The 72,089-nt window shown below is 39.2% G+C and overlaps 3 protein-coding genes and 1 long non-coding RNA gene across 5 annotated transcripts in view; 3 read left to right on the top strand and 1 right to left on the bottom strand.

Moving 5' to 3' along the window:
• LOC101852799 (vesicle-associated membrane protein 4) overlaps positions 1-5,588 on the top strand; it is a gene marked incomplete at its 5' end in the record, with an annotated part of 5,895 nt that extends 307 nt beyond the window's left edge. Inside the window, 6 exon segments of the mRNA XM_013088385.2 lie at positions 282-331; positions 683-733; positions 1,065-1,165; positions 1,607-1,686; positions 2,856-2,907; positions 4,729-5,588. Of these exon segments, the coding sequence (XP_012943839.1) occupies positions 282-331; positions 683-733; positions 1,065-1,165; positions 1,607-1,686; positions 2,856-2,907; positions 4,729-4,766 (372 nt within the window). The 3' untranslated portion in view covers positions 4,767-5,588.
• Positions 5,589-7,023: 1,435 nt separating this feature from the next.
• LOC118478611 lies at positions 7,024-9,866 on the top strand. Its single transcript, XR_004859172.1, has 2 exons — positions 7,024-9,684; positions 9,724-9,866. It is a non-coding gene; the product is annotated as an uncharacterized LOC118478611 (long non-coding RNA).
• Positions 9,867-27,843: 17,977 nt separating this feature from the next.
• On the bottom strand, positions 27,844-55,789 carry LOC101852575 (ral guanine nucleotide dissociation stimulator-like 1). Of its 2 annotated transcripts, XM_013088391.2 has the most exons (17): positions 55,577-55,789; positions 52,164-52,256; positions 51,170-51,381; positions 50,527-50,589; positions 49,750-49,934; positions 48,999-49,132; positions 48,424-48,639; positions 46,873-46,976; positions 44,924-45,008; positions 44,393-44,482; positions 42,657-42,898; positions 41,723-41,791; positions 37,921-38,067; positions 33,176-33,296; positions 31,803-31,955; positions 30,256-30,364; positions 27,844-29,344 (listed from the first exon to the last, which is right to left on the bottom strand). In XM_013088391.2, exons 1-17 carry the CDS (start codon positions 55,601-55,603, stop codon positions 29,196-29,198), a joined length of 2,199 nt encoding a protein of 732 aa, XP_012943845.1. In that variant the 5' UTR covers positions 55,604-55,789; the 3' UTR covers positions 27,844-29,195. The 2 variants fall into 2 exon arrangements, with proteins under 2 accessions (XP_012943845.1, XP_035828433.1); XM_035972540.1 differs by lacking the exon at positions 37,921-38,067 and having other exon boundaries at positions 55,577-55,788.
• Positions 55,790-58,582: 2,793 nt separating this feature from the next.
• Positions 58,583-72,089, top strand: part of LOC101853413 — a gene marked incomplete at its 3' end in the record, with an annotated part of 28,221 nt that continues 14,714 nt past the window's right edge. The window contains 9 exon segments of the mRNA XM_013088390.2: positions 58,583-58,676; positions 61,827-61,998; positions 62,723-64,033; positions 64,642-64,732; positions 65,591-65,700; positions 66,207-66,248; positions 66,839-66,931; positions 68,751-68,832; positions 69,865-69,953. Of these exon segments, the coding sequence (XP_012943844.1) occupies positions 61,849-61,998; positions 62,723-64,033; positions 64,642-64,732; positions 65,591-65,700; positions 66,207-66,248; positions 66,839-66,931; positions 68,751-68,832; positions 69,865-69,953 (1,968 nt within the window).

The raw sequence follows: 72,089 nt of genomic DNA, 5'->3' as shown, positions 1-72,089 counted from the left end.
TGTTTTGGTGTATTTTCAACAATCATTTTCTTTTCGAATATAAATGTACCTTTCACATGTTTCTTAATAAGACATGTATGTTAAAGATTCCATGCATTTTAAAAAATTTTTTCGCAGTGAATGCTGATATTTTCTTTAGGAACATACTTTTATGGTTTTGAATGCAGATTATGCAACCTCTTCAACTAATGTGACCTGTTATATTGGCCACAATGTTTTTTCTAGTTTTATGAACAGTGGAGTGGACCTTTCCTTACCTAATCTCTGTTGTTCATCTGCAGAGGGGGCTACTGGATGGCAACTCTGATGATGATGAAGATTTTTTTCTCAGGTATTGTTTTTTTTATACATTGAGCATTTACTTGCCCATTATCCTGTTTGCCATATTTGATTTTATGTACTTTTAAATCATATCTGAATGATATCTTCTAGTATCCATATCTTTGTAAATTTGCTTTTGATATGGATCTGAAATACTGCTATTTACATCCAAATTTTTCAGAAAGAAACTTACGTTCTAAGTTGAATTTTTTTTGTTTTTGAGATTTAAATTTGGCAGTGTGCCATTATTTTTAAAAATTATTAATTGCAGTGGGTGTAAATTTGTTTTTTAGGTGCATAAGAATATCACTAAAACAAATATGTAATTTTCCTAATTTCATGTATTTGATATATTCGTCAGAGGCCCGAAGGTGAATACTGGCCAACTAAGATCAGACCGGAAAGTTTCTCAGTAAGTTGAAACAGTGTTATTGTTGTAAATAGTAGCTTTGTTTTCTTAGTACTTTGTGGACTTTTATCAAAATTTCTGAAACGAAGTTTTCATTGAAGGTTAAAAAGTCTCTGCATCAAGAAATGTACCTGCTCATGCAGGTGTATTGTTTTGCTTTATAACTTTACCATTTAATTTTGTTTAATTTTCAAAAATCATTGAATGGTTTGGTGTCAGTAATCTTTCTTATTAATGGTTTCTGAAGTAAGTGTCCAGCAAGGTATATATCTGTCTGTTTGAGCAGTATCCTGTTGGAAATGGATCTTAAATCTGAAGTGTTTCTTGTGTGCAGGTTACAGAACCAGGTGGACGATGTAGTGGACATTATGAAGTCCAACGTGAACAAAGTTATTGAGCGAGGAGATCGGCTGGAGGACTTGCAAGATAAATCAGGTCAGTGCCCTGTGCAGTTGACTGAGTTAGGACCACACACAGTTTGTGTTTTTTGAGGTTGTTGGGATTTTTTTTTTTTCCCCTGTGTTTTTAGGTTGTTTCTTTTTTTTTTTTAAGATATTTTTGTTTGCTCTGTTTCACTTGCCCTTTTTTTTCAGATGCTCTTTTCGTGATTCAGTTCATGTGCGTACCCATGTGTATATGTTACTGTGTGTGTATACAAGTGTAGGTGTGTGTGTGTTAACGTGTGTGTTAACGTGTGTGTAATGATGAATGTGAATAATTTCGTGAGCTTGAATGACTGAGAATGCAATTAGGGAGTGGCTGCTCTAAACATCAACTTCTTCTTCTTACTATTATTATGGTTGCCAATCTGAATTTCTTGCATAAGCCCCTCACATTGTCTTTAAATCCCTCTAACATTTTATTCATTGCAAACAGAGAGCCTGTCCAGTAACTCTGACATGTTCCGGTCAAGAGCAAAAAGCCTACAGAGAAACATGTGGTGGAAAAATTGCAGGGTGGGTATTCATCTTTCACCCTCAACTGTCATGTCTATTACACATATACCTGTAGTGAATTAGTGTGTGGGATGGTGGAGGGGGGGGCATAAATAGTATGCTGTCTTTTAATCCTGTCAGACTTGCCCGCCTGACATTAACTTTACCCTGTACCTGGCATCTTTGATGGGGCGTACAGAGCTCGAGTCAAGGATGTTGGTTCATGTGTTCCCCGTGTACCAGGAATACGGTCTGATGGGGTTAATTGGGGGGGGGGGGGGTTGCGCCATGTTCTTGCTAGTCTTGTCTATTACCTTCCTTCTTTTCCCTTCTTGTCAGTTCAGTACAGTCAAGCCTGTGTAAGATGGCCATGCATTGTCGAGGAGAAAAATGGCTGTGTAAGACGGTTTTCATAGACAGGTCTAAAACGAAAAAAATTCCCAAACTATTTACATACGAGGTCTCAAGTGGAGGTGGTCGCAGGCGCAGGGCTCATTAAAATGTTGGGGGTTGGGTGGGGAAGAGGTCTTTTGAAAGGGGGGAGAGGATAGGACGCTTTTTGTGGGACTTTTGTTGTTAGTTTTATTTATTTATTTTGTAAAATTATGGTGCAGTGTAAGGTAAAAAAAACAAAAAACAACGACATTTGTCAGACGAGGAAGGCCAAGTGCCATAGTTAAACAAACAAATGGGTCGCCACCACTTGGCGAACTGGAGACACTTCTGTCGTGAATTTGTGTTGACTTCCATTGTTATGGACTGAATTGTGGACGGGGCTTATAGGTCATGATGGATCACACACTTTCCTTACCTTGCAGCTGAAAATTTATTGTTACCCATTGGTCAACTTGGGTAAGCCTGTAAACATTGGGAATGCCCTAAGCAGCATGACCGTTTCATCCATTGGAGGGATTGACAATAATGACAGGTGAATTAATTAGGATGACTTGTCCAGAACGTCAGGGGCAAATGCATAATTTTTTGCAAAGCCTGGCCGTCTCAGGCAGGTAAATTTGGTCACAGGTTGATAAAATAGGGTGGCCGTGGCCGCGTTGGACAGGTGCCGATTTTACACAGTTAGATTATTTAGAAAAACCACAAGGGGGGAAATGGAAAGTGGCCGTTTGTACAGATGGCCGTCATGGCAGGTTTGACTGTATTTGTATTGATACTCTTTCATGTTTTCACAGATGAGGATCATCTTGGCAGTCATTGTCATCATCATCATCGGCATTATTGTTGGTGAGTAGCGTGCCATCTCAGTAATCTTCAGATTTTTTAGTATGTAGGAAGAGACAGGGTCACCACAGTGCCAGGAAAATCTGGGTAATATTTAATGTTTTGTTTCGAACTGCCAGATCGCACTCATAACCTTATTGGTCACATTTGTTAAGGCAATACATGTATTTGGTCGCCTTTAAGGACAAGAGGGCTAACCCAGATTTGGGGGGTTTCCAGAAATCTTGACCTACACAAAAAGTGGACACTGCCCTACCTATAGGAGAAGTTTGGTTTCATTGGTGTGTATATTTGTTTGGTTTAAGAGAAAACTCTCCTTGCCTTTTAAAGAAAATGAACAAGGGGCACAAACTTTACCTTCGATTTTCTCAAAACAGCATTTTGCGGGATAGCCTCTTTGTGCTTAAAGGCGACCATTTAATCTTCCATTTGTTTTCTGAGGAAATGATGAAGACCATAAATTTCTTTTATCTTTAGGGGGCCTTTGGGTTGTTTTTTCTTCTGAACAGTTGATTCAACAAGATTTTTATACACAGCAGGTCTCATAAGAAAGGCGGAAATAAAGTTAACTCTAATTAAGTCAGTAACCAGTGCAAGAACACTTAATAACTCTGAGTGTGTATTACTCAGGCTGCAAAGCAAGGTCAGACAAAGCTATTCATTTTCTTGCAACAGTAAAGAAATGGAGAATGATTGTGGTGCCATTATTCAATTATTCTTTGAATTTATGTTTTTCTTGAGTTAATGTTATATTTAACAACATTAACTCTAGTCCTGCGGGGTTAACCGGAAGAGGGCTCTTATTGATCGATGACCCACTTACGTCGCCTGCGGGCTTGTGCCGTGGGGCGCCGGGTTCAGGCACTGGTCACGCGAGCGTGCCGCGGCAGGTCAGGGAAACACCTCATCTTTTAAAGCAAACTGATACAATCAATGAATAATTGTTACGATCACATGAATAATCCCATTATCCCCTCGTCGGTAGATCAGAGACGCTGAGATTGGAAGTTACACCAAATCGAATAACTTTTCCAGAGTTTTCCAGATTTCACACCTATTATGAATGAACTTGCGAACAGCTGCTTATCAGCTATCGTTCGAAAGGGGGAAAAAATGGGATAATTTCCGAATATTTTTTTTATTCAGTTGCTCTCAAATGTCTCCCTCTGGTAGGACAATGGTTCAAAAACCACCAAATATGATTATTTACATCAGGAAACAACGTTTGGTGTAAGAATTAGATCGTTTGAAAAGTGAGGAAAGGTGTTTGCATTGAAAGATGAAAGTCCTATTTCCTGAATATCCTTTCGAGTCCCTCAAGTGTCTAACTGGGTCAAAATGCTCATATTTCATTGGATGAACGTCTCAACCGACGCTCTGTTATCTCTACCAACGCCTCGCGTTGCAAAACAAAGCAGTAAGTTTCAGATGGACACTCAGGCACAAGCAGATTGACGCACACACATTTTAGCACACAGATGCAGACCCTGCTGTAAACGAAATGCGTTGCCCGCGCGGGACGACGACTGATCAGGGACCAGCTGTGGAGCGCCGCGCGGGATTATCGGGCAGACATTTATCAGGGACCAGAATCTTAAGGGTTAAACTTTTAAAAACAAAAGTGATAGTTGGACAACTTGAGACAAAGAAAACAACGTTCCCCCCTCACTGGACCCATAAAGGATGGAATTGTTTTGATGGATTTTTCGTTCAGTGCAAGGTCAAAATCAGGATTTTCAGAAACAAAAGAAGAAAATGAAAATAATATGAAAGACATACCATCTGTTGCTCCCTCCAATCTCCCAAATTGTCTCTCTTTCACAGCTGCCCTAGCCATCCATTTCTCTGATGACTCTGACTGAACTCTGCATGGTCTCAAGGATGTTGGGGGTCACGTTGAGAGGAGGTGGGGGGGGGGGGTTGTCACATGTGATAGGGCAAAGTAGTCTTTGCCTGTCCAATGGGAAGCTCTATTGTTTGAACCACATTCTTGTATTGTCACAAAATTTGTGCTTAATGAATTTATAATGATCTTTTGTATTGATCGGTAACTCGTAACTCTTTAGAGCTATGGAGTTACTCCTGAACTCATTTGGACTGCATTTTCTTCATCCCCCTCCACATGAAATTACTCTCAGTCAAAATCCTGTTGTGGGTCGTAGGTCGCGTAAACCACATTTCATCTGTACAGAGGTGACAAGTTCTGGGTTTTTTGTTTTTGTTTTTTCCCCCTCTGTGTTTCTTGGTTTGTTTAAAAGCAGTTGTTTTTTTTATTTGGTACATTCTTTTTTCTTTTTGCTGTAGTATTGTGGGGTTTGAAGCTGGATATATGTAATTGTTTCTGACAACTCTGTGTGTATCTGATGAGGGAAGACTGGGATCATTAAAAAACTTACGAATACATTTAAACATTCTTTATTTGACATTCCACATACTCAGTTTTGCTTCGTTGGCCATGGCGTTTTGGTTTGTTCAAGAACTAATACCTTTAAAAAAGCATATATATCTAGTTTACCAACTTTTCAGTTCCATAACTAACCAACCTCAATGTTTGCTGAACAGACGTAACATTCTGTTTTTTTTCAATCTTTTATCTGTGTTCGTGGTCCTGTACTTTTCTCATGGGCTGTATTGGATTCTAAAGAACATTATCAAAAAATTCCTTTTTTTTTCTCTTTGCAAAATCTGCTCTCTTTAAGTTTCCCCTTTCTTGTCGGCTGGAATAAGTTTTGTATTTGAAAATCATAATTTTTGCAATTTTAAAATCCCACATGTAGAAGATTTTGCTTATCTTTGTTTTCTATTTTGATAAGGGGATGGGGGAACCCCCCCCCCCGCCCCCCTTAAAAAATAATAAAAACTGTTTTAGTTGTGACAGCTTTGAGGAGGGATGAAAATCGCCTTCACATCATGTATGTGAAGAAAGAACTATGATTTTTATGTGCAATTTCTCAATGTTGAAAGCTGAAGAGGTTACTGGTTCTGGGTTGTCCTGAGGAGATTTCCAATTTCTCACAGATCATGGAGTACAAGATTTTCAATTGGTTATGCCGTAAGAATTTATATTTATGTGATGTGCTATACTTTAGCATTGTGATACTGATTATTTTTGTGTTATTAAAATGAATATATATTCTGTGGAGAGGTAACATATTTGATTATTTTCTCAGTTTCGTACTTTTGTATATATATGATTTCTATGATTGGCTCTTGCAACGTGTCCTTCGGCTTGTGTGGCTGGAGAGATTAGTATTCTTCTTGTTAACATGTTCCTTTTCTGCAGCTTTTAGCTTTTTGCTGGATTCAGGAGTTTTTTCTTTGCTTGTGTAGTTTTTTAAAATCCCAGAGCTTTGTCCTGTACTTTTTTGTTGTTGTGGAATTTATGTTCGGTTGAATAATGAGTTTTTTCTTTGCTTGTGTAGTTTTTTAAAATCCCAGAGCTTTGTCCTGTACTTTTTTGTTGTTGTGGAATTTATGTTCGGTTGAATAATGTACTGTGCCAATCTTGGAATTACAACTCAGATAACTGCACCAATCTTGGGAGTTACAACTCAGATAATTGTACCCATCTTGGGAGTTACAACTCGGATGACTGTACCAATCTTAGGAGTTACAACTCGGATAACTGTACCAATCTTGGGAGTTACAACTTGGATAACTGTACCAATCTTGGGAGTTACAACTCGGATAACTGTACCAATCTTGGAAGTTACAACTTGGATAACTGTACCAATCTTGGGAGTTACAACTCGGATAACTGTACCCATCTTGGGAGTTACAACTCGGATAACTGTACCCATCTTGGGAGTTACAACTTGGATAACTGTACCCATCTTGGGAGTTACAACTTGGATAACTGTACCCATCTTGGGAGTTACAACTCAGATATTTTTATCAAAGAAATTCTTGAGGGGTGTGCTCACATGTTCAACTAGTATGCTCTAGTGCCAATTTTGCTCTCCCTTTCCCTGTGTGTTCTAGCTGCTGTGACTTGAAGTTTTGGTTTGACTTGACCTAGTGGGTGGTTGGCGGGTGCTCTGGTGTGGTTTGCTTCTTCTTTCCTATCAAACATCTATCGTCCTTATCTCCCCTTCTTCTTTTTTATGTTTGTTGCTCTCTTGTAACAGCTCTAATCTTCTGGCGCTCAAATGACCTTATGCAGTTGTGAGGGCCATAAAACCTCTACTAAAACTTACTGACTTGACCAATGTGCCGAGCTTGAGATTTGAATCTTAGAGAAGGAGTCTGAATATTTCTTGTCCTTCCATCAAGATTTTTCTCTCAACCTGCTGGTGTTCTATCAGAGTACAAAATGCTCTGCTTTGGAAGTGGTGCTTATTGCGTCAAGGGATGGGAGAGGGTTAAAACTTCAGCTTATGGTAATGAGTACATTGTACGCAAGCTGTTAATTTGCTTCTTTAGATATATGGTGACTGCAATGTTGATTGCTAGTTGATCATTCTAGTGATGTTTGTGAGGCCTGCTTGCACTCTTTAAGATAGATAGATTTTTTTTTTCTAATGAGGTTATATTTTTTTGTGCTTTTTGTTTTTGTGTTTTCTTTTGAAACCTCAAGAAGTATTTATGGATATAATAATTGAAATACTTGTACGCTATAGGGTTTTTGTGATCTGTTTGGTTTGAATTTTGAGAAGTTTAATTGGAGCAAATTTTCTCAGAAACAGGTTATCTTATATTCAGATTGGTCTGATTTGTTGCAATGTAGAAAGAGAAATTGTTAGTCCAGACAGCTGGCAAACTAATGATAATTTTGGAGTGACATCAGTAGATCCTTTTTTTCTTGTCCCTTTGTAGTTTCTGTCTTTCTCTTGCACTTCTTGTCCTTAATAGTCTTTCTTGATATATATATATATGTTATAGCTATCTTTTACTTTTCCTCCGTCTCCTTTATGTTATGAAAACAATGTCACTCTGACAGTGCTGTTGTATTAGTAGCCAACATAGAGATAAGGCCTGTTATCTCAAGGACGTTTGCTAAAGCTATAGAGTGCTGAATGAATGCTTGTCTCAATAGGTCGTGGTGCTCAGTGGCAGTTTGTTCTCACAATCGTTTTCTTTTTCTTTTGTAAAACAGAAGTGGTGGCTGGTTGCTTAGTAACTACTACATCTATGTGTCTTTTTTTTTTTTTAACAAACCAGCCTGCAAACAAGGATTCATTAATTGTGAAATTCTTGTGGAAAGTGTTGAATAAGAATATATATATCGGTTTCCTTTTACTTGCTGACAGGGTGAAAGAGGTGACTTGTTTATTCTTTGCTTTCAACGAAAATATGGGCTGTGATTAAAACAAGAAAATCCAGACAGACTGTCTATGACTAGCACATTGCTGTTCAGAAAGAAAAAAAAGAAAATGTCTTGATATCCTCTTATTCTTATTCTATACGCATTTAGTGCTTGTATGACAACAGGGCTTGGGTATGCACAATATCTATGGATGATATCTTTACCTTTACTCCACAGACGTATTGCACTGGGGTTGTTTTTGTTTTTGTTTTTCATTTTCCCCTTTGATTTTCACTACTTTTGACTGCCCCAATGTGTGTTTACATGACAATATAATATTTACATGAAAGGGCATCTACCGAATGACTGTAAATAGCCCTTTTGGGTTTCTCTCAACGTAAAGATTCATTATAATTTTTGTATTATATCATGGTTTATCTGAAAGGTTGAATATGTTTGAGTCCATCCTTTCATTTCTGTCAAGTCATACGATTAGTTCTGTTGAGTGAGAATGAACAATTTTGTCGGTATTGTTTGAAGTTAACAGTACCAATTCTTTTCGTACAATATGCCTGGTGTCCACTGATTCAGTGCATATGTGATTCCCAGAAGTACTGTGAGTTAATGAAGGACGGAGAAGGAATTTTTATACAATTGTATTTTTTTGATGGAATGCTCACTCTGTAACTATTGGTGACATTGCTTCCGTGTTGATATGAACCCTATTAGACTTTTTTGAGCAAATCTGCATAATTCTATTCTTAAAAGTATTTTCTGGAATATTATCAAGTAGCCTATATGAAGAGATGATAGTATGTTTGATGCAACCAAAAATAAAAAATTCTTCCGTTAGTATGAGCAAGTTCATATTTGAAAGCTGCATAATTAATTAAATCTTAATCTTAATTTTGACACTTACCAGTGTTTAATCTAACAACACCACATGTCTTGTCTAAAAGATGGCTTGATGTAGCGAAATCTGACTAGTGAATGCCGCTTTTACTTGTCTTTTTTTTCTATCTTTATTAAATATCTTTATATTGCTGCAAAGGACTTTTGAATCGAATAGCCAGAATTCATCTCTAACAGCAGATAGTCAGATTGTTTGAGGGTATCCTCCTCCACCACCCGGTTCCCTCCTTATAATTTGATTCAAATTTTTGGGGTCGCACCTTAAAAAACGATTATCCACATTATTATGTACGAAAGGTTCTATGACTTTTTCTGTTAGGAACCTCAGAGGTCTGTTGTGTCATGTGACAAGTTCGATGGTGTCGAGTGTAGAATTAAAAAATTTGAGAATTTTCTTTGAAAGTTTGCCGATTTCTAATCTAATCGCAGAGCATTTTGCTCTTGTCACATAGTAAAGTTTTATCATAGAAGGATAGAATATTATATTCTAAAACTTTCTCATATTGCATCAGATAACAAAAACCAAGATGCAGAACTGGTCTATTTTTCTAGTGTCTTTTAAGTTTATTTCAGCTTTTCTGGAGTTACGGCAATTTGTTTTTAATGACCAATATTATCGTCTCGTACCTACATACGGCCGTGGAGTTTGTTTCTCATTTGAGGGTGACAATTTGATTGGTTACCTGACTGACAGAGAGGTTCTTGTCCATGCCTTTTTCTCAGTTCCAGAGATGATGTTTCATGTCTTTATTGTACAAAATGTCAAGATAATTTATTATTGTAATAAATACTGGACTTTATCTCACCTGTGACTACATTGTTTTTATTTGGATGGGTTTGAGTTTTTTAACTTTTTGCTTGTTTTCTTGCTATAACCAGCAGTGTATTTGAGCAGCAAGGCAACTGATTTACATACAATAAAAAAGTGAATTTGATTCTCGATTTCATCAATGTTAAAGATGTACAGTACCTTTAAGAATGCTACTCACATTATTTTCCTCATTTCATCCAGCTGCAAATGAGCACTTGGCTATATATATGCAGAAGTGGAGTCTGTGAAAGTAGAATTATGCACATAAGTGGCTTCTAGGCTATATAGTTTTTCCCTAAAGGATACAGAAATGGTAAACCATTTGAAATGAACAGGCTGGCGAAGGAATTTATTGTGAATTTGTGTAAACCTTTAGATGAATACAAGACTATAAATAAAAACTTTTGGAATCTATACTACAAGCAAAATTGAAGAACGGAATCAGTATCAGTAGGCGGGCATGCTGTACCCTAACTAGCTCCATGAAGAAATCACTGATTTTGTCACCAAATTTAACCCTTTGAGTTTCAGCCCATGACTCCGGTTCCCAGGTGGCGCGGAAGGTTGCCTGCATGGCTAGCCACCGTAGCGGTGAGCGAGATCCTATCCTTAACCCGGCCCGCCTGGGACAAAACACGGACAGAAAACAGTGTTTACTACACAGGACGTTATTGAATATTTGGAAGATCTTTCTGAATTAGGTGCTGACTGGTAATGATGAGGACTACCCTGATTGGGATGGAAAATGATTTTGAAGATCTTGAAAATGTTAGCAGTGTATCGCTAAGAAGCTCAGGCAGAAGGGCATGGTAGCCTGAGAAGGTCAGGACTCAAAGGGTTGAAAGTAATTTTCATGTGTCCGAAGTTGCCCTAAGCCATTGTGAAATGTAGATCTAAACATTAATATAGTCAAAACTGTCTGACAGTCACCCTTTGTCAAGGAAAAGAGTGGCTGTATTAGAAATAGACAGGTGGCCATCTACACAGAGTGTCATTATAATGTAAAAAAAAACCCAGCTTTCGGGGAAATGGGAAGTGGGCGTCTGTACAGGTGAGTGTCTTTACAGACAGTAGGTGGCCATCACAGCAGGTTTTTAGTTTTAGTAATTGTTTTACGGCACTTGCAACACAATAAGGTCATATAAGTGGTGAAGATTAGAGGTGTTACAAGAGAGTAACAAACACGATAAAGAAGGAGGGGAGATAAGGATGATAGGTGTTTGATAAAGAAGGAGCAAACCACACCAGAGCATCCACCAACCACCCACAGAGCAAGTTTGACCATACACACACATACATATATATATATAAATACATATATACACAGTCGAACCTGGCAGGATGGGCACCTGTACAAATGGCCACTTTCCACTTCCTCATTGCATTTTTTCTATATCATAGCCCTGTGTAAAACAATAACCTGCCCAACGCGGCAGCAGCTACTATTATATATTTTTCTAAACCAACAGCTAAAAAAAAAAAACTGTCTTAAGATGCCACCCAAATCTCTCATCAACTGACGCGTTGCATACATTATAAATCAGCTCTTGAGACTGAATGAGCTGTCATAATCCATTCACCTGTTCTTACTTACTGTTAGTCCTTCCAGTGAATGAACTGATCGTGTGTACCAAAGTTGACCAGTTGGTAGCATATTTCCGCTGCTGGTGAAAGAAGCGTGTGAACCGCCACAATTTAGTAACGCCCACCCACAACTCGGACCAACACAAAACACGAGTTAGATAAGCGATGGCTGTTTTATCCAGTTGATGACAAAGGAGGTCAACATGAATTTACAACAGGAGTGTCCCTTATTCACAAGGTGGTGGTGACCCATTTGTATGTGTTACCATGGCTCTTGGCTGGTCTTCCTCATCCAACAGATTTTGTTTTATTCTATCCTTGCACTGCACGCTGTCTTCCTCTGATACACTTTATAGAATTTACAGGAGGTTCTCGCGGTCGAAAGGTTACAGTGTTTGCCTCTTGTATTCGGACAGCGACAGAAAATTTTCTCCTTTCACCTCCTTTCCTGCTCTCTTACAATATTCTGTCATCTGCTTCTGTCTCCACTTTCTGTCCCCACTCCCGACCCCCTCACCTCCTTTGCCCCCCTCCTCTTGGCTCCTGACTCTTTCCGCAGCCTTTCTACTGTTACTCCTTGGCTCCTTCTTACTGCTGTCTTTCATCCACATCCCTGATGTTTTGGTAGGTGAGATCTAACATCTAGTCTTCTCAGATAAGGGAGAGAAATCTCGGAGGTCCCGTGTGTACGTACGTAGCGCACATTAAAGATCCCTTGGTGGTCCAAAATTGATAAGAATAGGCTTCGGCCTACACCTAGGCAAAATTCAAAATTAACCAACTGAAAATGTTTAAGGAGTCCAGCGCGCATATGATCTTATGCAGTTACGAGCGCCGTAAAACACACACACACAAAAATGAATTTACATTCACAGCAGCCATGAAACTTTCCTTTCCAACCTCCCTCCAAAAGAAAGGAAAAACTCATTTTAATGAGCCTTACAGCAGTCTAAAGCCTACTGGTTGGGACCTCAGAAGGACATAGTTTATTTTCTTCATGTTGATCTGTCCTGCCTAAGACAGCCACCTGTCAGGCTAATTTTCTCCTCGACAATGCATGGCCGTCTTACACAGGTTCCACTGTAGTTTGTTTTCTTCATTTTGATCAGTCAATGCCTAAGACAGCCGCATGTCTAGGACAGCCACTTTTCTCCCCAACAATCAGTGACAGTCTTAGACACGTCTAACTATAAAATGTGTTGTTGAAAAACTAGTTCTTTGACATGTATATATATGAGGCATTGTGGTGAAATCAGGCACTCTTCAAAATAATGAAATCGAACAGAACGTCATTTTTCTTCCCCTTTGGCAATTTTTATTTAAATTATATTTTTTGGCTCAACACCTTTAATGTTCATTTGGAAACGCATTGCTGTGTGGATTTTACTGGAAAACCAAAAAATTCAAATTTAGTTTCCAAGGACTCTCAAGCTTATGAAGTCGCCAAACTCTGGCAGCCATTTTCTCTCTGATTTTACATCTCAAACCAAGTGACCCCACCTGCTTCAATCCAAAATATCTTGAATTCTATTGAGATAAATACTTTTTTCATCGAAAGCAAGACAAATCAACAAGCTTTAAGATGATATCAATAACTCCATTTGCCCAAAAATTGCTTTGAGTTTGAATGTGGGAACATAAAAAAAGAAAGACATTTTCCTCAATACATTTTTTTAATCGAACAACACATGCAAAAGGGATTTTGTACATGAACAAGGTATATTGAGCATTATGTAATAATGTTACACCAGAATCTATCAATCATAACATCTGACAGACAGAATGATGAGGACGATTTTTAAAAACCTCAAAGATTTTTGACACAAAAAGTAAAGTTGTCAAAATAAATAATGTGTTCATATTATATTCAGACTCAAAATATATATATATATATATATATATATATATATGATGAATAACATTGATAGAAAAAGCCAAAAACAAACTCTGTCATTCCAAAATCCCCCCAAAAACTTAAATGGACAAAAATGTTCACCGTACCAATCAAAGAAATTTTTTGTCAAACAACATACATACACATAACTGATTTCTTGACCATTTCAAAGCAATGTAGTCCACTACCAAGGTCAGACCAATCCCCATATTATATTGATTCTTATGGGGCCAAGACAGGCCCAGAACCAGAAGAAGGAAAGGAATTCGTCTTGTGACTCTGTCTTTGCCAATCTTCAGATGATAGAAACGCACAAAAGTGAAAAGTGAAAAACATTGAAAACAACTGGCTCTTGTGGGGACCACACAGCAATTGAAGCAAAGTCTGGATTTGGACCCCAGGGCAAAAGCCCAGACGTTACACCAGTGATGACAAAACAAACAATAGACATAAATACTTTGAACAAACAAGACTGACTTATGCGTGCACCCTAGCTGCAGACAGGACCAGATAGTGAAGCCACTCATGAACCTGTGGTGACATATGATACGGATTAGTTTAGTTTTAGTAAGTGTTTTTTGGCACTTGCAACACAATAAGGTCATATAAGTGCCGAAAATTAGAGGTGTTAAAATAGAGTAACAAACACAAAAAAAGGAGGGGAGATAAAAGACGATAGATGTTTGATAGGAAAGAAGAAGCAAACCACACCAGAGTACCCGCCAACCACCCACATATGATACGCATGTAAAGACCTATAAACACTGAAAGAGATACGGTTTAGTAAGAGTTTTACAGCACTCGCAACACAACAAGGTCGTATAAGTGCTAAAGATTAGAGGTGTTACAGAAGAGTAACAAACAAACAAAAGAAGGAGGCAAGGAGGAGAGAAGAGGGTTCGCAGCCCTGAAAACTCAACAAAGAATCCAAAATTATCAGGCTCATAACACAGTCTCCTTAGTAATTTCTTGTCATCAAATTTCTAGCTACTGGCAGGGGAAAAATGTCTTTCACTTTCATTTGTATCCTCAATAAAAGCAGGGTTTCGCTTCCAGTGCTAAAAGTACTTTAAGGCTTTTCCCTCTCGATCAAGTAAAAAATTTGACAACGGTAGCAGTTTTTTTCCCAGTTTTCTCAAAACAATTTTTTTTTAATGACTGGGGCAAAAGGTGTTATGACCATGTGAAATTTTAAAATACTCCGATGAGAATTCAAACAAGGGTCATTTCCCCAGTAGATGACCATGATATCAGTTTAGTTTAGTTTAAGTAGAGGGTTTTACGGCGCCCGCAACTGCATAAGGTCATATGAGCGCCAAGGGGAGGATGTCGACAGAGAAGTCCTTACAGGGAATCAGACTTACTCTGCTCACCTCTCTAGCTTCAACAGCATAAAGTCTGCTTCGACTATCAAGGCACCCCGGAAATAGTGGGTCACAAGAGTGTGACAAACATACTAAAAAAGTAGAGGAAAAATGACAATAGGATTTGGAAAGAAAAAGCAGCAGTTCCCTGTTGTAGATCAAGCACAGTCATGAGCGTGACATTGATGAATCAGCCCATTTACAATTCTACTGTGCACGAACGAGAAATGTCCCCCCTTTGGGAATGGCCTAAAGACACTTCAGTCAGTGGCACCGCCCCGGTGGAAACCCCGATTTCAACTGAGCTACCCAATATGTTAGAGTAAAGAGAAGCACATCTACACAGTTATGGTCATTTAGTGCTGGGGAAAAAAGTAAGACAGACAGACAGAAACATCAGAGAAAAGTAAAGAAGTTTGGACCCACCAGTGGCGCCCTCCAACCACCCGCTGAGCTGTGAGCAACCCAGGAGGTTAAAAAATGTCTGCACTCAAAAGTACATGCAGTAACCATCTCGACAAAGCATTCCAGAACAAAAAGCACACCATTGGCTCAACCACACTAGCACCATAGGCTGAACTCTACATTCACAGACATGCATAGTAAAAACACAGACGTAATAAAAACACACGTGTACCTGAATCTGTGTTTTGTCTTTCAGGTCACATTTATGGCGAGAGACAAGACAACAACAGGTCACAACGGGTTTAATAAGTTTTAGAAAGAGTTTTGCGGCACTTGCAATTGTATCATGCAAGTGTCGAAGATTAGAGACGTTACTTTAGAGTAACATACAAATAAAAAAGAAGGAAGAGAGATAATGGCAATGGATGTTTTGATAGGAAAGAATGGGCATACCTCATCCGAGCACCCACCAACCACCTACAGTCAGTACAATTGCAAAACACTGGAAAGTAGTACATCAAGCAGACAACATCAGAATGTCCATGAACAAACCAAAGTTATGTCATTATGTGCATATTTTATATCATATGCAATACATCTACGAACCATTCTCAAAAGGTAAGCCCCAAGGCATTGCTTCTCTACCTCCATTTGTACAACAGAAATGGAGAATGTGTACAAAAGGACTCTCAATTAAAATTTAAAAATTATAAACTATCAAAAAAGAAATTCGACATAAGTATTTTCGTCTCGCAATACAATTAGATCTTGGACATACAAGAGCCAAAGATAGGAGTTACTAGAGATTAATTAACAAAGAAAAAAAGGAGGAGAGATAAGCACAATAGAAATTTGACTAGAAAGAAGTAGCAAAACCGCACCAGAGCACCTGTCAATAACTCATAGCCTCAGAACCATTTAGTTCAAAGTGCCTCTTTACTTAAGTACACTTTGGACAAAAATAGTTCTGAGGCACAGAACTATAGACTGCACTTAAGTCAGCACAGCCTAAAAATTTACTATTCGAAAATTTATACGAATGTTGTCGCAACAATTTGGAACAGACCTTTCAAGAATGGCCCACGTATGCGTGTATCCGGTGGTAAATCTACGAGTTTCATCAAAAAAGCATTGAAAACCTACAGGGGATTTCATAAAAATTTTGAGCTTCCAAATCGTACATAGTGGAGCACAATAAATGTAAATTTGTAAATGAGACCCATTCATCCCCACAAAAACTGAAACCGTTAAGAAGCAAATCACTTTTATACAAAGTACTCATGGCTCCTTTCAAGAAACATTCCAGCCACAAAACAATAAGGTTTTCACCAGTGAGCAAGCAAAAAAGTTTTCTTTTAGTCCCTTCTTTTTAAGGCAATCCAAGGGTAAGACACCACAAAAACTTACTGGTCTGCTGATAAAAGATCAGAATAAAAACAAACATTTTTGACCAATTCTGATAGGAAATTGTATGAGGAATTCATTTCCAATGTTAATTTTGTATGAAAGAGTATATAAAATTTGAAAAATTGCCCCAAAATAGGCAGTGTGATTTTAACTTTTGTAAGCACTCAGAAAATAAATGAATTTGAGCCTTGGCAACAAGTCCTCCAGTAGAGCAAAAGTACTTGTACACGGTGTTATCAGAACCTTTGTGATCTCAGCCGCCGTTCATCGATCTACAAGCCACTCACAGCTAAAAGTATCGTTGGCAACCCAGGACCAAAATGTGAACGACCCTATTCGTAAATATAGCAAAACCCGACATTTGAGTATGGACATTTTTTTGGGTTGCATTTTTCTGAAAATTGAGTTTTCACTATGGCATTCTTTATCAAGAACGCTGTATCGTAAAACGTTTCAACTCTACACATATCAAACTTTTTCAGCATAATGTTTACATAAATGCCTCTGTCCTGTCAGGGTCTTTTGGCTTGGAAATCATGAAACTCTTATTAAGGAAAAAAAATAATTACAATGGACAAAATGTATTGCTTTTGGAGAGAAAAATAATTAATGGATTTGGAAAATTGTCCTCATTCAAAAACAGTGACAAGCAGCAAAAATCAGTCTCATCAGGACTAACTAATATTAACAGTATCAGGATGTATGCAAAATTTCAATGTTCTCTGGTAGGAACACTTTGTACTGTGTTCTTTGTATTTATTACAAAAAAAGGCATGTCGTGACCTTTGAATAAGTCACAGAACCCCAAATTAATTATAAGGGAACTTGATAGAAATGGATCCTATTATCACTGTTTCACTAGGAACATCAAATAAATTTTTTTTAAAACAATGCTTCAAAACTACTGACACTGAACACTGGCTCTGAGCAAAGCGACCTCTCTTTAAAGGAGCCATGTAACCCTTTTTTCGTCAACAGGACTTCGATTGAACAAGGGACAAAAACATGACAGAGAGTCTGAGAGAGGTATCTTTTGAGTCAAAAAAGAAAAAAATGCAGATTTCTTTTTAGAATATGAAATATATATATGCATGCATTGTACATGATGCTTACTGATCAAAGTTACAGCATATAATTCTTATTCCACAGATTTACCTTTAGTTTTTAGTTTAGTTTTAGTAAGAGTTTCACGGCACTTGAAACGCAATCAAGTCGTATAAACGCACAAGATTAGAGGTGTTACAAAAGAGTGACAAACACAAAAAAAGAAGAAAGCCAGAAAAGGACAACAGACGCTTGACAGGAAAGAAGGAGTGAACCGCACTAGAGCACCCACCAAACACCCACAAAGGTTTGACTACAGAAGGGTAACAGGACCAAACAGCGACAAAGGAAATTATGTTATGGTTTCAGGTGAGTCAAGTCAACGTAATGAAGATTTGGTCATATTTCCTTTGAAAAAACATTAAGATGATAGACACACGGAAAAGAAAACGAAGCAGCTGACTACACTACTACTACAGCGCTCACTAACCACGTGTGGACTCACTAAAAATATATACACCTTTTTGCACAATACACACAAACACACACACACAAACACACACACACATGCTCATATACATATACTATATATTTATATACGAGGGGCTGAGATGCAAAACATGCTACATCCAGTGTTGGGTTTTGGCTGAAAACACTTTGTGCATCTGATAGCTGGTAACAATGTGCATTTATAAGCAAAAAATTCTCGATTTTTTTCCAGAATGTTGCTTTGCAGGTTTTGCATCTCACCCTCTCAGATATATGTATATATATATATAAGCACATAAACCCACCAGCACAATAACTTCTCTGAAAAATACAGAAGGGCAAAACGGCCAAACTGACACGAACAACACACCAGTAATGAGCATGAACCTTGTACAGTAGGTAAGTAAAAAGTCAATATGTAGCACAAAGCACCTCATTATTAGACTCTATTCTATTGACGTTACTAATCAGTATTATCAACAACCAACAAAACAGCTTGTACTATGCCTCTCGAAAAGTTGTTACTGTTTCAAAAAGTTATCAAGTCTGCGGGGGCAACAATATGAAAGATTGTCAAGCGGATAGAGCTTACTGTATACAGTCGAACCTGTGTAAGACGGAATCGCAAGGGAGCCAGAAAAAAATCTCGTCTTAGACTTTGCTTCCACCCGTAGCTCTATCAGTCGGTGTAACAAGCACAGTCAACCCATGCCACCGCTCACTGCCATGTAACAACGAATCGAGGAACTCTTTTCTCGGCTGGCTGTACAAGATCAGGTCGGCAAGCATTGGTGAACCTAATTTCACACCTCTGGCTTTTGGTTACCCAGGAAAGTTTCTGGGGTGGCTCGCTAATCGAGCACTTTCACTGGCACTCGTGAGATTTCACACCCACACCACCCTGACCATCTGCGTCGCTCGGGGCTCACACAGATGGGGTAACATCTACCCCCAAATTGCACCCCTACCCCACTTCTTTGCCAGACGGCATGGCGTTAAATTTAGAGTCGGCGGAACCAAACTTGTGGTTTTATTTCAAATAAGGGCTGAGCGGGCAAAGCATTTTCCGTCTTAGACTGGTAAAACCCTTGGAAGGGAGCGGATTTTTCTTTCCATTTCCGCGTTTGGCAGGTTTCCGTTTTATACAGGTAATTAAAGAGGAATATATCAAGGGGGGGCGAAGAGATTCCATTGAGACAGGTTTCCGTTTTACACAGGTTTCCACTAAGGCAGGTTCGACAGGCTAGAATTTGCACTGTGCAAATGCTATTTATATCATTAACATTATCCTTATTACGACTTTATGATCTCCCACAAAAGTTCCTTTGTAAAAAATATTATAACATGACAGATAGAGCTTATAAAAATGTATGGCTAGAATTTGCGCTGTACAAATGCTATTTATATATATATCATTATTATTTTTATTATTATTATTACGACCTTATTATCTCCCACAAATGTTCCTTCCAAACAGCATATGACAGATAGAGCTTACTGTATAACTAGAATTTGCACTGTGGAAATTTTATTTATATCATTATTATTATTATTACTATTATTATTAATTTTATCATTATTATTATTATTACTATTATTATTAATTTTATCATTATTATTATTATTACTATTATTATTATTATCATAAATATTATTACGACTTTATTAATCTCCCACAAATGTTTCTTTCTAAAAACATATGAATATGACAGATAAAAGTTTTACACTTTCATCATCAATTTCAATCGTTCATTTAGGAGGTGGGCTGCTTCACTTCACCCCTGCCCGTTAGTGCCAACCCGCGCTGTGTGGGACACTACAGCCTTCAAAGCCCATTAGACACACATGAGTAGGCAATACACTATCTAACTTTCCCACAGAGGAATCTATTTCATGTCTTCTATACCCGGCCACGGAGAGAGTGCCACCACCAGACAACAGACAGCAGTCTTCATCCCAAAAACTTAAGTTTCAGTAAGAGTCATTCTACTCTACAGCACGTGCAACACCAAATAAGGTCATATACTTGCCGAAGATTTAGAGGTGTTCTAAGAGAGTTTAGTTTAGCTTTAGTAAGATTTCTACAGCACTTGCAACACCAAATAAGGTCATATACTTGCGGAGACTAGATGTGTTACAAGACAGTTTAGTTTATCTTTTGTAAGGGTTTTTCAGCACTTGCAACACCAAATAAGGTCATATACTTGCCGAAGATTAGAGGGGTTCCAAGAGAGTAACAAACACAAAAAAGAAGGAGGAGAGATTTTATAAGGACGATAGATGTTTGATAGGAAAGAAGGAGAAAACCACACCAGAGCACCCGCTGACCACCCACTTTATCCCAACACTTGTCACACAAGAAACAAAAAAACAGGATTAAATAATTAGTCTAAATACAGTTGGAAAAAGATAAAACGAACATAGAAGACTTGAAATCACGGATAGCACATACAATTGGTTATACCGCGACTGATATCTCTTAAAATTTTTTTCGTTAAATCAGTTAACCCGAACTATGGATGCGTCGAACACATTTCGTCGACTCCGAACTATTTTGGCCAAAGTGTACTTAAGTAAAGAGGGCACTTTAGACAAAATAGTTCTGAGCCAACATGTCTTAGTTTTAGTAAGAGTTTTATTTTTTTTTAGTAGAGGTTTTACTGCGCTCGCAACTGCATAAGGTCATATGAGCGCCATAAGAGTTTTATGGCTCTTGCAACACAATAATGTCGTATAAGTGCCGAAGAATAGAGGTGTTACAAGAGAGTAACGACAAGCACAAAAAAGAAGGAGAGATAAGGACGATAGATGTTTGATAGGAAAGAAGGAGCAAACCACACCAGAGCACCCGCCAACCACCCACCCCGACGTGTCTGAGTGATCCGTGGCCAACTATATTACAGTCTTATCCTGACAACTCTCTCGCAGTTCTGTGCTTATGTGACCCAATCTCGTTAGCTGGTGTACACATTGATGAGCTTCACGCCTGATTCTGCACGGTTCGCAAAATGGCAGCGATGGGAAAAGCCAGATTTCCATACACTGCTGGGATTTAAAAAGAACCCAATTCAAATGTTTAAAATCACCAAAAACATTTTTTTTCAGGATCACAATCAGATCAGACTTGTGACGATAGCCTATCATAAAGCAACCATGTGACGAAACCAAAATGAGAATTTTCAATTATACTCACAGCATATCTTCATTCTTGCTTGCCGTGCCACATCACTCTTGCCGAACAAAATCATCATCACCCCCCCCCCCTCTCTCTTTCTTTCTCCTCCCCCCCACCCCCTTCCCGCCCCTCTCTCTCTTTCCACATTACAACACTGGTATCCAGCTCCTAAACATAAAGGGCGAAATCCACCACCTTACTAGACCCAGCCTACACCATTTGATAAAAGATCAAAGTTCACATCAACACATAAACCTAATGCGGAATGTTACCATCTCTTCAATGCAAGCTGCACTTTGCACAAATAACATACAACAGACATGAATCCTTTGGGGTACCACCTACGTCTTACAAAATTCCTAAAACTTTACAGGTTATAGCCTACTAACAATGCGTAGTACAGAAAACTCGCCATGAATGACGTCACAAAATATGTGAACAATCTCAGAGGCGCGTCATTCATCTCACAATCGTAGGGGATATAAAATACTCACATAAAAAAATATACACACATACATGGAGACAGTCTCCAGATACAAACTGCGTAAAAAAAACCACAACATCGACATATCAAGCTACCCTCACAGGTTTTCTAAACTGCTTTGACAAACAGCTTAGAGAAGTTTGAGGAAAGAAAAGCACACCGACACGATAACAGTCTTTCAGGGCTGTACAGAGCAAGGCTGACAGACAGAAGCTGCAGAGGGAGAGTTAAGAAGAGGGACCTATCAGTGGCGCCCTTACACCACCCCCGCTGAGAAGTAGAAAAATGCGTACAAAATCAACACCAAGCAACACAAAAAAAAAACCCTATTATTGCACATGTTCAGTATTTAGTTCATTAAAAGCTCCATATACAGAAAAATGAACAATATTTCAAATTCACAGTCATGGATGAGGTCAATTCTGTTCGTTGACTTAACTATGCAAGGAAAGAAAAACAATATTATTAGAAAAATCCAACCAAGGCAGACAGTATGTACATATATATATCATGAAAAAAAAGTGCTGATTATTCCTTGTATGGCATTTCGACAAGATACTTCACAGGGCACAACACTTCACTCCACAACAGACTAAACGAAGCGTTTCTTTTACAGCGCTATCAACACTTTCTGGTTGGTCATGTCTATGCCGAGAGGCAGGCTAGGTAGGACAAAAAGACAAATACAACAAAGGGAAGAACGCAGAGAAGAAAAACCAAGCCATAGTGCCTACCAAGCACCCGCTTACAAAGCCAGTACTTATTAAAATAAAGTCAGATACCACAACATTCGGGTAGGAAAAAAAGTCACAAAGATCAATATATCAACAGTAGATAGGATGACGATGGAACAAAGCAAGGTGAAGCTAACAAGGGGTGAGGAAGAGACTAGTAAAAAACAGCAACGATAAAACTGAGACAAAGAGGAGTAACAGTTCCAAAGAGAAACTGACCTTAAATCAATAACTGAAACATAATATTCTTTTACATTTCAGAAAAAAAATGGAACCAGTCTTAAACAATGAATTAATCAAAACAAGCTTTTCTTGGTGATTCCTTCCAAGAGGTCCACATTTCACACATCACTTCAAAGCATAATGGCATTAACACTATAGACACTAAGGAAAGGGCTTGCATTTGAAATAGAAACCATACTTTTTAGCTAGGAAAAGATTCAGCTGATAATACCACAGCATTGTGACATAGCCGCAGACTATAGTTTTAGTAAAGGTTTTCCGGAGCTCGCAACGGCATAAGGTCATATGAGCGCCAGAAGATTAGAGGTGTTACAAGAGAGTAACAAACATAAAAAAGAACGGGAGATAAGGACGATAAATGGCAGACTGTAAAAAACTCAACATCAACCTTCAGCCAGAAACACGAGAACCATTCTCCATTCCCGGTAAGAATTTAAGAATTGCCACAACAGAGCTACAGTTGTAAATTCATACCGTCTTACAGGCATTATATAAACCATATCAGAGGTGGTCTGTTTCCCTCCTGCTTGTCAGGGCCAGCCTGGTCTCGGAGGGCTTCATCCAAGCAGAGAGACACCAGAAAGTAGCTGCGATAGATTCCTCATTTTGGAATTGAATTGAACCCATATCCTTTACATTCAAGGCAAAGAGCTACTCCATCAAATTATAGATGCTAGTGGTACCACTATACAAGTGAGAGCAGAAAAAAGTTAAAAACAAAACCAAAAAGATCTAGCGTGACAATTTCCTGGGCACAGACAAATAGACAAATGAGAAGCAAAATGACAGTAAAGAGTTGAGGATCACTCAAGTTATTTTTAAAGTAAAGAGAAAGTAGGATTTCTAACAATCTGCTGAGACAATTACATTTACATATTATTCCACGTCAAACACAACAATCAATAAAAATCTGCTTTTAAGCATTCCAAAAACCAGTGCATTTTGAACAACATTTTACAAGATCTTTTATAAAAATTTCCTTCTTCAATTCAACACACAAAACTGACATAAGGAAAAATAATTCATTTTAGACAAGCAAATCAAACATTTCCTGCATATAATGGGGAAGCATAACATTGGCTCGAGTCCTCAAGATTTCTAACAAAAGACGCACCACTAAAGTAATGTATCTCCCTCCCCGCATGCTGCCCTGTGAATGAAAGTAAGCCTAAGCTAAAAAAAAAGTTAAATAAAAAAAAGCATTACACTGGCTTAAATCAGTGCTCACAGTCACTGCTTTTAATTCTAATAAAAATATACATTTACACAAATGGTCATAAATAACCCAAACCTCAGAAAGCATACATTGATTAGTGCATCTAGAGACTGTGAAAATGAAAAAGAAAAAGCTTCGTCGTGATCATGTTGCATTTGATCATCTACCTTCTCCCCTCACAGAAATGCTTCCAAGAAGGAAAAGGTGGACAAGCCATAGCATACATTACAAAAGAAAACAAAGCGCAGCTCATACTTTCAATCCCCACTCTGCGGCGAGTTTGTATTCCTACATTATCCTGTCCCACAATGATAACATTTATATCCCTGCTCCTACCTCTGGACAAAGCTACATTATACTGAAAAGAAAAAACAAACCCTTCACAAAATACATTTTAAAACTTGTCTAAGGTGGCTACAGCAAGCAGGTGATAAAGAAAAACCTGATAATTACAAACAAGTATACTGCAGACGAATCAAAATAGAGAAATATATTTGTCATCTTTTTCCAGTTTATACAGCACACACAGAATCAATAAGTGCTGAAAACGATAACTTACATAATATCAAAGATTTTGAGAGAAATCACAAAAGAAAATCTGTTTCACACAAGGACAAAAATTGAGTATTGTTTTACATTTCAAAGTAAATAAAAACTGCTTTCGGTATACTGAAGAACTCCCTCCTGTTACATGGACGCACAGTGAAGAACCAAGCAGCAAGTAACAAGTATTTAAAAAGCGTATTCTCCTGAAAGTAGATTTTTGGTGTTTGATATCTATTATAACATATGGTAAAAGTTGGGAAAACACTAGTCACAGTCTCAAGTTAAGTCAATCTGAACAAGTTTGTGGAAGCACTGAGTCAAACGTAAGGTAGGTACTCTACGAACAAACCAACTGATTAACACTAACCAACACCTGACCTTCAGTTGTGAGCTGCATTTTAAACTTTTAAACCACCTTTACAAAACACAGCTTACAAAACTCCTGAAATTTAGAATATCTACATAAACAAAGTTCTGAAATGTTGTCATGGGCAACACTTAATAACTTTTCAGGATCCAAATATCAAATGATTCACCAAATTCGTCACATCCAATACAGATTGTACATTAGAGAACCAAGAGTCCATTTATAAATTGAGTGAACTTTATAAAAAAATCAAATTTGAAAAGAAAACCTGCCACGATTGTATGCATCTTCAACTGACTGTGAGAATCTCTGCAGGTCAACAAATCTCAAAACTTCAGACAAATCCAAAAAAAAAAGGGGATCTGTACACTTTGACAATTTTCATTTTTATATAAAGACCATCAACTCCCTAAGGCCATAATGAAAGGAATACCAGATTACGCTATTTACTTAACTGACAGCTCTGCAACAGTGCTGTTTCCACGTGTTCATGTACTGGAAAAGAGACAAAAGGTAACTCGAAGCTGGTCAACATAACACTTAAATAACTGTCGACAAAGGGGTAAATCACAAATTTTAATTTAATACGGTCCCCCTTTTTTCCCCCTTCTAGGTAACTATTAGTATAATATTTCTTTTCCACTGAAGAGATTATACTGTGCAAATGCAATTTCAGCACTGAAATTCGACTTCAAATCACAATTTTTTTATGCTGAACTTTGAGCAACCATGCCGATCCGTCAATAAGTCAAATAACATAGTAATCAGTAAACCTGAACCTGTCAGAATCTTTTAAGTCTCACAGCCAATTTTCAGTAGTGGGGGAGGGAGAGGGTTGGAGGAAAGTGTGTCTAATCTCTTTGTGATATTTGTGCTCATATAATACATCAGAAACTATTGCAAGTAGTTAGAGACATGAACAACGAGTGTACATTATATATCTATATTGCATTGCAAGCCTGCATTAGTAGAGACATTTTTCTGAGGTGGGATTCACTCCAAATGACTAAAGAGCTCAGACATTTGTCTATACAACACTAAACCACCCACCAACATTTAGTTATCATATAATATATATTCAATATATAAATATATATATATATATAATATATAAACATATATAAATGTAGTAAAAATCTCCAGGTAAACGACATACACACTATATCAAAGACACTACAGATTTGTACAGCTATTGAAAAAATTACATCATGCTCAGCACACCCGAAACAGATTGGGAAACACCTGTACCCACCAAAAAAAATGAGGACAGACAGCAAGTCGGTGAATTTCTCTCCGTTTGCACAAGTTTTGACGAGACCGACCAACAACATAAAGCACCAGTTGTGTCAGACCTGATCACTGCAGAAAGCTCTTTTTACAAAGACACCCTTCAACCACCTCTAACGAAAGCACCCTTAGACCTCTCAAAGAGATGCCCTGCGACCTCTCACAAAGGCGCCCTTCGAATAAGTCCATTTCCACGGGTCTGTTTCCACCAATCTGCCCAGCCCATGGGCCATTAAAAAAAAAACAAAAAAAACAGCAACGACAAAAAAAATTTTTTAAATCGATCAATATGAAAACAAGATGAACCAGTTGGCAAGTGAGAATAAACAATCAATAGAAATTTTGAAAAATGATTGTCATTGAATTAAACAACAAAGATAAGACATACTCCGACCCTATACGAGGTCAATCTAGCTCATCTGGAAGGCAAGGTTTCTCAAGGTAGGGTCACATACAACAAATACACAGACTCGCCTCGTCTCACGGCCGATCAAACTGAGGCCAAGTCTCAGAGAATGAATACAGCCAAACTGAATGAAAGAGCTATTTCAGTTCGTTTTTTTAGACTGCCTTTCAAGTATAACATTTCACAGCTCATTGATCTCTTTCTCAGAAAAATGTGTAAACCCCATAAAATATAATATCAACACGGAAAACTAGAATTTTCAAGAAACGAAACAACATTTTGACAGATTACAGAACATTTAACATCAGATACATGGGTAGGCGCAACTACAAAAAAATGAGTGTGAGTGAAAAGAAAGAAGAAAACAACACAGCAACATTAGCTCTGAAACTCTTCCCCTGCAGTGTGTTAACACATCAGCATCCATAACAGGCACAGGAGCACAGAGCGTCGATAAACTGGCTTTGCTTAGCGCCACATTTATTTAGTTTCAAACTTTGTTAACCCTATAACCCTATATTTATCTTACTTTTGTTAGTTTGAGTAAAGAGAAGCATATTGACACAATAAAGGTAATTTAACCCTACACTTATTTCCCATTTATATGTTAGTTGGAGTAAAGAGAAGCATATTGACAATAACAGTTAAATAGTGTAGGGAAAAAGCAATATAGATAAACAGAAACAACAGAGGGGAAAGAAAAGAAGCAGGGACCTACCACGGGCGCCCTCCAACCACCCACTCCCATTTGTAAGATTATATAAAACTAAAGCATTTAATAAAATTAACTATGAAGAACATCATCAACAGTTTCACGCTCGTTAGAGTTCTTGACTTGAATGAAACATTGTGCTTAGGTGCTTCCTTCCCTCTTCAAGGTTTAACCACGTTAGACATGAACTTAGTCACTGGCATAGCATCATCATCAACAAAAAAGATACCGTTGACACCCCTACAAATAAAAAAATAAAACACGCACATAAAAAAATATTTTTAAAAACCCTAGTGTACAATCCACAATCAAATTGACTTAGCATCAACGGAGGGGAAATTGTTGACACCCCTCTTATAAAAAAAAAGAAAAATTTTAACATGCGAAAAAACTCAACAACCCGGAACAACAAAAAACGAGAAAAAAAAAAAGGTGTCAATGTACAAACCACAATCAGATGACAAAAACAGATGATTATATATTTGTGCACACAGTGGGAAACCAGCTCCCTATGAAGGTTTGGGGGAGGGTAGAGGGAGAAAAGGGGGGGGGGGGAGGAAGAGAAAGAAGGGGGGGGGGGGTGTCTGTCAAATTCAAACTTCTGTTTATGTAAATTTTTTTTCAAAAAAAGAATCTACGTAATTTCAACAAAATATAGCATGGGCAAAATCAAACATGTCAGCACAAAGCTATTGCAGTGATCCCTGGCATAATTTATATAAAGTGAAACTACAAAGTGACAAACTGATAATAACCAACTAAGCACCTTTGTTGTGAATTTGAAAAACTGACCTCTTTCCCCCCATAACATAACAGTAGAGTATAAAAAAATAAACTAACTTGCTTTTTCCGCATTGGTAAAAAAAAAAAGAAAGACAAATAACGAGTTTTACACATATTTTAAAAAAATAAAGACAGTGGAACTAAGTAAGTAAATATCAAGACTAAAGTCAAATTTCACAAAAATCACACTTTCTAGAATTTACAATGGCATTGTACAGCTCTTACTCAGCCTTGTTCTATGCAAAATCAATCAAATATATTGTACATTATATTTTTTTAAAAGGCGCCAACTCTCCGAACAGGTGAACTACGCTGAAGAGCGATCCGAGTAGAAAGTAATGCAGTATAAATTCAATAGACATCCAACAACAACAACAACAGAAAATGGACTAGAGTTGTTGTCACTGGCCAACGGGTATGTTCTAGGAAGACCAACTTTCATAGTTTGGTTTTTTTTGGCGTCGGCATCTTCTCTACAACATTTATAGCCATTTACAACAATAAAGAGGAACACAGAGTGGTACCCAACACCCATTGCGTTTTTTGACCATCAACAAATTCTTTTCCTTGCTGCTCTCTCTTTCTCTCTCTCTCTCTCTCTCTCCACACACACAAACACACACACATGTGATGCTTTTTATAGAAACGGCTATGACTTTAACACAGTCTATTTTGCTGGTACTTAACTCCCCCACAGCCAAACACACATATACAGACAGAAAATGAGAAGGCAGCCATTGTCATACACTTGCACAAACTGTTCAGAGCGATCCCATGGAAGCCAGAGATATATTCTTATCAGTGTACAAGCTTAAGCCTGGAACTGCATTGAGCAGTTTAAGTAATCCTTATAGTAATCAATCTTTGATGAGCAATGCTTTCCCCCTCAGGCACCTTCTGTCTGCCTTCGCGATTCTGAAAACAAAACAGCGGAGGGTCGGGTCACATTTCCCCTCAGCACCTGATTGCCAACACATTTTTACATCCGCTATTTATAACCTCTTAATCCCGTTCAGGGAAAACCGAGGCGTGAAGTGCATGAAAGAACCACTTGTAGAGACAGAGAGAAAGTGATACAGCGACACACAACATCACGGGGAATAATCATAATGCTTTCCTCTTCCTCTAAACTGAATCACAACAGGGGGTGGGGGGGTGGAGGAGGGGCATCATGAATGGGTTGTCACACGCTGGACTTCTTCCCCGACCGCCGTCCCGTCTTTCGCTTGTCCTTGCCCTGGTCATAATCTCGCCGAGACCGCAGGATAAATTTCAAGTCCACAGAGTTGTTGAGAGCGTAGAAGACATTGGCGCGCTCGGGGATCAGAAGCTCTGAAATAACACAATATAAAACAAAACTAGCTACAGAACACAGTGTTTGACCACTAACAAATAGAAGAAGCTACCAAAAAAAATTACTACTTTTTTACAGTATATATACTGGTGATCAAAAGGTACCACTTTTTAATTTAATTTTTAAAAATCTAGTCTTTTTAAGTCTTTATTCTCCTCCTTTCTTTTGAGTTATATTTAGTAGTCTAAAAAATAGGTCACGTTACGAAAATAATATTTTGGTGCGTCAATTAGTGTTCACAGCACCAACACTTTAAAAAAGAAAATTTGCATTTTTTCCCCCAATCTGGAACAGTCAGAAACATTCTCAGCTTTCAGGGAAGCATGCAGTGCAAGCTGCAGATTACACATGCTAAAATAACAAACTGACAAGATCTCTCAGTCTTTACACAGGTACCATTCCCACCTGGATGGGAGCTTTTAAATGTCCAAAATGTGGCAAACTTTTCTCTGACAGAATTCGTCATTTGAACCTCTTAATTCGTCTAACTCTTCTATTGCACTGGAGAAATATTCTCCTCTGCAGATGTTTTGGTCATCATCAGAATTGACAGACAAGCTATTGTTATCATTGTTCCCACATGGGTGAGGAGAGGAAAATATGCAAAAAGTGCCTTTTCCAAGAGTCGGATTTAAACACAACCTTACTAATGAGAGTCCAAGATTTGTTTTAGTAGAGATTTTACAGCACTCGAAACTGCATAAGGTCATATGAGTGCCAGAGGATTAGAGGTGTTACAAGAGAGTAACAAACATAAAAAAGAAGAAGGGGAGATGAGGGCGATAGATGTTTGATAGGAAAGAAGCAAACCACACCAAGTCACTAGCCAACCACCCACTGGACAGACAGACAGACAGACAGACAGACAGACAACAGACAACAGACTGACCTCCGTCGGGCAAGAGCTGAAGCAGACAGAATTGGTCGGGCCGGCCATCCACCCCATACTTCTCCAGGATCTTCTCAATCACCACCTGCGTGTGGTCACTGTTCATCAGCTGAAATGGACAAAACAGCAGAAACCACACTCCATGAGCAGAACCTCAGGAAGAAATGGGACTTTTGACATTTGACGTTTACAACACCTGCTTTATTATCCTTTCACTGTGACCTGATGAGCACTAATCTCATAAGTTTCACAAGTTACTTATGAAGAAAGATCTACAACATGCTAGACGTTTCGCAAATATAGGTCACAAATGGGTTTGTTTGTTTTGGTACGCATTTTATGGCACTTGCAACACAATTAGGACACATGAATGCCAAAAATTAGAGGTACTACAAGAGAGCGACAAACACAAAAAAGAATTAGAGAATAGGACAATAGGTGTTCGATAGGAAAGAAGGACTAAACCACACAAGAGCACCTGCCAACCACCTGCTTTGAAAACTCCGAAAAACAATCTGTATACAAGAATCTCCATTGGGATAAAAATTTTGGCTACATGCACTGCAGCGCAAAGTATGCAGTTTTATACAATTTTAAATAAATATACACTTGCATACTTTTAAAAAAATGTAGAGTTGAACCAAAAGCAGGAGAAAAGTGATGTTCTTGACTCTTGTGTCAAGTTTTTTAGTTTTAGTAAAAGTTTTATGGCACTTGCAACACAACAGAGTCATACAGATGCTGCAGATTAGAGGTGTTACAAAAGAGTAAGAAACACAAAACAGGAGGAGAGATCAGGTCAGTAGATGTTTGATAGGAAAGAAGGAGCAAACCACACCAGAGCATCCGCCAATCATCCACCGTGTCCAGTCTCCTCTATAAACCTTACATAGCTTTCGCACACAACACTGGGCAGCGTGCATTCCACATCGGCTAACACAGACAGTACATCACATAAAAGCTTACTGACAGTCAGTGTTTAACACCCCTTTCAAAACTGTTAGGTTTTTAAACAGGCGCAACCTCCCGATTTAACGTCCATCTCAGACAGAACTAAGTCAAATAGGTGGAGAGCCTTCAAAACTCCCCAAAACAATCCAAGATCTGAATGCCTCGTTCCGGGAATCGAACCAGAACCTTCCACTACTTCGTCCAGCATGATACATATTGAACTAATGGTGTGCACTACCCTTACTAAGACAATCATTACAAATTGTTGGTAAACAAAAGGTACCAAAGAACGTTCAAAGGCGCAACAATAACAACAGGGATGGATATAAAAATGTATTCGAGCATGTGGATTACCCAAAGAGAGACAAAGAACTAACAAAGGAAAAGACGAGTAAATGAAACAAAAACTGACACAATAACTGTTATACAGTGTTGACAACAAAGCAAGACACACAGTAAAACCAAAGCAGAGCACTTAAAAAAAATTAAGACTGACCATTGGTTCCCTCCACCCACCTACCTACCCCACAATGGGCTAATTCAAATTCAAATCTGAAAGAACTTGTGACCTATCTCCGCCATAACGCGGGACTCACCATAATGCTTTTGTACACATGAGTCGTGTCATTCTGGCCCGTCTCCATGGAAACTTTGATGACATAGGAATCGGATGACTTGAAGGGCGTGTGTGTTGAGGGGGTGTCGCTGTCCGAGGATATCACAGATGACGTTGATGATGAGTGGGACAGCTGAGGAAGAGACTGAGGATTTTACACACCTTCTTTAGAGCAATTATGACTTGCGGACTCTAAAAGATAATAATAATAATAGATTGCATTTATATAGCGCTCTATCCCATACGAAAATAAGCTCTGAGCTCTTTACATCAATCACATGATCACTGAGCTAAATACTGCATTCAAACAAGATAATAATTAATTATATAAACGCAAGGACAGTAGTAAAAACAAAACAAGTCAGCACTTACTAACAAGCTACAACTAAGAAAGAAGATCTCTTCCTTGTTCCCTTTACCCTTCTATTATCTCCATATACACAGTTTGTCAATATTTCCTGATACACACATACCCATACACAACACCAACAATAGATTGTCAATATTTCGTACCCCCATCAACATAATTTACATGACTTACGAGGTGGAGGCAGACTGCTTTGACCTAGTCTATCAGGGCCAAGCCAGGCGGAGTAGGAAACAGCATGCGAGCAGTAAAGTGAAAACACTCGCTAACATAGACTTCCCCTTGAGGAAATCGAACTCACATTCTCTGCGTGCAAGAGCGGAGAAACTATCCACTGCACCACATACCCCAAAGCCACACGCATACAAACACAACATAATTAACTTAATAGTACTGTCAGCCTCAGTTGTGGCAGTTCCCAAAATAGATGAGAATAGGGCTGGCAAATGATGCTAGCGTGTCGTATGAGGCGGCTACACGGCACATAAGGTTGTGGCTGCTCAAAATGAGTCATCAAGCCCTCCAGGTTGGGGGTTGGGTCGGGGCATGGGGTCAACACCTCCCCTCATAAAAGGGCAAAATGTTGCAGAAACACAGAACGGAGAAAACTATCTTTACTTGTAAAGAGACAATGGAGCTGCTTCACGTTTTAGGGAGGCTTTTATTTTAATGTAGTTTTTTTTATGCTTCCGTTGACACAATTTCGATCATTTAGCAAGCAGGGTCGGAAGTCCTTCATCGTTATGGCCAACCCAGGCTGAAAGGGATACATCCCAGCAGAAAAAACAAAATACTCAATAAAAATTTTCTCCCACCCCGGAATCGAACTCGGGTCTCCAGCGTGTGACAGCAAACCACCTATCCACTACAACACAAACACCCCTATAGGAAAACTTGCCCGAGACAGAAAAGGAAGGAGATTACTTGTTTGTGGCCTATGAGTTGCCGAGAGTGAAAGACATTGATGATGACAACAGTCAACTCACCAGAGGTCCTATAGAGGCGGCAATGGTGTCCGGGATGCTGGCGATACTGTTCCTGTCCTCCGAGCCACACGAGAACAGCCCCAGTTTGGAATTGTCGATCTTGGAAGGCTTGTTCCCCAGGCTGCATAAAGACAAGAGTGAGAGGAATGTTCAGTACCAGGTTGTTTCCTACGACCCTCAGGTGTGGCACCCGTGTCATAGTTCATGGTAATTCAGTATGATAGTGGGTGACCACACATTTAACAAGGCAAAGATATGGACAACATCAACTCTGAAACGACGTAAATGAAGCACTCATCAATGCACCAGCTGCATAGCAAAAGAAGACTACAATCATAACAATACTTATAAAAAACTAACTCTTGTGCCCAGCTACAAAAAATAGAGGTAATCTCTAAAGCTGAACACTGCAAATCTTGTCATGACATTCCATTAGAGAAACCAAGCCAGAAGAGGCATGAGAAATTCAGACCTCACTCAGATTCAAACTTCTGGCCTCGAATTGTTGATAAAGTTCACCTTTGCCATAGCTAAAGAATATTTTGTGGTAACGAAAAGAAGGATGAAAATAACAGATATGTACAACAGAGATTTTAGGAAAAATCCCCAACAGTCACACACCTTATATCCCCTACTCTACTACCCTTCTTGCATTGGGGACAAAGCATGAAAAAACTTTGTAAACAAATGAAAAACCATGGCTTGAGTTGTAGTTAAGGACGAGAAAACATGACAACTGTCGTATAAATTTTACAAGTAACATACTGGCATAATTACAAATGATTTATGACCCCGTCGATATAAACTGGATGGTTTAGAAGAAGGCTGCGTTCACCCTGCTTTTCAGGTGCAGCACTGGCCATGTGGAGCACTTCTTCCCAACATGGAGACAGAAACAGTCATTGAAATAGCTCTCCCCCATGGCAAACCAACTCACTTGTTTCTAAGGTACAAGGTGAAAACCTTTCAACTCAAACTATGATTGGAACAAATGAGGCCATAATAAACAACATAACAAGAACAAAAAGGAGCAGACCACACCAAAGCACCAACCAACCGCACCACAAAAAAAAGCTTAGTATTTGGACAAGTAACAAAAATAAACAACTGGTAATTCTATGAGTTTAACACCCGCGTTCAGCACTGTGGGGTAAGTCAAGAGGTAAGACCACCACATTTAACATTCATCTCTCCAACAAGACTTTGCAAAAAGGGTGGAGAGCCTTAAGAAACTCATAAAAATATCTATGTTCAAGAATGTTCAACTGGAGACACCCAGACCACGGCTATCACCACCAAAGCCCTGTGTGATATCAAGTGAGCGAAATGCATGCCGCAAAGCGAATGAGCATGTAAAATGTCTGACATGACTTTGTGTTTCTGAGTCTACAAGGATTAGACCGATGACAATTATGTTGGATCCGAGTTAATTGGACTACTCTAAAGCAACAAGAAATAAGAAAAGACAGTAGCACAATCCATCAGCTCTACTCATCAACTACACACTGCAGAGTATGACTGATTGTTGTACTTGCAAATGTTTTAGCAATGTTCCCCCTATCAACAAATTTAAGATCATGAAGGAGGTGGTGGGCAGTTGCAGCCCTGCTTGTCAGGGACAACCCTATCTGAGTGAGATACAACATTCCTGCAGAAACAGATACTCTATGACACAGATTTTTGTTTGTCTGTGTCCCGATTTTGGTGCCGATATTTGTAAGTTATGTAAAATGGAGCCAACATTGTACAGTTTGTTATGATATGACACAGGTCTGCCCACAACTAGGAAATCGGACTCATGCGTATTGTGTTCAAAGAGTCTAACTATTACACCACAGACGCCCAGTGAAAGATTATTTGAGCAGGTATACACACATGCACGTATGCATGCTCGCACGCATTCATGCATGCACACACACATACACACGCACGCATGCACACACATGAATAAGGGCTTTTGGACATAACGGTTGCATCACAGTGTTATTGTGATATTTATTTGTATGTTTCTCATTCTCTAAAGATATTTATTCTAGATATGAGAAATCTATCTTTCTTACTATTTGCTTTGTTGCCCTGATTGTAGAGATCAGCTTCAGTAGACAAAAGCCTGATGAGAACTTTGACAACTTTGTATTCCGAATGAGCATAACATGTCAATGAATGGAGTCAATGTGTAGTTTGTGTTGAATCTGCAAGGTTAAGACAATGGCCACACTTCTCGTGGGAACAAACTAAAAAAACAAGACAACCTTTACACAGAAAGTCAGTAAATTAACAAATTACACTAGAACATCCCAAAATCCCCTTGTCAGTGAAGTGTTGCACTATGAGTCTAAACAGGCCGATCTTACCTGTATGACTTATACATCTATGCATTTTGCTTACGACCCAGAAGCAACGTAAACCCATGGTGTCATGTACTTTTTGAGTTGTGAGGAGCTTTAGAGAAATATATCAACATATTGGCCATGTTGTTGTAAGATACATGTATACAGAAACAATTACAGGACAGTAAAGAAGAGGTACCTGCTTAGGATGCCCACTAGCCAGCCATACTAAGGAGCAATTACTAAAGGAGAGACACATAACCACAACAACGCCCATATAATGCCAGGAAAAGGCAAGACAGACAGACAGACAGACAGACAGACAGACAGACAGACAGACAGACAGACAGAATAGTGAAGAAGTAGGACAGACACGACTTGTGGCACCCTCAAACCTAACCACTAGCTCAGATTAAACAAATTTCTTGAGGATGAACTACACAGTTTATACAATCTTATTATCTCCAATGCATAGTAGACAGAAAATGAGCGCACTACACAAGAAAATGAACATTTTATATGTCACATGAGATCATGCTCTCATTCACACGTACAGGCACAACAGTAGCAAAACCTGCGAAAGAGAAATAAAAATAGAAGAGAAACCCAGGAGGATATGTGTGAGGAGGTACATGAAAAGAAACTTAAAAGGGTTAATGAGCACAGTGCAAGCTGAAACAATTTAATTAGGGAAAAAATATATTGCATTACGAAAAAACAAAGCAAAGAATTTGATACACGACCCAAAATATTCACAGTTGCAAACGCCAGGGTTTATCAAATATACAAAGGAGTTTGCTATGTTCTATAGTATTCACAATGGTGTATGTATGCTATGTTTTATGGTACTCAAAATGGTGTGCACTTTGTTCTATGGAATTCTCAATTGTGTAAGCTATGCTTTACAGTACTAACAATGGTGTGAACTATGTTTTATGGAGAGACCACTCAGTAAGCTTATGAATAGCGCCTTGTCAGCAGGGGAGCTCAGGCCCTGCTATTGCGTCATCAGGCTGGGAAAATCATGCTCTGGAAAAAGTGAAAGGAGATGGAGAAAGAAAGAACAAAATGGGGTATCAAAAGAAGAGACATAGACATAAAAATGGGACAGGGAGGGAAAAAAAAAAATGTCTTAGGCACAGATATAGTCAAAATAACAATTGGCCTAGCAGTTGGATATTTTATGGGTCCTTTTCTGGGCGGTCTCTGTGGTGTGAGTGTGAGTGTGAGTGTGCGTGTGAGGAAGAACTTGAGGCATGAAGTCAATTCCCACTAAGTGAAAGTTGTGGAAAGTGCTATGAGCCAAGTCAAAATGAAATTGAAATTTAAAAAAAAACCCACAAAATTCATTTGCATGTGACTTACAAGACACCTTACTCACACCATCATTATTCTACAGTCTACAAATACCACATTGAAGGTCAAAATGATCTCAGGGAAATATGAAGCACTCCGATGACCCACCGACGATAGCAATGTAGCCTAGTGCAGCACCTTTTATGAGGCGGCAAAGCATACCAACACTACGCACAGGAAAAAATTGTTAACTATGTGACGCACTTCACAAACTATATTAGGAAACAGCACCTAAAAAACAGCACAGCAAGTGTTAGAGGTTACAACGCAGATAGTTATGGCGGAAGTGCCCAGAACAGAATATCACATAAATTCATCTGTAGAGAATCATTCAGAAAATAAATATGCAATCAGACAGATAAAATATTACACATTATGCGCAACTTTTTAAATCTCCAACAGGGCTTTATGTAGGTTTTGGGACAATAAGACACCTTCAACGGTTTGCAAAATGACCAAATCAACTCCAGGACAGTGAACATGAATCGAACCTCCCATATATTTGAATTTGAAAAATAAATTAAAAATCATTTCACAGTTCAGCTCAAATATAAGAATTCTGGACGGACACATGACACTTCTTAGTTCAAATAGAAAAACATTAAGCACATTAAACCCCCACCTAAAATTCGCTTTTGGAGAATAACTAGACCTTAAAATGATTCAAGAGAAATATAAACTTAAACCATGGAGCTGTTTCAATTAATTATCTAACCGATAACATTTTGAAATATGGGTCACCAAGGGCCTTAAATGCATGGCAGAAGATTTAAGTGAAAGGTTACGCTTGGCAGCATACATTATATCAAAAGGAAACAACAAAAAAAGCTACATGATAGAAAAAGGGTGTTCAGAATTGGCGACGGGTATATGGAAAGGGTGAGAGCTAAAGCAACTAAGCAGCTATGGCGGCGGCAGCAGCCCTAAAAAGAAAAAGAAAGAAAAGGTGGGAGGGGAAAAAAGAGTGACAAATTGAGTGGCAGCTAACACTCTTCAAGGGCTAGCACAAGAAGATAAAACAAAAAAAGATGAGTGTAAAACCCAGCACATCTCACTCACCACTCCGCAGGGGGAGGCTCGTAGGGCGGTGCAGCTGGGCTCTTCGGGCTACGAGAAATGTTCGGTTCTGAGAACCTGGACTTACAGGCAAAACATGCATACAACTTAGCTGCCGAGACTCTCCGGCGAAAGGGCGGTCCATTGAGGCTGCAGGGAACATGCAATAGGTGGGAGTAAGAGGGAGGGGAGGAGGGAGCGGGGGAGAGAGAGAGAGAGAGAGAGAGAGAGGGAGGGGTGTAGAAATCACACGCATGAATGACAATCACGTTGAACAAAATTCCCTTATTTTTCCGCTGGAGTCAAAACAAGCTGGCACCAAACCGATTTTGCTCTCTATCACTATTGATTAGAGAGCCAGAGTTAGCAAATTGTCGGCTACAAAGTTTTTGACAAGCGAAGCCACTTTTGTTTCATTACCAGAGGTCTATGAGTTTTCGCTTCAAAACTATTATACCAACCCTATCAGCGGCTGAGTTTAGTGAAACGACTAAGAAGAGAGCAAGCAGCATGATACCGAAACTGACTGTACTCTTACAAGATTTGTTATAAAATCCCCTACAAAAAACATAGAAAACAGATCTGAGAGGGGAAAAAATATCACTTAACTTGTCCTGCCCGGACATTGAGCACCCATTTCCCACAAAAGATATGACAACGAATTATTTTACGACATCAGTAAGATATGGCTCAATGCTTTGCTGCCAGACGTATCTTAACTTTTAAGACAGAAAATTTGCCCTATAAAAGTAACGCTTGAATTCCAGTTGGGGTTGACTTTCCTACCAAAGCAAACATGTTCATTTCTCCACCAGTACGTACACAGCATAAATTCCTGAACACAAACCTAATCTCGATATTGGCGTAGAAACCACTCTTAGGGTTACTGTAAATTTCAATCTAAAGATGTAAGCCTCATTTTGAAAGCTTGCACAAGACATTTAAATTAAGGTCAGAACCGAGACAAACACACTGCTTCACTACTCATGCCAGCATCATTCGAGTGTGTTCAGTACACAGAACTGAAAACAAATTTGACTTTGAGATATGAGATTGTGGGCAGTACCAAACCTTCCCCCCCCCCCCCCCCCCCCAAATAACTGTATCTTAAGACTCGGAATTTAGCTTTAGGATTTTATTACAAAAGAGTAAAATCGTCCGTCTTAAATCAGTCTTAAAAATAAAGAAAACTAAATTGACAGAACAAGCAGGACGCAAGGTCACAACAAGTGGCGAGCAGCAAAATGAGCTTGCAAAAGTGTGGACACTGAAACAGTTTAGAAATCTAGTAGCAACACAGGCCCTAAATATTAACTAAACCATACAAATTTCAGTGCATGAAACTACAGGAGTTTATAGCTGTGAAATTCCTTTATAATAGAAATAGCTCGCGTGATGTGAGAGAGAGAGATGCATACACATAGAGGGCGAAAAAAGCATCAGTTAACAGTGACTCAGGATGAGAACCATCACATTTTGCAATGGAACATTCAAGATAATAATCAACATTACTAAAAGTTAAAGGAGGGAGGGAGGGAAATGAACACACAAGAGCACCCACCAGCCACCCTGTGCTTGAATTTTGGTTGTGTCCATGCGTTTGAATGGAAGGAGGGAGGGGGGGAGAAGAGAGCGAGATCAAGAGCTAGAGAGAGTGTGAGAAAAAAGGCGAGAGAGAGAGAAAGACAGAGAGAGAGAGAGAGAGAAAGACAGAGAGAGAGAGAAAGAGTGAAAGAGAGAGAGAGAGAGAGAGAGAGAGAGAGAGAGAGAGCGAGAGAGAGAGAGAGAGAGAGAGAGAGAGAGAGAGAGAGAGAGAGAGAGAGAGAGAGAGAGAGAGAGAGAGAGAGAGAGAGAGAGAGAGAGAGAAGCAAACTGGAATGCAAAATATACCACATTTTCAAACAGGACAGCCAGAGTTTAAACATTTCCAAAGTAACACTGAGCATTGTTTGATACAATTTTATACTAAATAAAAAGTCACAAAGAGTGTAGGATATTGAAAATACTTAAACAGAGCAAAAAAAACAGATTAGTAACCATAACAAGCATTCCTCCAAAAAGTATTAGAAAAAACTTTTAGTAATTATGCCTTCAGATTTTTTTCAAAAACATGCGAAGGTATATTTTTAAAAATGTTTGTAGTAATTATACCAATTAATTTCTTAAAAGCCATGCATACATAACGAACCTTGGGGCCATTTTTTCCCACATGATATGTTTATAAATATTTATTGACAAGCCTATTAAACGATGAGTCACAGTCTTGAGAAGGATAAACAAGTCCAGGATAAACCCGCACAAAGGGAACAACTGGAGCCAACAAACACATCTAAAACAACGCTGAGCCAGAGACAGAAATATGTGGACAAAATTTCAATCCTCACAAAAATCACAAAGGCAAATGAGAAAAAGGGAAGCTGTGGGAAGTGGAATGGGGGGGCGGAGAAAACAATACTAGGGGTGCCACCAAACGTATCAGATCTTGCCATTACGAGGTAAATTTTTACTCAGCAGGTCATACAATAGGTCAATATGCCAACCATCTCATTTCCCCAGGTATGGATTAGATAGGATAAAATATATTTTACTGACCCTGCACTGGAAGAAATTAACAGTCAGGATATGAGGACGAAAGCAACATTGAAAAGAAATAGAAAAGGCAGACCTCATCACAGCACCCACAAACTAACTTCTTTTGGAAATAGAAACCTTGACACCATGTACGAAGAATGACTTATTGCTTTATGGTCTCCAGGATGTAAGCATGATAATTAGTTCTAGTTAACTAAAAGTGGACCGACTGTTTAAAAAAAGAGATGTACACTTAAATGGGCTTCCTAGAAAGTATCAGACAGCCAAAAAATGAGCTGCTGACATCACATACTAAAAAAAAATTATTTTTTTTAAACTTGGCGAAAACTCTTATGAAATAATCTACCAAATTATAGTTGAGCTTCCAAAAATATCTAGATACTATATGACACCCCTACTTATTTTAGGCAAGATGGATCTTGAGCAGGAAGCTATGCCATATTAGGATGGACATTTTGAAAAGGTTTTGAATAAAGGGAAATTCTGGAACTGGGGCAAGGGGCGGAGGGGAGGTAGGGTAGAAGGAGGAGTACTGAAGTTGTTTATGGGAAAATCTCGACAAGGACATCTGAGGTATTTTTCAAATCGACTCCTCCGCAGAGCATCAAGGATGCACTCACAGTCACTGTTGCGAACACGGTGAAAATCTTAAAAGTGGTCTGTTTGTGGGTCTCGTCTATACTTTTATAATACACATAGTACATGTTTTGTGTTTTTTGTAGAAGTGGAATGAAACTCAAAACCTACCTGCTATTTTACTGACGCAGGGTTTTTTGTTTTTGTTTTTTGGGGGGCTTGTTTTTTGGGGGGCTTGTTTTTTGGGGGTTTGTTTTTTTTAGGACGAACTAAGATGTACAATTCACACCCAGTAGGAAACATCTGTCTGTGCTCCAAACACACACCTCAAAGTATGCTGGTGTATCTCTAGAGAGTCAATGCACAAGTGCTCAGGCAAACAGGCCCGACAGCAGCCGAGGGTAGAGTTTAACAACTAACCGCCACACTTATACTTCTCCATATTTCACGTTATTTTGTTTGGTAAGAGTAAAAAATATTCGCAAAATAAGTTACTAAATAGTAGGACCAAAGAATGAACTTCAAACACAAAACCAGAAATAAGGACAGCCCCAGCCCCCTGAAAAAAAATGAAGAAGTCAACTCAGCACCCCCTGTCCATCAGTCAGTCTGACTGCCAGCCCAGCTCATGCATTACCTTGCAGACTTTTTCTTGATCTTGGCCGAACTCTCAGAAGGCGGCTCCAGTGAACAGGAGAGCTCATGACTGAAATGAATTACAAAAAACCCAAATAAGAACTTCCGTCAAATTTTTTTTAAACAGTTTTATGTAACAACAGTTTGTCATTCAATGTCCAACGATGACCAAGTTTCAAGTACCTACAATCTGGATACTGGATGCTACATATTAGTTTCATTGCATACGTGCCACTCTCTCATAAAGACAATCTGGATTAATTTAGTTTTTCAGCACTTGCAACACAATAAGTTTATATAAGTGCCGAAGATTAGAGGTGTTACAAGAGAGTTACAAACACAAAATGGAAGGAGGCGAGACAAGGATGACATATGTTTGATAGAAAAGAAGGAGCAAGCCACCCCAGAGCACCCTCTAAAAATCTGAATCATATAGGACAAGAGCTGCTTTGACTCTGATTGTAAGGAGCTACCCAAGATGCAGGGGCTTGATCCCAACAGAAAGTCTGAGATTTACGATATAACAATACCTTTCCTCAATAGGAATCAAACTCGTTTTAGTTTTAGTAAGAGTTTAACTGCACTTGCAAAACAATATGGTCATATAAGTGTCAGATCAAACTCGTAAATTCTGCACTTTTGTTAATTCTGTTAAGAGTTTTACTGCACTTGCAACGCAAATAGGTTTTATAAGTTCCAAGGATTAGAGGTGTTACTAAAAAGTAACATACAAAGAAAAGGAGGAGAGATAAGGATGATAGATGTTCGATAGGAAAGAAGGAGCAAACCACACCAGAGCGCCCGCCAACCACCCACCCACGCATATTTTACATGCAAGAGCTCGATCTGGACAAGCACAATTATGTGTTACATTGACCTCACCTCTGCTACGGCTAATGAAGTCTTTCTTCCCCCCTCCCCTCAAACGCACTCACCTTTCGGTATCAGAATACGTCCTGATGGAGTTGAACCACCTCCAAAAGCGCTCATCCTCCGAGATGTTATAAATAGAAGCTGCCACCTGAAGCAACTTGATCTGTGCGATGACCTCAAACTCTTTCCGTCGCTTCTCAAAGTTGATGAGGCCCTCCTCTGTCGTGTCCGGGCACGCCGAGTCAATCATGGTCAGGTCTGTGAGGAACGTGCCCAAATAAGGCACTGTGCCTTGAACTATACCCTGGAACCCACAGAAAGAGACATGTTCAGGAACTTAACGCAAGGTTGTGTGTCAACTCCACTGCAGCAATGTAAAGAACATGACTGACTCAAGGCCAACATTGAAACAAAAGTATGAGAGGAAAAGAAAAGTATGAAGGAAAAACAAATGTGACTTTGCAGTATCTCCCTTGACAGGTCGGTTCACTCAGTCACTTCAACCTCAGATCGTCCTTTTTGTTGCGACAAAAAAAACCTGAGTCATTGCTATATGCTATGTTTTTTTATTTACCATGTATGGTAGAGTAATAAATTAATCATTCATTTTTCTTTCCACTAGCATGACACACTGGCCATAAAGTTTTGGTGACATGAACTTAAGGGATTCAAGGGGATCAAGGACTGGTGATGGGTCTCATTTAAATATTGAGAAATGCCTAAGCGTCTCAAACAGCTTCTCCCAATCCAGCCAACCGTACCTGCCCGTGGTGGTCCCTGTTTCCACTGACACGGCTCTGGCCAATGGCGAGTTGTCGGCCCTAACAAACCAACCCCCCCGTTTCATAAAGGAGTTAAAACAACAGGATGGGAGCAGGTGTGGCCCCACAAGGTGCAGCAGAACCCACTGATGTGTGGTAGACGCTATGCTCCTCACTAACACACTCCTACTCTCCCTTGAGTGGGTGTCTAATCTACCTAACACCTCTACTGCTTTTTATCAACACACCCTCTGTGGCTGAGAAGGTACCAGCCAGTTTGAGAGTGTCTGGGTGCAGGGGATGGACCGAACGGAATGCCTGACTTGCTTTCTGACCGTGGACCTCTTAGTAAAGGCACAATGACCCAGGACGTGACGATCCAATGGCTTTCCCACTTGGCCAATACCTCATGAAAGATTAGAAAACTTTAGCCAGTAGCCATTGGTGGCGGGGAATGGGCAACATGAACCCTACCGGAATTACACGGTCACAGGGCAGTTAGGTCTTTCCAGTCTCATGAAAACCCCTTGTACCCTCCTATCCTCAACATGAATGGCCCCTTCTCAGGGTGGGCAGGCAGTCCACAGACACCCCAGTCCACAACAAGAGATTCAAAGTTTTTACATCAAGAGAGGTTCTAACTGTACAGTCCATGCAACATTTGTTTAGAGTCTATCTACTCCAGAGTGCTGGGATGGGAATAAATTTTCTGAAAAAGATTAGAAAAAATTATTATCCTCGTTATTTACAAACTTCAACTTTCAGCATATATGTCACTGTCACAGAAATCATCTGGAGTTAATACAGTCCTCTTCTCCCTTTCCAACTGAGCACAGCATTTCTTTTCAGGAACCCCCGGGAAAGAGATGTGTGCACAAAAGAAAGCATGAGGGGAGGGGGTGGGGGGGGTGAAGCTGAACAGCAATTGAAATGAATTAGCCTGAAAACCAATGTCATCCTTTCAATGACACAACACACAAACTTGCAGAGACAACTGAGCAGCCTCAGAACTTATGATGACAAAAATCTGAACTTACATTATCGATCCAAGAACGCCTCTTCTGAAGATTTTTCCTTTTCAGGGACTTGCTCTGGGAGTCCAAATCTGGGAATTTCGCAGTTGCCTCCTGGGAAATATTTTAATAACGAATGAAATTCATACCATTGTACTGCGCATCAACTGAGATTCATTCATGTTTTGACACTATCTTTAACGGAAATTGGGCTGAGGGTTGAAATTACACAAACCCAAGCTTCAAGTGATGAAAGCAATTAGATGTGTTTAGTTTCGGTAACTGACGGGAAAGAAAAAATGCCTCATTTTTCCAGTCAGTTATCGAAACTTGACATACCAGAGAATTTGCATAAAGTACTTTTTTAAATCAAATGACAGCATTTAATATGATTCTTAATCTGTCTTTCAAATGTTCTGATCATTTAAAGTTGAAATAAATTAATTGATATTGAATTACAGTGTTATCATTGTAAGAAAATAGTCTAAATATCCAGTCAGTTACTGTGGAATAGCCCCTATAAAGAGTAGAAAAAAGAAACATCTCTTTTTTTACCTTCATCAAAAGCTCCCTCGAATTCAGCTGGTTGTTCTCAACGGAGAAAATTTCACTGAGCTCTTCGAACAGTACCATGGAGTCCCTGCAATCATATTGACAATGTCATAGAAGGAAAATGTTGAACATAAACTTTTTTAATAATTTTTTTTTCTTTTATTCTGCTCAATTTAATGTGATGTTGAATATAATAAAATATGCCTTTGAATTCATCCTAGCATTTTTCCTGGAAATGACATACATTGTTGCAAGTTCATTGGTATTAAAATACCACAAAACAAAACTTACAGCACACTGCATAAGTGCAACTGCCTGGCCTGTTTTTTCAAGTTCATTATTGTCTCGTTAATTATACAGACGAAACCCACTCTAACGGCCATCTGTCGAAGACAATCATCTGTTCAAACCACCATTTCTCATTTCTCCACTTGCATTTTGTTACATCATAATCACTCTGTCCAAGATGTCTACCTCTCTAAGACAGCCACATCGCTCCCCGACAGTGGGCCGCAGTCTTGTACAATTTCAATTGCAAAATCCTCCAGCTCAAAAAGGTCATCATCCTTACTGGCCTGAACAAAACAACTAAGAGAAATAGGTCGGCACAACAATGTCCTCCCGTGTAAGGGAAAAAAAGATTATCAGACAGACAGAAACAACAGAGACACAATGTAGCAATGCCAATCGGGCTTTCCCGCGAGGCGAAAATTTGGTCCCCGTTTACGGGCGATTTTGCAGACCCGGCCGAAGCGTAGGTGACTAACTTTGTCAACCTCGGTCTACTCTATTTCCGAACCAATCCGAATGAAACTCGGCAACCAATCAGAAAATAGGGCAAACTAATGATATGTGGACGTTGAAGTTCGTACACATAAATTAACCTATACTTTTGGTGTCGGGAACACTTTCGTATCGTGTGCACCGAAAACTATAAGGAGTTTGAATTTCAACGCCCAGATGGTAATAGATCTATCTATCCTCTATAGTGTGCTCAAATTTGAGAGTTCTGTGTCAAGTAGTTGTTTAGACCCGATCGTAAATCTACGACTACCCCCCTATCCAAAGCGGCTTCGCACGGAGACCGGCCATTTTCCCCTCACTCTCGTGGCAAATGTATGTGACCTACAAATCCCCGCATGACTATTCCGGACCCGTTCATTGGTCACTTGAAATAGGGCAATGGCGGGCGCGCGCATCCGGTTGTTTTTCTCTCTATTCCCCTGTAACATCGCAATGGGGGTATTCCGAGGCGAGGTTATCTCGTCTCGGGGTGTTCGCGTCTCAACGGGGAAAAAGAATTTTTAATTGTACGGCATGCTAGATTGAATTAACTTATCTTTTACAGTTGGCATGGTCTAAAGTCATCATAAAAAGCTTTGCAATTATTTAGTCACGCTGCCGACATATATTCTGAAAGATCCCATGTTGTGATACGATGCTATAAATAAAATGGACTCATCCCGACACCCCTTTTTCGCAAAATCGTAATATGTACACCACAATTTTAATTATAACAAAATAACTACGAAATTGGTAGTAAATCTGACTGCAGAAATGATTTCTACACTCAAAAACACATCGGGTAGCCAAGTTTCTCTCGAACACTCGGATTAGTTACCGAGATATCGTCGATTTTCTTACAGAATCTGCTACTGCGTGGTCCACTTTTTAGGAGTATTTTCCTATATGTGGGTCATCCATATTTTGCCGACCTTTACAACCCCATAACTTTTTTATTTATGAACCGATTCTCAAAATTCAAGAAGCATGATTATTAGAATTGAAAATTCTTTCTTAGGTACCAAAAAAAAGGGGGCAAAAGTGAAAATTTAAATTTTCATTGGCATTGCTACACAATGCAGAATCAGCACCTGCCATCAGCATCCTAAAAATCCAGGCGATAGAGAGAGACCCGAACCCCCTTCTCATTACACTAGAATTGATCTTACTTGGAGAGAGCTGACCACGTCTTTCTTAGTCTGTACACAGCATGCGACTGAAGGCCGGTGATGATTGCTTTCAGAGAGGAAAAGTTCTTGAGCTCTCGTAGGTCCTGAGAAAGGCATAGCAACAAAAATTTTAGGCAACTTTATGAGAAAAATGTCCGACTGAAAGCACATTTTATTATGCACAAAACAATCTATAAAGACTACAAATTCAATAATTACACACCTTGTACTAAACCATATATTTCAGGTTTGTGCAATTCACAGGAACTAACTGTCTCGGCAGAATATTATAATATAAATATCTTCACCAAAAATAAATGGACCTGGCACTTATTATTTCACATTATCCAAGAGCCCATAAAATCAGAAAACTATAAGGACTTGAGTTTCCTATCACAAAAAGTAAGACCATTCTCACAGTTCACAGACAGCATTCTCCTGAACATAACAAAAAAAGAGAAAAAAAAAACAGGGGGAAAAAGTAGAAACCAAAGCAACAAAAAATCCTGAACATAGAAACAGAAGAAAAAGAGTACAGTAGTCTCCGCCTAAACGCACGCCATACAAAAGCATGCTCCGCTCAAACGCACGCTTTCGTCATCTGACGGGTTTTTTACTATATAATTTAGACGTACAAATGCACGGTCACTCCCTCTAAATGCACGGTCACTCCCTCTAAACGCACGCTCCAATCCGCGAAATACGCCGACAAGTTAAGCTTGGCAAGGGGAAATTTTCACTACAACCTGCACAGCCTGCATAAGACAAGCCTAGAATTTACTAGAAAACCCGATATTTGGTGAGAGCGCCCCTCACGCTGTACAAAGAGAGTGATGGACTGCGTTTACACACCCTACTTTCCACTGACACATAGGTCCCGATCTAGGGCTGGTCGGTTAAATGTTGAGAGGGGGATTGGGGGGACTGAAATGTTTTTTGATTGGTCACTGGAAATGTATCTTTGAGAGAAGGTTTCTAGCTGGTGTTTGAGTGACTGCGTGTAATGTTTAGTTAAATCAAGGCCTGATGCTCGACACGCGCGAATGCCATAAAACACTAGACAGGCCTCTATAGGATTTTAAAGATTAGCCAAGTAAGCATAATCAGCTGCACTCGAAGAACTAATAACGTACTTGTTCAACAAATCGCAAGAGAAAACGTTTCTTGGGGATGATTCTGCGGACGTGGCTGGTCCGTTGTCTCTATGACTATGACCAACAGTTTCCTCTTAGGCTATCTGTTCCCGACATTTACAGTGCATATTCATTACATTGAGCATGTATTTCTTCTCCCCCCCCCCCCCCCTCCATTTAACGCCTTTGTATTCTTAACCCCTGTCGGGGAATCCTTCACAAAACAGTCACGTGTCGTCACATTATCTGCCAAAATGACCCCCTCCCTCCAAGGGAAGTCACTAGAGTAATAAGGAATTGAGATGACTGTGTCCCTTCCTCCCCTTGCAAAGGTTCAAGTAAATGCATGCTCCGTATAAACACACGCTAAGGAGCCCTCCCGAGCACCGAGCGTTTAGGCGGAGACTACTGTATATACCTGAGCAATGGTGATCCACTTCTGCAGCACTTTGGCCCTCTGGGAGCTCTTGAGCTCTCTGGTCTTGAGCAAGGTGGCGATGACGCGCAGGGAGACATTGTTGAACTGCTGGATGGTGGCCTGGATGCTGGGGGCATCTGTGGCCGTGCCTTGCTTGTCACGCCGTGACCACACCGCGCCAAGGCAGTGGTGAGGGATTACCCGAAGAAACAGGCCCTGGGGACAAGGTCAAAAGGCTTACTCAAAAGGGTTTAGGTATCATGGTAAAGTTTGAGTCACAACGAGAAGCAACACTAAGGCTGTAGTTAATGCTGGGGAAAAAGCAAAGCAGACAATCGGAAACAACAGGGTGAAGTTCGAGTTGGAAGACCAATCCACCCCACATTTCAACAGAAACAGTCAACAGAAATGCGGAAAAGAAATGGGAGACATTATAAATGCACCCTCCCCCCTACAACCACCTGAAGTTCAGTTTAGAAAGAGTTTTACAGCGCTCGCAACTGCATAAGGTCATTTGGACATGCGAAACATAAGTTGGTTGCTGCTTAAAGGATTCCATAAAAAAAGTCTCTTACCGCATCCCTACAGGTGAGCTGCTCAGCTATTTTCCGACAGGAGATTTCCAACAAGGCAAGAGACTTACTGCTGTCCGTGTCTACTGGGTGACCGTTGCCTTCTGAGAGGGAAAAGGAGTACTCCAGCTGCTTGGCTGAAGACCAAAAACAGAAATGACAGAATTGAATTACAGTGATAGAAATGATAGAATGACAATGACAAAAGAAAAGAAAAAGAATTGCAATAAAAATAACAGAAACCATAGAAAAGCAGTCACAATGACAGAAGTGATAGAATATCAAAGACAATGACAGACTTACTCAATCTCACACAGAGAAGGTAATCTTGTTTAAGTGCAATAGTATTGAGCATTCCAACTATCAAGAAAAACATACAGAAACAAGTAATATTCTCTTTCTCTCTCCCACTCTCTCTTTCCTCCAGCTTCTCTTGATATTAGTAAAGTTAGCAAAACTCTGGACCAACTGGAAAGTCTCAGGATGGATCATGGAAATCTAGTACAGTATTTTCTTTTATGCTACGCCAATGTACACATTTTCACCAAGAACCAGGCAAAAAACATATGACCATGTTCTTTACCATAGTTTATACTTTGCTCACAACTCATTTTTTGGAACTGATCAGCATTCCTCTTCACTCAAACTGACTAAGAAAATTTTTTTCTCCATATTGACTTGCCCATATTTCAACTTAAAAGTTCAAAACACATAAAGACAGAAATGTCAAAGACAAAGTTTCCCTATCCCTTACCTGCAAGCTCAACATCTTGTTGTCGAAATCCTGCCAACACTTCCTTGACCTTGCGGCCGATCCCACTCCCGGGAGCGTAGTCATGAGCAAATTGCTCCAGCCTGTGGAGGCAGGTGTACTCTGGGCCCACATGAAAGTCCTCCGGGTAGGAATCCAGCCATACAAATATCACAGATTTTAAGGACCTGGAAAACAAAATGTTAACCTTCAACATCCATCCAAGTGCTTGTTTCTTGGAAACATCAGTGTATGATGGATGCACTGCCATCTTAATAACATGTTGTTCCCACGGAGTAAGCATAACAACAGCAACAGGTCATTTAATGCTGGGAAATAGTAAGATAGACAGAAACTACAGAGAGGAAGAGAAAAAATATTACTTACCAGTGGCACCCTCTAACTACCCGTAGTGGAATTAGCAATGGCTTTACGAACCAGACAGTTTATTGGTGTTAAAAGCAGTTTGTGGGGTAAAATATGAATCTATTTTGAGTAAAGAGATGTACACTGACACAGCCTTTTAGAGACGGGAAAAATGCCAGATAAGAAACAATAGAAGGGAAAAAAAGAAGTAGGACATACAAGTGAGAGGTTGCCCCCAACCACAAAAATATATAAGATGACAGGAACTCTGAAAAAGGCAGTAAAAATGGCACACCATTTCAAAGAGCCAACCAACAACCTATGCAATCCAGTAAGGACACCACAGACAGCTTTTCATGAGTTAAGACAAACAGCAAGTGGAAAGTATGAGAAGCTGATGATATATAAACTTACCTCAGCTGCTGCTCGTGAAATTCTGTTTTTTCTTCTTTTGTTTGTGATCGTAACTGTACATATCTGGGGGGGGAAAAAAGAAACAAAAAGCTTGTATTTTCAAGTCTCTCATGGACTAGCAGAAAAGGAAATGTGCACTGACCATCTTATGAGCATAAGTCTAACTTTACAAACCACTAGCGCTCAACATAAGGAATTGAGTGAAACCCGCTGAAATCTAGCTTCTGTTTCCCTCTTATCTCATTGCAATATGATTGGAAGGTAGGGGCAATCAGAAAAAAGCATTTAACCTGCCAGCATGTGTCACATTCAGCTATTCATATGAATAGCACCTCTCCTCCTGCCTCTGTCCAAATTAAGTCATTTTCTCGAAGGTGTGGGTCAATTTAGAGGATAAAAATCTTGAACATCTCAAATATGCAACTGACTTCAGGGCAGGGTGACTTGCATTATAGGAATGACAGGACATCGTTCTAAAACATTGCCTAAAAAGTTCGTTTTAAGTCTGAACAGTCACAAACACATATCAATGCTTGTATTGTCAATAAATACCATCGATCAGAATATGAAGCCAGTGTTACAAAACATTTCCCTGCAAAGCCAAAAAAAAATAGCCCTTTTCTCCCCCTTGTATTTTGCTCACCTCTCGATCAATGTCTCCAGCACTTGCTGAGGTGTTGCGAAAGTCCGATAGGTAGCTAAGAAAATGTTTACATGGCTGGAGTCCATCTCGCCCCGTGTGTTGGTCAGACTTTCCACAAGCTTTTCCAACGTCCCCGCCTTGATGACCCTGACCTTGTGTGTCTCCCACATGAGGTGAGAGAACTCCGAGTTCTTCTCATTTTCGTCTTCCAGCTGGAAAGGCAAAATATTCACTTTTCCATAGATCGTAACTCTGAACTAGGTTTTTACAGAGGTGCATAATTTTAAACAACATTGCATTAAGATCTCTGTCTATAGCTTTCTCTTTTCTTTCCACAACCATAACACTTTTGCTCATGCCTCAGTAGATAAATAAGATAAGTCATATACAGGTACTACATAAAAGTTTGGAATATTTAAACATACATTTCTGCAACATATAAATCCCCAGATCACAGAGTACGAAATAAGCCACATTACTTTTTGGAAATCCCTGCCGATTCAACATGGGGTCTATTTTTGTGGATGTTCTTTTCATAGAATGCTCACAAATGCATAATCAATAATACATGCAATTTCAGAATAAAATGATAAAATGAGCTAAGACAGTGGCCTCCCTCTGGAAACTCGTCATCCGAAGGTTTAAAAATATGGCTTTTATGCAGGTATGTCTTTAAGCCAGATTCCAGTCCCAAAAGTCACCAGCCAGCTCCTTCTAGTTAGCTTCCAGGTAACCACCTCCTCTGTTTACTTTCAAAAAATTACCTGTTACATTGGTACCATTTGTGAAAACTGGTCTGGCATTGCCTGAACAGTTCTTTATTCAGTAACAGTTATCCATCTGCTCTACAAAACTCAGAAGTAAAATTTTACCTGCTGACTTCGCATTTTCTTCAAAGCATCAGACTGACAAACAAGTTCACAGTAAAAAAAATCTATAATAACCATGGAGACTGAAATCAATAAATTTTCCAGGCTATATTGAGAAAACATACCCGAGTCTGGGACAAGTAGGTCACTTTCTTCAGGAAGGCATTGTAGACGGCTCCGGTTTCCTTTTCTTCCCGCCAAAATCTACTAGCATCATCCTGTGAAGAAAGTGTACACATTTTTTTAACAAATGACACAATAAATGAGAACAAAATTTGTTTCCTGAGCTTAACAAAAAGTTAATTTAGTTATAGACTACCATGACCTTTATCACAATTGGTAAGATGACTTCTCCTCTGCATAACATAATTGTACTCTTTTTCTTTTTGGTATACTTTTAACCCTTCTCCAGTTTGCAATGCATTTAGTGTCCTCAATCTGGTCAACTTTAACCCTGATGTTGTAGAATGAATATGCACTTCTTTCCTTCCTGAGAAGCCATGAACCCCTGCTTTTTAAAACCAGATGCTATGCATGTAATTGTAAAGCTGGGGCTAACCATTTGTTGACGGGGGGAAAAGGTTCCAACCATTCGGAACCATTATGATTTGTGACAAGATAAAAATTGTCAACAAAATAAGAAAAAAAATGTAGTGTCAATTTCCTGTGAACACTCTTCTTTTTCAGAAATAGACTGCTAAATAGTAGGCCTACACATTTCACAACCCCCTCCCCCCCCTTTCCCCCACCATCAATCCCATACTACCGTTCAACAGCAAGCAGGCAGTTTGAACCACAAAAACGAAATTAATCCATTCAGTTCAGTGTTCAGGCTATACAACCATCTTTGTGACATCAGTAATGGTTTGGTAAAGATTTTAGAGCAGCAGTTGGGGGTAAAAAATCAGTAATATTATGTCATGTGAGTTTTCAGGCTCTGCTTATTATTATGAAAAAAATAAAGTCACTGGGGAAGAGTAAATTATATATATATAATCCCCCCCCCCCCCCCCTTATCTCTGTGTACACACATGCGAATGCTCTCAAAAGTGTATACACACAGTTCCCCCTTAAACCTCTCTTTCAAAAAACTTTGGTAAGATTGAAGAATACCGGACCAGCAGACAGGGACTACTCTTGCCAATGTCTCAACCTTAGGAATTCATGATTTTCCCCAGTTTTTAATATCTCTCAATAGAGAATCTCGGACCGGTAGAACTATTCATTAACAATTTGTCAGGGGGGAGACCCCCCTGAATCCCCCACCCTCTCGCGCAATAATATGAGTGGTCTGGTATTCTTCAATCTAGCAATGCCAATGAAAATTTAATTTTTCGCTTAAATAGCCCTTTTTTATTTGGTACCTAATAAAGAATTTTTAATTTTAAGAATTATGCTTCTTGAATTTCAAGAATCGGTTCATAAATTTAAAAGTTATTGGGTTGTAAAGGTCGGCAAAATATGGATGACCCACAAATAGGAAAATACTCGAAACGGTGGACCACGCAGTAGCAGATTCTGTAAGATAATCGACAATATCTCGGTAATTAATTGGAGTGTTAGAGAGAAACGCGGCTACCCGATGTGTTTTTGGGTGGAGAAATTATTTCTTCCGTCAGATTTACTAACCATTCTGTAGTTATTTCGTTATATAATTAAAATTTTGGTGTACATGCCAAAAAGGGGGTCGGGATGAGTCCATTTTTTATTTATAGCATCTTATCACAACTTGGGATCTTTAAGAATATATGTTAGTAGCGTTACTAAATAATGGCAAAGCTTTTTTTGATGAATTTAGACCATGCCAACCTTAAAAGATAAGTTAATTCAATCTAGTATACCATACAATTAAAAATTCTCTCTCCCTGTAACAGGGGAACAGAGAGAAAAACAACCGGATGCGCGCGCCCGCCAGTGCCCTATTTTCAAGTGACCAATGATTGGGTTCGGAATAGTCATGCCGGGAATTATAGGTCACACACATTTGCCGCGAGAGTGAGGGGAAAATGGCCGGTCTCCGTGCGAAGCCGTTTTGGATAGGGGGTAGTCGAGCATTTATGATCGGGTCTAAACAGCTACTAGACACAGAACATTCAAATTTGAGCACACTATAGAGGATAGATAGATCTATTACTATCTCGGCGATGAAATTCAAGCTTCTTTTAGTTTTCAGTAGACCCGATACGAAAGTGTTCCCGACACCAAAAGTATCATAGGTTAATTGAAGTGTTCGAACTTCAACGTCCACATATTTTCTGATTGGTTGCCGAGTTTCATTCACATCGGTCCAGAAATAGAGCAGACCGAGGTTGACAAAATTAGTCACGTACGCTACGACCTGGTCCAAAAATTCACCCGCAAACGGGGACCAATTTTTCGCCCTGCAGGAAAGCCTGATTGGCATTGCTATTCAATATTCCCAAAATATTAAACTAAGAACTAATAGTGCCTTCTGTTTTAAACATGCTTCATTCATCACTTGCACCGTAACATCTAAGAGCAGTTGTTTCTTTTCCTAAGCTGGACCCCCTATAATAAGAATGTAAAAAAAGCATATATTTGATTCAAGAGACGCACATTGATTATGCTATCATTTTTCTCTACAAATAACATCAAGAGGTGAATAAAGCTAAAATAGTACACACATGCTCTGGACATTACAAATATAAAAGTGGCCACATTTATAAGCCTACCTCTGTGATTTGTGAATAAAGTGGCCCCACTAACACACAGCGAAATACACTTGAACCTCCTCTAAAGGACAACATTATGTTAGATATCACAATCACCTGTACAAATAGGCACTTACCATTTCTCTACCTTTTGTGTATCTTAAAATTACATTTTTATCAAATTTTAGGATGGCCCTTGTGTAAATTGCAATTAAAGAGGAGTCCTATATTGTCTACAACTCTACCACTTTTCTCCTTGATAATGGGTAGACATTTTAGAAAATTTCAAATAAATTCCTTGATAAGAATCATCATGCAGATGCTTGCAAAAGGGGGCTGATCCCCTTTCACTCCGCCCCTTTCACTCTACCACCCTCTCTCCCTGATGTGGACAACTCTAGACTCTAGGTGTGTGTACCTAGAACTGTGTGCTATGAACTTTACATTCTTGTTGGGCCTAAGTAGTGAGTGGGCCAACCAATTTTTGTTGTCATGGTAATCAAAACTAAAACTGAGCCCATGTGAATACCCTACAGAGATGCTAATATTGAGAAAAGTATGAAGTAACCCTGTCACTGCTGCAATTCAGACTCAAACAGCAAAGAAAATTAGTTTGCTTTCTTCAGTCAGTGATCAGTGCAGCTTTCATTCATTTCATTGTCAATACCCCCCCCCCTCCCCCGACCACACACTAGACCACAGCCACGGACAATGTACAGCTACTGAATCAGTGAAGATGGCCTAGGCCTAGATCTAGATTCTAGAGTTAGCAAGTGTTGACCAGTGTCCAAAGTATAAAGGCTAGTGGAGCCTAGACCTGAAAACAGTGAAGATTAGAAAAATGAATGAATATATTTTTTCCTTACCTGTTGCTCGGTAGAGGTTGTTTCCATCCCTTTATAAAGTGGGATTAAACATTTTTGAGCTCTTCATGTTCTCTTTTTAACTGTATGCAACAACAAATAAGATGCTGCCCTTTAGCAGAGGCAGTGGTTCTTTAGTAGCATACCCAACCCTTCTTATCTCAAAGATAACAAACTAAGGAGGAAACCAAAAATCATTATTTGGTAGTTACTTCCGGTTTGTTTCCAGTGAGTTTGATGACAGGGGAGAAAAATATACAGCTATTTTAGACAGCAAATGAGATAACAATTAGTTTCGTTTCATAAGAAACGCATCTTCTTGCTAGCAAAAGGAATAGTAAAAATAAAAACGTGTGTAACACTGCTTTGTCGTAGGATTCTTTTCTTAAGATATTAAAAACTTTAAAATTTATTTCGGATATATAAGACTTTACTCCTGGCAACAAAACTATAGCACGGACTTTTCTCTACAAAACATCCAAATGGCAAATCTCCGTGTGATGTAAACACGGGAAGAGTCCAGTCTGAGCAAATCCACGGGGAAAAAAAACCGAATAGCTCTATGTTGGGTTAAAAATTTATATTGATCTCTGGTCGCGAACTTAGAAAATCAAGACAAAAAAAACAAAAAAACAATAAAAGTATAAAGTTTATGTGTTTTGAGGAGGACAGGAAGAAAGATATTTGGGGGTGGGAGGGGTTATCCAGTATTATGTGCAAATGTTCAAACTATGAAATTGACTAGATTTCTATACATAAAACATGGGCTATAGTATTTACTCTAATCTCGTCTTTGCATTATGCTCCCCTTTTCTTTGATCTGTCCAGTGGGCTAGTGGTCTGCCTTGGGCACGGATCCAGAAGGGTTGCACATGTCCTAAAAGATGAAGCTACACATATAGTATATAGTTGTAGACCTGCCTCTCTTGTCTTTTAAACTGTAGTTTGTATTTCGAGGGGTGCGGGAAAGTGGTGGGGTGTGGGGCGGTATTGCAAAAAACAGATACAACAGCAGATAAGGCCCGGCTAGTCAATAAAGATTGGGTTGATTAAGGACGACACAAGCAAATAATCAAAATAATAAAGAGATGTAACTGCATTTATTGTCCGCATTTAAATCCCCCACCCCACCCCACCATTGTGGAGCAGAAGCCACGACCAAAAAATAGTCTTCACAATCTTTGGCCATCGCTAGACTACCCTAGAATTACAATGTTTCATCTGGCATTTTTGACCGTTTTGAGTTAAGGCCATATGAGGTCAGAAACCAAATGTTCTATCTGCTCTATCAAAATTGTAAGATTATTCGGAGCCGTTATCAAGACAAAGAATTATTGCATTCGATAAAGCTTGACACCTTGTGAAACTCCAATTTTTTTACGTCAAATATATCAAAACTAGGTATAAAACTGAGCAGATAGAGCTTTGTAGTTCTAAAGTAGCACACAGTCTCTCCGGCTGTCTCCAGCATAGCCTACGTCCGCTTCTCTTTGTCAGAAACATGTAGGTATCAAACATCTCGGTGTCGGCGTGTTCTTTGTTTCTTCTACAACTACGTCATAGTGTACTTTCGTGATATGAACAGAAACAAAGGACTCGATTACTCAGTTTTCTCAAGGATCTAAGGCCCCAGTTAGACGGTTTGCCAAGCCGTCTAACTTACTAGATCTATCTGCAAAGCTGTTAACTTGATGCCGTTTGTCATATATATGATGGTTTATATCTGTATACAAATACCATCCCAGGGCCACACGACCTGATGTTTTATACTGTGTTTACGTGTGTTCTGGCCTGATAAACACAGCTTGATTGAATGGGAATGTTCACTACTCACAAGCATTCATTTTCGCATCTGTCTCCGGTATCTTCAATTTTACTGTAGATCCCATATAATGCAAAAGGAGGTTGGTGGGGGGGGGGGGGGGTCGATGCAAAAACACATAGATTTGTTCTATTTATTTTAACAGACATAATTTGAAGAGTATCCATTAAAATCTTTTATTTAGTTTTCTCTGGGCACAATATGACTGGCACTTTATGCCGATGCGCGTTTCCGCATGAACACACCAATTTTGTGTTCTTAAAAAGGGGGGGGGGGGGGGGGCTACATCCCCATTAATGTCCTGATTCGGCTCAAAATTATGGATTTTGAGATGAAGACATATTTGTAGTAGTATTATAGGGTTTTACGGCGCTCGCAACTGCATAAGGTTATATGAGCGCGAAGAAGACATGATTAGCTTTTTTTTTCTTTTTTCTTCTTTTTTTTTAAAATTCAGCCTCTCTTACAACTATTTCAAAGCATTAGAACCACCAAAGCATTATTTCTTCCCATATCTGGTATGCTTGTCACCACCATTTCCTCATGAAGTCAATCTTTTATTTTTCTTTATTGCCCGTTTTCTCAAAACACGTTTTTTTATTTTATACACTTTTTTTAAAAAATACTTAACCATTTTCATCCAATCTCACTGAAATTTTCACAGAAGAAAGGGAATATGTAATACTAAAAACGCATCTGTTGAATTTTTGATTCATTTGTTGGTGATGTCTGGGTGTGGATTTTCACAGATTTATTGCAAACTTGAACTACCTCAGGAAAAAAAAATCAAAAATCTTCTAATTCGTTTAGGAAAAAATCCACAAACGAACTTGTAGATTTAATGTTTGCTAACATGCATGCAAAAGCAAAAAACAAAACAACAACAATAATCTATTTCCATGAAAAATAAGTGTGGTGTATTCGTTACGTAAGACATGTCAATAAAATCCAGTATGGCCGCGGTAGCCATGGAAACGAGAAACTTTTTTCTCAAATTTGATTGCAGATTTTTAAAGACTCCTTGCTATGCTTTTTATATGTCTGAAATTTGGTAAAATTTGATCCACTAATCAGAGAGATAACCTTCAGGTGTAGCCCCCCTTAATGATAATTTTGTTCAAATTTGAAGTTGCCAAATTCACCGAATGGTACGAAATTCGAATAAGACGAGGGAGAGCTAGCCCCAAAACAGAGAACGGGAAACTAAGGACACAAATATTAGGCTATTATTCTCGGCAAAGGAGAATTGCACACACTGACACACACTCAGCTGTTCGAAGTGTAAGTTATAGTTTAGTAAATGTCAGCTGTTTGTTAAGAATTTTCTAAGTGAGTCTTTTTTGTCGTTTTGACCACACAGTGCCTTGCTGGTCTATACTTCTGTAGATTAAATCTAATCTGCTTCTTGGTCTTGTCTACCCAACAAAATAGTAAGTTGGCTATGTGTCGTAGCAGTGTGTAGGCCCTCACAAGGCGACACACCCTGCACTCTTCAGTCACAACAAAGCAAAGCATGACTCTCTGCGCAACACTTAACTTTTTGTTAGGCCTACTTTTGCACAATGAGAGGATCTTGTGCCAACAAACTCACTCCATAATCTGCCACTACTTTTCTACTGTCTACTTCACTCTCTATGGCATGGGTCCACATTATAAATATAATTATAATTCATGATCTATATACTAGATCTAGATAGATCTAGATCTAGATCTATCTATTGGCTATTGGTTTAAATTGATACTGAAACTGAAAGTAGTGAAAGAAATGCTGAAAAAACTCAAAATACATGTATCCTTGTATACCACACTGACTGGCCTGTTGTTTCCAAAGGTAGGCTACCTCTTGTCTACCTGTCCGACTCTACTGTCGTAAGAGAATTTAACGACGAATGGTCCTGCCCAGGTAGCAAGACAAATTTTTCAGGAGAGGCAAAAAATGTTTTAGCTTTATAACTCTTGTTTTTTTATTCTTTTTAGCTATAGTTCACCGGATATCTGGTTAAGGTGTTCATAAAGCTGTTTCCAAAGTTGGAATTGTTTAGGATAAAAAGTAGCAAAGTTATTCGACATTCATCGTTCTCCCCTGCACTGCACGGCCGCAGTGAGCCCTGCGATGTACGCGAAAACGATGAATGGTACGGTTCGTCTTTCTCCCTTACACTTGTGAAGGGTTATGGGTGTAGGCGATGGTCAGTTGTGACGCATCACCGACAGAGATGACTGTGTACAGGTTACTACAAATAAAAGTAAGACGCACTCAAACTAGCTGTTTAAAAGCGTGTATAACGTTAGGTGTTTGTTATCCCAACTGAAACCCTGTGAACGTTGTTCATTTGCCTTCCTCACTTGGTTAAATACATGTACTACACAGTCAATGTACAAATCAGATGTGTTATTTAAAAACACATTTTCTTTCAACAGCTTGATTTAAGAATGTTTCATTCGGAATCAGGGTTTGGTCCCCATGAGATTTCTTTATTGTATTCTCTTCAGAAGCAAGTTTTACAATTATTTTCACAAATTGCAAAATTCTCCCTGCACAACCAAAAGGATCCATCATGTTACAATGTCAATGATATGATCACATCGTTGCAAAGTCAAACTTTCACATTTATAAGAAATATAGCAATCTGACAAGACTGTATCACAAACGCTCTTGGGAGAGGTAATGCGAGGCTCGTATTTAATAAAGCATTCAGTTGAAGGGGAAACAACAAGTTGTTGTTTCATACTCCAAATAGAGTTTGAAACTGCAAGACATTACTATACTTGATCGTAACATCAAGTCATATATAAAGAAATTGTTAAGTAAGACTAAGTGTCGCCACAATACGTCCACTTTTTAGGCTGGACAAAGACAATTACTCACAAATGATAATGCGTTACCATTATTTGTCAGGTAATTCTTTATGATGTCAACAAGTGACAACGTGCTAGAGAAACTGTGGCTTTATAACCATCATTATATGATTGGGATGTCAAATGACTGGACAGCAAACTAATATGACGTTAGTCTGTGAACGTCTGGTGGGCACTAATAAATATGCAGTGCTAATGAATTTCTCCCTTAATAATTTTTTTAACCACCACTACCCCCTTTCCCCCCCCCCCCTATTCTCATCCATTTTCCCCTCTTTCCAGCCTGCTCTTACTTATACATGCAGCTTCTTTGCTCTTGTCAATACACACCGTCAGCATACGTGAAGACATACAGGCACACAAGGTGATACATTCTTATAATCCTGGTGGATTGTACTCCGGGGGAGGGTGGTGGTGGTGGTGTGTTTGTTTGCTAAAAAGGCCCAGTATATTTATACTAGCGCAACAGTGACCAACTGTCATTTGTCACCTATGCCATAATTTGCCCGACGACAGAGACCAGGGGACAATGCCAAACGAGCAGTGATCCTTAACCAATCCACCATTCATCGTTTTCCCTTACACTGAGCACTGGCTCAGAGCTCGCCTGTGTAAGGGAAAACGACAAACTCTCAATTACGCAACAACAGATTAAGTTATGATAAAAAAAATTTGCACCGTCAGATGCAGAATTAAATACTCAATGAAATATGTAAAAATTCAAAAATCGAAAAATTTCTACCATTCTTCGTTTTCCCTTACGACGGCAGAACTTTTCTTCACTCTAAAGTAGTTTCAAACTCTACCACTGTCTTCACCCTTATTATCTTATTACCTAAAACCAGCAAATGTGAATAGAACATACAAATCTGAAAGATTGCCGCCAGTATACCCAAGGTAGTGCTTACTTTTACTGCTTACTGATCCCATAATCCACGAGGATCGTAGAGGCGCTGAATGATAGAGAGCCTCGTCAGGTGTCCCCACTTTTCACATTTTTTTTGCGAGCGCTGGAGTTTAGGTAAAGGATTTCCCTGTCCACTCCGCAATGTTGTCGGTCCACCTCTTTCTTTGCTTTCCTCTCTTTCTCCTCCCCTGCACAGTTCCCTGAAGAATGGTTTTGGATAGGCCACAGGATCTTGTTACATGACCGTACCAATTCATTTTTCTTCACTAAACAGTAGCCTGCAAGTCTAAATTAATTGTGGCTCATGTATTGTTCCACTCTACTGCACACTTGCTCATTTGTGATGTGGTCATTGTATGAGATGCCAAAGAGTCGTCTAAAGCATCTCATTTCGGCTGCTTGGATCTTCCTCTGAAGCTCTGCCATCAAGGTCCATGATTCAAAAGCATACAGAAGGATGGAAATGATGAGGGTATAGAGTAGTGCAAGCTAACCAAATATGGGCTAAGAAAAAAATTAAAGAATGAGTATAAATTTACCAGCTCGAAAATGTTAATGTAAGTCATCACAATGTCCCTATGATATGAAGTCTACTTCTTTGACAATGTTGTTCTAATCTAAGTCTAATGTGATTTTCTCTTTTCTGAAACTTATTTTTTCTGCAGAATGAGACCATGAAATTTCACAATGAATAACAAGAAAGATTCTGGTGCATCAGGAGTGGCAGACCTCCCACTTCCTGCAAACTGGAGTATGAAAATGTCCAAAAGCTACCCTGGCAAGATGTACTATGTGAATAAAGTGACAAAAGAGTCGTCTTGGAGGCACCCGTTAGATGTGAGTTGATTTGTGACACTGGTGTTTGATAATGATAACTAAGTCTGAACTTTGGGTGGAGAAAAGAGAAACTGTGTATTTAGATCAGTATGTGTACTACCTGTCCCTGTCTTAAGTTACCACATGACCTACAATCCTTTAATTTCAGAGGAGACTCGAAAGTGACTTTAATTGACAATGAAAACTGCATTAATAGCCTGACGTGGTGCTCAGTCATATTGAAAAAAACCTCCTCTGATTTCAATGTTTAAAATTTTATCTTCTTCTGAAAGCATTTGTTACTTTTATGCAGGACAAATCAATAATAGCTCTTGAAAGTTCCATCGTTCAGAGATCTTTCAAGACTCAAGGTTTTTATTTTAAAATGGCTGAAGAAAAAAAAAAGGGTTGTCATACTATTCTTTAAAGTTATTTTTGTATTTCATCTCTTGCAAAGTAAAACACATGGATAGAAAGCGTAAGTACATATCTCTTGCTCAAAATGCGGGTGTTTAAAGTCAGCCACAATAATATTATATATGCATGAAATATAGACTAAATTGGAGAGATAATAACCATGTATGTAATCATGAGTTCATCCAGTGGTTAAATTTGTCTTTGCTCAGTTTACTTTAGCACCTTTTTTAAAAACCTTTTTGGAAGTACATTCTGGCTTCCCCTAAAGTTTATTTTACATTGTTGAACATAAAACATCTGCATAAAATGTTTTTTGGGTTTTTTTCAGAAAACACCAACAAATAAAAAGAAGACTGGTAGTGCTCCCCATCTGGCATCTCATAAATCGACTAAAGGAACAAATAGCATGGAAGATGCATCCTCATCATGCTCCAGCACACCTAATCTAGGCCCGTCAGCAGTTTCTGCCATCTCCCACCTGTCTGAGGAAGAGCAGGTCCATGTAATGGGATTTAAATCTAAAACACAACAGAAGTCGGCACCACTCATGTCACTGGCCACTGACAGTAACAACTCAACTTTGAACGATAGTGTTATTTATCTTCGTACTGATCCTAACAACTCGACTTTGAACGACAGTGTTATTTGTCTTCATAGTGATCCAGCAGATACCAAAAAGTCTGAAGCAAAAGCTATTCCTGAGGAAAGTTCATCAAAAGAATGTAGTGATAAGAGAAAAACTCGTTCTAAAAAGAAGAAGAAAAAGAAGAAAAAATCAAAGGGAGCACCTGAACTAGAGAAACAATCAGATGCAAAGGCAGAGAGAATCTTGGGCAAAGATTCTAGATGTGATTTAAAACATAAACTTGCTGTGTCCCCTTCTCAGGAAATGACTTCAAAGGGTCTTTCACTGTCTGACTGCAACGCAGAGAAAGTTACCTCCACTCCATCTTCTGGTGCATGTCTGTCTAATTCTCGTCCAGTCTTAAAAGCTAAAAGGAGAAGCAAAGGGCTTGAAGAAGATTCCTCTGCAAAACATAGTCAGGTGAACAGAGTTGAGCCAGCTGCGGTGTCTCAGAAGAATACTGAAAAGGAAAGGCAAGCTGATATAGTGCTTGATCCTCTACCAACGGGACGAGATAGCTATCATGATCACTCTCCTACATCATCATCTTCATCCAACTTTGGTTTCAGAGATGCTCCGATTCTCCCATCAGTCTCTGATTCTTCTGTGATAATCGTTGAGCCGAATGATTACTCTACTGACCAGAGGGCAGATAGTTCTGTTATTGTGTTGGACAATACTCATGATGTTATTGATCTCTGTACTCCGATGAAACGTCGAAGGGTGAGTTCAAAAAGTGATGGTACATTGACTTTGCCTACGAGACCACAGCTCACAATGATTTCTCACATAAATCTTCTCGCGAAAAAACAGGATGTAGGTTGTGAAAGCATGTCACACAAGGTTAAGGAGGTCATGCCAGTAGCCAGCCCGGAGAAAATTGCAAATGAGATGAAACGGAAAAAACCTGGCCTTCCTGGAGAATGTTCTTCAGAGAAAAGTTCAAGGGAGATCGCGTACAATGAAAGCACATCTGAACTTCCGAGGGAAAAATCATCTGCATATGGTGCTGAGGTAAGTCAACAGTCATTGTACTTTGCATTTAATTATAAGGAAGTGTGGTATTAAATTTGGATATGGATGGTTATTATGTCACAAGGGGTAATACAATGAGCTTCACTGTGTAATTTATGCCTACAGTAGTGTTTCAAGCAACATCATTCCCTTTAAAAAAAAATTCAATTTTTTTTCCCCCATTGGATGATGAGCTGGTGAAATTTTCCGAGAAGGAAAGCATTTGTGTGTAAGAACTGCTGAATTTCTAAGGGTTCCTCTGGAACGGCAGAATGAATACTGATGGCTCAAGACTGGGTTTAGTCAGAACGAGCTCATGCAGGATTGGCACTCCACTGTGAGCTGTAACTTACCTCATGTATGAAATACAAAACTGTCTACATCACTTTATCATGTAAACACTTGTATATTCAAAGAGATTTTTTACATGCATATGTATGTAGGTGCTAATCAGGATAAGCTTGTTTTCTCTTTTAAATACAGTGTACTTTTTTTTTACCATGCATACGGTGATTGTTTTCCTCTTCGGGGAATCTTGATTATATTAGTAGGGTATCCTCTTTCAGACAAAAATTATATGATAATATCTTTTGAACAATATTTTTCAGGCCGTTCTCTCATCAAAAAAATCTGTTGAGCAATGTGAGATAAGCACACAACAACAGCCTTCTCAGAGTTCTGCTGCATTTCCTCTTCCAGGTGTGTCTCAATCTTTGTGCTGGGATTTTGTACCCTACCTATTTGATCTTGATAGGAAGTATCAAAGCAGCCCACCTGCTGCATGACCTTCGCTATGTTGATGGGAATGCAAAGCTTTTACAATTTATATAATTTACTTTCATCAGTCTTCTTAAGCGTTGGGGAATGTGTAGCCACTGAAATTTAGGCATGTAGCCTCAGATTCAGGCAAAAAGTGCCATTATAAATTCATTTATTATTATTATTATTGTTATTATTCATAAACAGCGGGACCATGCCAAGGCTCATTATTGCTTTGTAGATATTGTGCTCATTGGGGAGATATTCATTGGGAGTAAATTAAGATTTTTTCAGTAATTTCTGCAAAATGAATTGTATGTAACCTAGGAGAAAAATGATATCTTGATACATGTTTAGAAACTCCACTTTTTTTTTTCTCTTCTACTCTTCCCCTTTCATTGTTTCCTCCTTCTTTCTTTCTCTTCTCTTCTGTTCTAATTCTGTTGTAAACCCCCCCCCCCCCAAGTAAATGTCAGAGGTAACAGTTTATAGTTTTTTTAACCCAAAAATGCCTCTGATCTTTATGGACTATTTATTTTCAAGAATGACTGGGTTGTTCTGGTTATTTTATTACAGTCTGATGAAATTTTGCAGGTTTTTATAATAATTTTGATTATCTTTATCTACCGTAGTGTCTTTGATTTTCATTGGGGATAGATTTTGAAAATTGCTTCATACAAAAAAAATTAAGGATTTTTTTAAAAGGGATGCGGGTTTGGGTTTTTTTCCTATTTCTTCTATTCTTCACAATAATATGACAGTTTTTGATCTTTAAAATGGTATATATGTTATTAACAGGAGACGTTGGTGTGAACGATGGTTTAGCTGATGGCACAGATGCAACTGAGACAGTGCGGGAGATTGAGGACATGGATTTTGAGGAAGTTGGAGAAATTGTACTCTTAAACGTGAGAAATAGTTAATTGACCTTTGTTTTTGTATTCGTGAGAAACAGTGTCTGTTGTATGTCTGGAGGATAGTTCATAAGTGTAACCATAATTGAAGCCATACTAATCTCTAGTGATATCCAAATTGATCGGAAAAATCTCTGCTGCACTGCTTTTTCAGACTAAGGTTCAACTACATAAACGTGACACATACTTTGGTAATTTCTGACATAATCATATCTTTGGTGTTAGATTTAATTAACAGATAGATAAGAATTGATAGAATTCTTTCTATATCATCAAAGTAATTGCAATGATTTTAATGTTAAAATATACACCCTTGAATTAAAGAGAAAGCCTCCAGTCTTTGGAAAAATGTATTAATGTTAATCTAAATGTTCACTTTTACTCCTATGTTGAAACTGGATGGACATGTATCCAATTAGTTGACTAAGCTGTATTTTTAATGCTTAGATACCTCTTGATAAGTATTCTTTCTATCTGATCACTTTACATTGTGTCCTCAGATCCAGAATTTGAGAAGGAACTCTTCCCATTTGACATGTGCGGTATGTTATAATATTATGTCTCAAATAGTGGTAAAGGAAATACAACAAAAAAAGATTTCTGTTTTTGAATATCTCACGTGACTCTAGGGGGATGTAGTTTCTAACTCATCCTGGTGTGGCCTCGACTGGCACGGTAAAAGCAGATCAGAAGGGGTATTTTACTTTAACTTCTGAATATTGAACTCTTTAGAAATGAGTTGAAAATACAGAGAGAAAGGGAGGACGGGAAAGAGAGCTCTTGTAAATGATCAGAACAACTTTCCCTGAATAAAGATTTCTTTTATCATAGTTATTATGGGTAGTTAAGTGGATGCACCACTCGTAGGTCCTATTTCTTTTTTAACCCTCTACTGTTTCTCTGTATGTCTATCTTCTTGTATCATAGTTATTATGGGTAGTTAAGTGGATGCACCGCTAGTAGGTCCTATTTCTTTTTTAACCCTCTACTGTTTCTCTGTATGTCTATCTTGCTTTAACCTTAGCCTTGAATGAGTGACATCTCGTAGATGTTATGCTTGCTTTCGTTACACAGACTCCCCAACCTGTTGTTGTTCTGCTTGTGTTGATTTATTGTACTTTTTTTGCAACAGCCGATCGGCACGTTAACGGAGGCGGTGGCCAAAAGTCCCCTGGTCAGTAGCCCTGTGGTCATCAAGATTGAGGAGTCACCCGAGAAGCACAAGGTGAGCTTCAGTGTTGGAAGTTTGTTTGTTTTGGGTTTTTTCTCGTCAAGCAGGTCTTTGTGGATCACTATGTGGTCTCAATTATATGTGAGGTAGAATGATGAAATCTGGCGCCCGCCCAAATAATGTAATCAAGGCAATCCGCATTTTTCTGGCTGTTGGGCAATTTTTTTTCTAATTTTCTTTTTTTTTTGCTCAGTACCTTCTTTGTCCATTTAAGAACACATTTCTTTGTGGATTTTACATTGATCAAAGGCACAAAAGAATATAAATTTGCAATTCCAAGAACTCTCAAGCTTTGGAAGTCACAAAGCTTTGGCGCCCATTTTCTCGCTAATTTTACCTCTGACACCAGGAGATACCCACCTGCTTCAATCGCAAATGTCTTGACTTTTGTTCTAGATAGATGGGTTTGGGGTGTTTTTGCCAAATGCAAGACAAATGAACGAACTTTAAGATGATACTAATAACTCCCTTTGCCAAAAGATTTATGAGCGCCCAATTTCACCACTTCGTGACACATATTGTCGATGATTCAGCTGTGTGATATCATAACTGAATGCTTGTCAATAAAATGATGTAAACCCAGCTTTTGTATTGCTCAGGTTGAACATTTCTTGTTACAATATATATATATCATTGCCTGATTATCCTCATTTGTCGGTATGTTTTTGGCCTTGTATCACTCAAAACAGCAGATGAGTTGGTCTTACTACACTTGTTCTTTAATTTTTCTGATTCATTTTACTTTCTTATGGAGGTGGGATTTTTATGTATTCTTAGAAAGTGAATGAAAACTCGGTGGGGGGGTGGGGGTCGCTTCTGGTTGTGTTGTCCAAATTGTTAATGAATTAGGTTCAAATTTACTAGAAGAGGGCCAGGCTTCCTCTGCATTTGTTTTTCTCAAATAATTGCCTTTTGTAATTTGTCAGTCATTGTGCATTTTTTATATTTCTTTCTTTGAGTAATGTATTGAAATCATCCCTGGAACCTGAGAATGTTTTGGAATATAAAAATGTTTGTCAGGATAATAATAAATTGTTAAGCATATCGAGGCTGCTTTTAAGCAGAGATATGGGCTGTATTAATGCAGTTTGTTATTGCTTTTATTACTATCATTATTCATGTTCAGTGATGAAAAAAAAGTGTGGGTGGTTGGCAGGTGCTTTGATGTGATTTTCTCCTTCTTTCCTATTAAATATTTATCGTCCTCATCTCCCCTCCTGACTCCTTTTTTTTTGGTGTTTGTTACTCTCTTGTAACACCTCTAATCTTTGGCATTTATATAACCGTATTGTGTTGCAAGTGCCTTAAAACACTTACTAAAATAAAAACATGAAGCAATGTAGGAATGGCAGGCAGTGGTTGCTGGCTGCTATAGTGGAGTCTGCTTCATCTACTTCTTTTCTTTGTGACAATCATCCTAATCTGCTATTGGAGAAGTGCGGCCAGTTTCGTGCTGACCCTTTGTAAAACCCCAACTCAACTTTGCTGTCCCAGGTTCCCTCTCCCCCCCCCCCCACCCCCCAACTCTTTTTATCTTGTATTTTATATAATGTAGTTTGTAAAGCGCATAAGGCTTGCTGTTGAGCGTGAATTTGTGCCGTACAAATGCTATCTATTGTTACTTGTTTGGGTTTGTTGGGTTTTTTGGTTGTTGTTTTTTTTTGGGGGGGGGGGTTGTATACTGCCTGGCAGAGAGAAACATTCTCCATGTTGTTTGGGCCTTATGTGGATCTTATGCCATGCTTGAAAATAGTATCATTTTCTGTTTGGTTTGTTGTTTTATCTAAGTCATTTTTTAAAAATTCACCTGCAGGCTCTCATTCTTGTGGTGGACACGAATGTACTCATTTCCTGCCTGACTTTCCTGAGTGAGATCATGAATGCCGATCTTCCAGGTTAGACCAAGTTTTTTTTTTAATCCCTAAAATTCTATATTACAGTCGAACTTGCTCTTAACGACCACCTGTCCAAGAACAACACCCCCTGTACAAACAACCACTTCCCACTTCTCCCTTTTGTGGTTATTTTTTGGGGTTTTTTTCTGTTGTAATGATTCTGCCTAAGAAAATCACCTACCCTCCGGGGCAGTGCCACTGACTGTAGTGTCTCTAGGCCATTCCCAAAGGTGGGACATTTCTCGTTCAAGCACAGTAGAATTGTAAATGGGCTGATTCATCAATGTCCAGCTCATAACTGTGCCTGATCTACAACAGGGAACTGCTGCTTTTTCTTTCCTAATCCTTACTATTGTCATTTTCCTCTACTTCTTTTGTATGTTTGTCACACTCTTGTGACCCGCTATTTCCGGGGTACCTTGATAGTCGAAGCAGACCTTGTGCTGTTGAAGCTGGAGAGGTGAGCAGAGTAAGTCTGATTCCTTGTAAAGACTTCTCTGTTGACACACACCCCTTGGTGCTCATATGACCTTATGTCGTTGCGAGCGCCGTAAAACCATCTACTAAAAAAAAAAGAAGAAGAAAATCACCTGTCTAAGAAGATAACCACTTTTCCTTCAGCATTGAACGATCCTCTTGGTCAGGGTTGACTATATCTATAACGTAGCACCTTTGGTACTCGTGACATACTGTTAATATGTTTTTGATTTTGAGGTTGTAGAGACAATGACTATTTGTCTTGAATTAGGGGATTTGTTCTCTCTCTCTGTCTCTCTGTCTCTGTCTCTCTCTGTCTTTCTGTCTCTCTGTCTCTCTGTCTCTCTCTCTCTCTCTCTCTCTCTCTCTCTCTCTCTCTCTCTCTCTCTCTTTCTCTCATGGGGTATATGCAGACTTACAAACACACACTATGTACTTTCATTATATAATCATTAGTCTTTAGGCCCTATTAGAACTAGAACTGTCAAAACTGTCATATTTATGTGTTTGGGGCAAAGTGTACTGACACACGTATGCTGATCAACACCTCCCCAGGGTTAGGAATCCCAACTCTGGTTTTGCCGTGGGTCGTCATGCAGGAACTGGACTTCATCAAGGACAGTCGCAAAAGACGAGACAGATATGTGAGTACATTTTATTTTTTTTAGCCCTAATTTCCTGAATTTATTAAAGGTTCTAAAGAAAAAACAACAGCAACAAAATACAGGGAACCTAAGAACCCGTACAAACAACCACTCCCCCCCCCCTTTTGCATTTTTCCTTTGTTATAATGACACTGATCAAGACCTTCACCTGTCTAAGATGACCACTTTTTTCCCCAACAATTGGTGACCATGTTGGACAGTTTTTATTTTAAATACCATTTCCCATGAGGATTCATCATCATCATTGCCTTTCTCACCCTGCACCAGGGTATAGACCACGGACAAACACCCATCACTTTTCTCTATCCTGGGCTAGCCTCTTGATGTTATTCCATGTCTTCCCACTTTTCTGTACATCGATTTCTGTGATTCTTCTCCAGGTTCCACGAGGTCTTCCCCTTGATCTCTTGCCCTGTGGGTTCCAATCCAAAACTTTCTTTGTTATGCAGCAGCCTGACTTCCTGACAGTATGTCCAATCCATCGCCACCGCCTTCTTCCTACCTCATCTCTGACTGGGATCTGTCTTGTTTTCCTTAACACTTCCACATTGGTGACCCTGTCTGTCCATCTGATCCTCAGTAACTTTCTTAGACACCTGTTCAAGAAAACCTGGATCCTCTTTATGCAAGTCTGTGATGCGTTCCATGCCTCACATCCATACAACAGGACCGACTTCACGTTTGAATTGAAAATCCTCAGCTTTGTTCGAAGTGAGATATCTCTGGTCTTCCAAATCCTATCCAAAGATATGAAAGCAGCCTGTGCTTTTCCAATGCGGGACTTTATTTCAGCACCTGTTCCTCCCTCTCTGTCAATTATGCTCCCAAGATAGCAGAAGGATTCAACGTTTTCTAGGGCCTTTCCTTCTATTGTGACCTGCTCCTTTCGTTGTGCATCTGTCCTTAGGACCTTTGACTTTCCGGGGTGGATCCTCAATCCAACAGACTCCGATAGGCTGTTTAATACTGAAGTCTTTGCTTGCATCTGTTCCTGAGTGTGCGACAGAAGCGCCAAGTCGTCTGCAAAATCCAGATCGTCCAACTGTGTCCATGGTGTCCACTGTATACCATTTCTGTGTCCTCTGGTGGTTTCATTCATCAGCCAGTGGATTGCCAATATGAAGAGGAACGGTGATAGTAAGCATCCCTGTCTCACACCAGTCTTGATGTCAAAGCTGTCAGTGAGCTGGCCATCATGTACAATCCTGCAACTTGTCCCTTCGTACATGCTCTTGATGAGGTTCACCAACTTCTGTGGGATTCCGTGGTGTCTCATTATCTTCCATACTGTCACTTGGTCTATACTGTGAAAGGCCTTCTCATAGTCAAGGAAGTTGACAATCAGCTGGGAGTTCCACTCCAGGGACTGTTCCACAATAATCCTCAGCGTGGCAATCTGGTCGGTGGTTGAGCGATTTTTCCGGAAACCGGCCTGTTCATCCCATAGTCTTGGATCCATTCCTGTCTTGATTCTCTCCAGAATGAATCTGTTGAAGACCTTACCTGGTATTGAGAGAAGAGTGATCCCTCTGTAGTTGCTGCAGTTGCTGAGATCCCCCTTGTTTGGAAGTTTCACGAGGTGTCCTGCTTTCCAATCCTTTAGAAACTTGCTCTCATTCCAGATCCTGGTAAACAGTGGGAGGAGGATGTCTGCAGTCACATTGGCATCTGCTTTTAGGGCTTCAGGTGGAATCTGGTCGGGACCGGCCGCTTTACCTTTGTTCAGCTTTTTAATGGCATCCAGAATCTCTTGTTTTGAAGGAGCATCACAGCAGATTGGTAACTCATTTCTTGCTGGCAGTATGTTTGGTGGGTTACTCGGTGGTGGTCTGTTCAGGAGACTGTTGAAATGCTCTACCCATCGTTTAGACTGAGCTTCCTTTCCAAAAATGCTTTTCCCCTCTTGGTCCTTTACAGGTACTTCAGGTTTCCCATATTTTCCAGCAAGTGTCCTTGTGGTCTGGTAAAGGATTCACATGTGCCCTCCTATCGCTGCTTCCTCTGCCTTCTCTGCTAGCCTGTTCATGAATTCCTCCTTGTCTTTTCTTATTGATTTCTTGACATCTTTAGCTGTTGTCCTGTACTGCTCCAATGCCTCCGCTCTTGATCCTCTTG

This window comes from Aplysia californica, unplaced genomic scaffold (assembly GCF_000002075.1).
Source record: "Aplysia californica isolate F4 #8 unplaced genomic scaffold, AplCal3.0 scaffold00734, whole genome shotgun sequence".
Taxonomy (NCBI): Eukaryota; Metazoa; Mollusca; class Gastropoda; order Aplysiida; family Aplysiidae; genus Aplysia; species Aplysia californica.
This window is presented reverse-complemented; position numbering and strand designations above follow the sequence as displayed.

Bases quoted from the DNA above. Each gene is read 5' to 3' on its own strand.
- LOC101852575 (XM_013088391.2), bottom strand. From the start codon at position 55,603: ATGGAAACAACCTCTACCGAGCAACAG. The intron at 49,935-50,526 runs GTAAGTTTATAT...TTTGTTTTCCAG, and splicing joins TTTCACGAGCAGCAGCTGAG to GTCCTTAAAATCTGTGATAT. The intron at 29,345-30,255 runs GTCAGTCTGTTG...GTGTTATTTCAG, and splicing joins TCAGCTCTTGCCCGACGGAG to AGCTTCTGATCCCCGAGCGC.